This window comes from Callospermophilus lateralis, chromosome 3, assembly GCF_048772815.1.
Source record: "Callospermophilus lateralis isolate mCalLat2 chromosome 3, mCalLat2.hap1, whole genome shotgun sequence".
Taxonomy (NCBI): Eukaryota; Metazoa; Chordata; class Mammalia; order Rodentia; family Sciuridae; genus Callospermophilus; species Callospermophilus lateralis.
In genome coordinates, this window is record NC_135307.1 from 172,247,999 (window position 1) to 172,319,133 (window position 71,135).

Below are 71,135 nucleotides of genomic sequence, written 5' to 3' on the forward strand. Positions count from 1 at the left end.
CACCTTCCTGACTGGTCATTCATTATCTGCACTGACTCTTCTTTTGCCCGTCTCAATGCCCCTCTGTTAAGGGAACCCCTACTGCTGTGAGGGAGATGGACCATGACCACTGTGGCTGAGAGGGGGCCATGTGGGGCAAGCCACAGTTTGGGTTTCCCTTTTAGGAGTGTTTTGGGTCCGTTGAGGGGTCCACGGTGAAAGTCTGGTTAGTGAACACGGGTTGTAAGGTTACCTGAGAGGCGGGTGCTCTGTGAGAGCAATGAGAAGACCCGAGAACTGGGGTGAGATTAATATAAAATACACGGCTCAGCATCCGGGACGTGTCAGTGACTATCATGAGGATAGAAACCAGTAACTTTGTGCCAGTAGATGTGAGAGCTAAGAAGCTGTTCTCATGACAAGGCCGGGGGACATGCCCTCTTGAAGGGAAAGCGAGGAACGAGAGATGGGTAAGCGAGAGATGAAAGAGACCAGGCAGAGATGCCCACGGGAGTTTGTCAGAGCTGAAGAATAAAGGCCAGCTCTCTGTAGAGCAGAGAGAGGCGAAACAGGCTTGGGTTCTGGGACTTTTATGGGGCAGGCTCAGGAATCAGAGCCAGGGGGGTCCTAATGTGGGTGGTTAGGGGTGGAGTTGGTATGAGGGGTGGCTCAGAAAAGCCCTTGGGCGGGAAAGCAAAACCTTTTCCTTAAAATAACGGCTGTCACTTAAGATGGCCGATGGCCGTCCAGATGCTAAGCAAGGACCTTATATGACCCCCCCCCGTTTGGGGGGACCCCTTAGGGAACAGGGACGTGGGTCAATCTTCTGTAACTGCTTCCTGCTGGGAAGGGGAGGCGTTCGAATCATTGGAACTATGACAAGGTATATGCTGTCCAAGTCATTGTCCTCGGCGCCCCAGTTTTGGTGAGGGATCGATATTCCTGTAACAAAAGCTGGTTCATAGTTTGGCTGGAGATATTTGGGATCTGGTCTTGAACGAATCTAATGACACAGGGGGCGAGCATTAACAGAAGGCCTATGACAAGGAGAGGGCCAGGAAGGGAAGTGCCCACTGGAAAAGGGGGTACTTGGCTGCCATCCTTCAGCAGACAAGAGCTGTTGTTTCCGACATTCAAGGTCCTGTTGGAGTTGTTCCCTCTTGTCCTTTACTATACCAGATTGAGTGACATAAAAATAGCATTCCCCCTGTAGGTACAGACAAAGTCCGCCTTTTTCAGTCCTAAGATCAAGGCCCCTGGGATTCTGCAGAACCACAGCAGCTAAAGAATCAAGCTGGGATTGTGTGGTTAGTGTGGTTTGAGCAGGTTGCTGTAAGTCTCCTGGAAGTTGGAATGATATTCCCTGGTCATGGTCCCCTTGGGAGGTGAGTGCCGAATGAGGGAGGAGGGCGAAAATGAAAAAGGGAAGGTTGGCACTCGTGGTTCTGCAGTGTCCTCGTGGTCCTCAGAGACTGAAGGCAGACTGGGGGTCCCGGCCTTGGAGAAACGCAACTGGAGAGGGACTGTGGGTGTCACCGTAGGGCATGACTTGCTGCCCACTTCCCAGTCTTGGGGCTGTATAGGTGGCTGGGATGGCTCCTGGCGATCAGCCAGGAGGCAGTGCTGTGGGTGGTGACGGAAAAGGCGGACCACCTCCAGGATAGGTCTAGGACTCTTCCGCCCTCGTGGACGGCTTGGGCCTTCCCTGACGGACCATGGGATGGGTGCACACGTGAACTCACTCCACCCCTCTGACCTTTATCCTGATTGGCTCCTGTGCAGTACATAAGCTGTGTGTACTTCCTCAATAAATGAGATCCTGCTTTGACTGTCTCCCTGGCACGTCTGATTGTCCCCCGGTGAAGGAGGGCTGGGTGCGGGCCGCCAGTCGACCTTTACCTCTCTTGGCTTGTCTTGGTGGGGGCGTGCTTTCCCCCCTCTTCTCCCGCCGGTCAGGAGTGGGGGGAGGGCTAAAAACCCTGACATGTCACTGTATAAAAGGGGGGAGAAAACTGTTTTAAATGGGAGTTATAAACCCAATATGGGATGCCCTCAAGGCAGGCCGCCAAGGGAGTGGTAAGATGACCCGGTAGGGTCCAGTCCATTTTGTGGAGAGTTGAGAGGAGGAGGGGAGCTTTTTTGGGAGGCTAAAAAGTACCAGGTCGCCAGGAGACAGAGTGGGAGAAGGGGAAGAGGCAGAACTAGGCTTTGCCAGAAGAGCATCGCTGTATTGCCAAAGAAGGTTCCTAATGTATGTAAGAAGGGGCCAGAAAAGATGAGGAGCAAGGGGTAGTGGAGAATCAGAGGGTGGTGAGCTGAGCAGGGAGATAGGCCGTCCATATAGAAGCTCAAAAGGGGAAATGTTGAGTGGCTTCTTTGGGAGGGCTGTAACCTAAGAAGAGCCAAGGGAACGAGTTTAGCCCAATCTAAATGGAATTCAAGAGATAGTAGACATTGAGGGAGGCTCTTTTTGCCAAAGTGAAGGCTCTGATGAGGGCAGCAAGTTCATCTGCTGACTGGATGTATTACTGGGGAGGGGAGCCACTTCCACAACCCAGGTTAGAGAGACTAGGCATACCCTGCCTGATAACTCCCTCCTGAGGGAAGGAGGAGCCATCTGTGAACCATGTATATGTTGCCTGGAGCAAGGGGCCTTCCTGTGTGTGAGAGGGACGTGGAAGAAGCTCCTCCAGAGTTTCAGTGCATGAATGGGTAGAGATAAAAGGTGACAGAGAGGTAAGAAATGCAAGCCCTTGTAAGTGAGGTGTTCCTTTAGGTGATGAGGAGCCAGGATGGTGAGTGGGGCCCCAGAGGTGAGTTTCTTTGACTCGTTAGTGAGTAGCAGGCTACAGCCAACGTTGGTAGGCAAGGGGCCCATCCCCAAACAGCAGGGTCGAGACCATTTGATAGATAAGCCACAGGGGCAAAGGCTGTCCTCAGCATGTGTCCGAGGGCCCCTAGAGCAAATCCCCTGTTTCTCAGCCATGTAAAGGTGAAATGGGCGTGTGACATAGCTCCAGCCTGGCCTTGGCCAGGGAGATTGCTGCCTAGGGCTTTACAATGTACTATGCCAATAGAAGAAGGGAGGAGGGTTCTGGGTCCCTTGTTTGTCTAGAAGTAGGGTCTCTGGAGGAATCCAGAGCTTTTGTGGCAAGTAGAAACTGGGTGGGGGAGCAAGAGGAGCAAAGGGAAGGTTCAGAGTGGAGAAAGGAGAAAGCCTGCATATAAGGAATTTCCTTCCATTTTCCTGGGTGCTCGCCAAAGTTATGAAGATTTCATAAAATATTCAGATCAAAGGTGCCATGAGGTGGCCATTGTCCAAGTCATAGAAGGGCCATGACTGAGTGGAAAGTTGAATTAGTCATGAGCCAAACAGAGTAGGGCTAAGTGGGTGAGGAGGCAGCTGAGGGTGAGTCCGATGGGATTCTGGATTGGGAGTCCCCCATGGCAAGTTGGAGTGCTGGAGTGGCTAGAGATAAGCGTCCCCAGCTCTAGACCAACCAGAGTGAGAGGGGGACAGCAGTGAAAAGGGGTCATCAGCACATGATTCACTGGTCCTGGGGCTGAAGCCCTTCTGTACTGGGAGAAGGAAGTCATCACCCACTACTTCCCTAGTCCCAGGCTTTGCCAGCCAAGAGTCTTGGTGCCTGTGAGCTCTGTGAGGAGCTGAGAGCCAAGACTCGCCAAGGGGAAGGGATGGGAAGGTCAAGAATCTTGGTGCTGGGCCAAGATCTAATTTAACTTTGGTCTCTAAAGAGGAGACTTGTCACTGCCATCTCTAGGAAGTAGACTTGTGGGGAGGAGGGGGGGTAAGGCTAAGTCACTTACCCCAATGAGGCCAGTGTGTGGATGGAGAAGAAGGGTGCTCAGTGAATGGAAGAAGGTGTGCGGTGATTGTCCTAGGCCCTCAGGCCACGGTCCCAAAGCAGCCCAAATCCCCAGAGGGGAGAGCAAAGCTGATGGGCGAATGGGATCGAGTCATTGCACCAATTAAAGAAAATTGGCGCAGGACTAACCACACACACACCCCTGGGATAACAGCAGCAGCAAGGAGGGAGAGCAGGTATTGTGATGGGGCCAGAAAATGAGGGGGTTTCGAGACAGAAGTGAATGGGCTTGTGGTGTGAGGCGATCCCAGACAGCAGCAGACAGAATTGGAGATGGCCCTAAGGAAAGGGTGAGGATCAGGGGAGCAGTAGACAAGTCGGCATGGAAATGTATATGAGGGAAAAAGGAAAGTGTAGCCCCCAAATTTGTGAGAATGTCCCTTCCAATAAGGGGAACCAGGCACTTTGGAATGACCAAAAAGGAGTGGGTAAAAATCAGAGAGCCAAAGCACAAACAAGGCTAGGCGTCTGTAAGGCTGGTAAGGTTTACCCTCTACCCTGGTAGTAGAGGTCACAGAAGGACTAGTAGCCCCCAGAAGTCCTTGAGGACTGAATATGTAGCCCTGGTGTCTACGGGGAAGGAGACAAGCCCCCCCTGAAATACGCCAAGTTATCCTGGGTCCCCGTGGAGTGATGATAGTGATCGGGCGATGGGGACCTGGGCCTTGTCATCCTCTGCAGCCAGTCTTAAGAGTTGGAAAGGGGACCAGAGGGCCAGATGTCCAGGAGCCGATATGGACTCAGGGACAGCCAGTGACCCAATGTCCCTCATGATGGCATTTAGGACAAGGGCACGAAGGCTTGTGAGGCTTGGGACATGTATGAACCCAGGGACCCATCAGACCACGTTTAAAACAGGGTCCGGGTGTCCCAAGGGACCCTTCCACGGGGGGGGGGGGGGGGGGGGGTGGAACCAGTAGAACCAGGGACCGATGCTGAGGCCAGATGGATGGCTTGAGTGAGCATCTGATATTTCTGGCCTTCTCGTCTCTCCTGTTATACACCTTAAAGGCCACCCCCAGAACCTCAGCGTGGGGTGTTAGAGGCCCCCTCTCAAGGTACCGTAGTTTGGCTTTAATATTAGGGAAAATCTGGGAGAAAAAGTCGGTCATTAGTAGTTGTCCCCCATCTGGAGTCTCAGGGCCCAGATTAGTAAAGTGTAATAAAACCTTGATGAGGTGATCTAAAAATGCTGAAGGGCGTTCATTCTTATCTTGGATGATTTCCTGGAGCTTTTCATAATTGATAGCCTTATGGGCTGCCTTTCTAAGTCCTGCCATGTGGCAAGTAGTGAATTGGTCTCTACTCGTTATAGTAGAATTATAATCACAATTGGAGTCCTGATCAGAGACCACTTCAGTGCCAATCGGATGCACCTCATCAGCATAATTCTAGCTTACCCCCAAACTCACCTGCGATCCTCGGGCAGGAGGGTGTTAGACAAGATCATATGGACATCGTGGAAGGTCAAATCATATGACTGAGTCAGATATTGAAACTCTTTGATCTATGTGGTGGGACTTGACCCAAGCCACTTTTCTATCTGTGAAAGATCTGATAAAGAGAAAGGCACATGGACCTGGATTACACCATCTATCCCAGTCACCTTGAGTAGAGGACACAGAGATGCTGGTTGGGCAATGGCAGCCCGTGAGCCAGTGGCAGGAGGAGAGAAGGGCAGAGGGGCTGAGGGGACAGTTGCTGCGGTGGCTTCATCAGAAAGAGAATTGTGGTATGGTGGGGGCTCGTCGGCTGGGTTAAAGGAGGAGGGGTCATGGGAAGGATCTTCTGTCCCTTTGGAAGCAGGTGTAGAGGGGGTGAGAGCTAAGGGGACTTGTGAGGCAGAGCAAGAGTTGAAGAGAGGGCTTAGAATGTAGAAAGGAGAAGGCCTGATTGTATGATATCTCTTTCCATTTTCCTGAACGCGCACAACAGTTGAAAAGATCCCTGATAATATTGGAATTGGGAGTGCTGTTAAGTGGCCATTTAGAGTCATTATCCAAAGGATATTGAAGCCAGGTCTGATTGTACAAGCGGGTAAGTTTTGGAGGGGCTTAGTTTCTGGGACGAAAGAGAATTCAAAACCCAGAACCCAAATAAAAGACCACTGATAGGACGGGCATTTCCCTGGACCCGGGGTCATTTAGGTGGACCAGAAACACGGGTCTTATCTGGAATGTCCAGTAGTGGGTGTGGAGAGTGTGTTTGGCAGACTCGAGGGCCTGGTCCCACGATGGAATTTGGATTGGGGCCCAGGGATGCTCAGTGACCCTCAAAGAGGGATGTGGGCACACTGGGGAACCTGGTTCCAGCACCAAAATGAAGGGAAAGCAAGGGACAAGAGACAGATAAGCGAGAAATGAAAGATGGAGACCAGGCAGAGATACACACGAGAGTTTATTTGTCAGAGCTGAAGAATAAAGGCCAGCTCTCTATAGAGCAGAGAAAGGCAAAACAGGCTTGGGTTCTGGGACTTTTATGGGGAAGGCCCAGGAATCAGAGCCAGATGGGTCCTAATGAGGGCGGTTAGGGGTTGGGTGGGTATGAGGGAGTGGTGAGCCTTTCTCAGAAAAGCCCTTGGGCAGGAAAGCAAAACTTTTTTTCTGAAAATGGCGGTTGTCACTTAAGTTGGCCATCCAGATGCTAAGCAAGAACATTATACCTCTACTGGGAAATGTAAATCTTTTAGGATATTATTTACATTGTCAGAGTTATCAGGAATATAAACATAACACTTGGTTTTTATAATGTCACAGATGCCCCATAAGATATAGTTAAGAAGCTAAGGTCATCTGATTTTTGTAAAATGCCTTTCTATTGACATAACCTCTGTGTTTAGTAGAGATCCCTTTATTTCTGTCACTTAAGGCTAGATAAACATAGTAGCAAACAGATCAAGTCTGTCTATGTTGGAAGTTAGAAAGATTTGCAGACCTTAAATTGACTACAAAAACTTCTGTCTCTGATAGTCTCTTTTATTTTCTAAATTTGTTTTAGTTATACAGGACGGTAGAATGCACTTTGATACATCATATATAATGGAGTATAATTCCTCATTCTTCTGATTATACACGAGGTAGAATCCCACTGGTCTTACAGTTATATACATACATAAAGTAATAATGTCTAATTTGTCATACTGTCCTCCCTAGCCTCATACCCCCTCTCCCCCTTTCACTCCCCTCTACCTAATCTGAAGTAATTCTGTTCTTCCCTAACTCTTGCCCGCCATTGTGAATTAGCATCTGCATATCAGAGAAAACATTCTTTAGCTTTTGGTTTTGGGGGATTGACTTATTTTCCTTAGCATGATATTTTCCATCTCCATCCATCTACTGGCAAATACCATAATTTCATTCTTCTTTAAGGCTGAGTAATAGTCCATTATGTATATATGCCACATTTTTTTATCCATTCATCTGTTGAATGGCACCTAAGTTGATTCCATAGTTTAGCTATTGTGAGTTGAGCTTCTATATACATTAATGTGGCTGCATCAATGTAATATGCTGATTTTAAGCCCTTTGGGTATAAACCAAGGAGTGAGATAGGTGGATCAACTGATGGTTTCATCCCAGGTTTTCTGAGGAATTTCCATATTGCTTTCCGTAACGGTTGCACTGATTTGCATTCCTACCAGCAATGTATGAGTGTACCTTTTTCCCCACATCTTCGACAACATTTATTGTTGTTTGTATCCTTGATAATTGCCATTCTGACTGGGGTGAGATGAAATCTTAGAGTAGTTTTGATATGCATTTCTCCAATTGCTTAAGATGTTGAACATCTTTTCATATATTTGTTGATCAATTGTATTTCTTCTATGAAGTGTCTGTTTAGCTCCTTAGTCCATTTATTAACTGGGTTATTTGTGGGGTTGTTTGTTTGTTTGTTTTGGCGTTAACTTTTTGAGTTCTTTATATATCCTGGAGATTAGTGCTCTAAGGTGAATGTGGGAAATATTTTTTCCCAAAGTGTACTCCTTAAGTTCAAAATGCTTTTTTTTTTCTTTTCTTCTAAATGCCCAGGTAGGGCTATACTTTGGTTATAACTGTTTATGCTAGTTTTTTTTTTTAAAGCCAAGCCAATCAAATTGTTCTTGTTCCTATCTACTGTTAAAATTCAGTTCCCACAGGGGTCACTCTTAGGAAATTTGAGAGCAGCCTCTTATATATTTTAGTGCCACCTGCCAGGATAGGTCAAGATGCTTGACCATGTGGTTTCCCTTAGAAGCACCAGGGATGTCTCCCTTCTCCAATGACCCTCCTCTTTGCAGCATGTGCACTGGTCAATTTTCTGTTCTCCATGGTCTCATGGATCCCCCTGATAGGGAGGTCATGTGGCCCAGAATTGCAAAGCCCTCAGAGAAGACTCCTCTGTCCCTGGGTCCAAGCTGACTCAGAGGGCAAGAGCCAAATATTGGCTTTTTTTTTTTTCCTTGGTTCTTACTTTGTTAGCTTCAGTCTCCAAGTTTTGGTCTTAAACATCCAGAAAACTAGTTTTACCAGTATTAAAGTAAGAGGGGTGGGTTTTACCTTTAATGTTGATAACTTTATGTTATTTTACTCCTTCTATTTAATTGAGGTCAGTGTTAGTACTGGAAGTCACCTTACATTCTGTATGTCCTGCAGGTGATGGCTTATTATCTCAAATTACTCAGGTTATTATATTGAAAGGTGTACTTTTGCAAGGTATTCACAGACAATAGTTATGAAGTTTATAAGAAAAAGTTAAATGAAATTAGCAAGAATAAAAACATATTTAGTTCATATAATAACTATAAATCAAGAAACATAATTTTTATCATCCCAAGCCTTTACTTTAAACTTTAGTTTGAAGAACTCCAGCTTTGTAAAATGCTCTTCTAAGTCTTATCTTTTGAAGACTTGCATACTTGGAAGATATGAATATATCTAGTATAAAAAAAGCCAGTAACAGCACCACAATTAAATTAATGTTTTTATATTAACCAGTTTAGCTTTTAAAGAAAAATCTAGAATCTGTAATGTAGTGTGATACTCTAAAGTAATAGTTATACTAGTTTCTCTAGAGAATAAAACTTACAGACACATGAAATTATCTTGATGGATAAGAGCAGATTAATATTTGAAGAAATATTTGTTACTGCAACCCATCTAGTAATAAACTTTGGTTTATATCAGTACATTAATATTTGACCTTAGAAAAAAGCCTTAAATAACTTTAACTGATTATGCTAATTATAGCCAATTTAGTTTACATGCAAACTTTTAAAAATTTATCCTCCACAAACCTTTTGTAACTTAGACATTCTACAACTTTTTACTTTACCACACAAAGACTTTCTCATGTAGAAACATTTGTTTTTCCTTCTATTTTTCATACTAAAATATATTTCCATACCCAGAAACTTCTTATATCTTTTTCCTAGCTATTGACCCCTTTTGAAATTCACATTCTGAAACAATCTTTATGAAATTCTTAATTTAGACAAATTACTCCACTTTAATAAGATGAAATATTTTGTTTTCAGAGTACTTTAATTGAAACTCAACTGAAGCATTTTGTACCCTTTGTATATAAAATTATACCTGATAGAATCTTAACTCTTAGTAACTTTCTTTTTAGTGAAAACACAGAAACAAATCAATCTTAAACCTTTTTTTTTATTTGCCCACCAGTGAAAACACACGTAATGTTTAAGTATATTACTTTATGTAATATAAGTCACGAGTACTTGATTTTAAATTTAGCAGTTGATGTTTTAGCACTTTAACTTTGTAAATTAATCAAATGTCTCCTCTAACATTTATGAGAATAAGATTAATTTATTAGAATAAATGAATTCATTTATGAAGATTAATCTTATTTATGTTAAATCTAATTTACTCATTTTAACTGTAAAAACCAAGATATCAGACAAGTACAGTTAATAGCCAGCTCTTCCCTATTGAATAAAAATCCTAGAAGCAATGGATATTACATTCTAGACATTTAAAAAAAAAAAAAAACAATATTCTGTGAATTGTATGACCACCTAGAAAAACTTGTGAGTTAGTAATTTAAAAGACATATTTACTCTCATTTGTTTACCTAATTTAAATTGAATCTTTTTTAAGTCATAAGATATTTGGAGCCATTTCTCATTGAAATTTTAATTTATGAGCACTCATTTATCTATGCAATTTTAATATCATGTACATGATATATGACATTAGCGTATATATAGACTCAACAATATGATGCACAGGTATGCACACTACATAAAACAGACAGAAAGCAATGATCTTGTAGCTGTTTGTAGGTAGCTCTCCATAAGGAGAAAATGCTACAGATGTTTATTAAAGCTTCTATTAGATTTAACTTGTTAGAAATTAAAATAGAGCCTGTAAGACTTTTACATTATGACTTAAGTATAGGGCAGAACTGTTCAGTGAAATTAAAGGTTCATGTGGCCACTTGTTCTCGATGGCTATTAGATTTATTCTTCAAATCACCATGTCTATGTCCTTTTTTTGTGAAGGGAGATTTTTCCATTGTATTTGAGAGCTAACCTCTGAAAATTGGCCTCTGAAGAAAAACGGAATGTAAAAAAAAAAAAATAAATAAAACTCCATAGTTAGATAAAATAAGACTGATTAGAAAAGTATATTCATTTAAGCTACAGGATCAAATGTGAATTCACCATAAAACCATGAGCTCAAACATATAGAATTAAAAAATAACACTTCTGAAAAAAAAAGTCACAGCCATAATTGCTCTAGTGAAGGAGTATGCAGAACTTTTTATCAGATCAGGGTTCAGTTTTTTTGCTCAGATTAGAGTCAGTTCAGATATACAAAGAATGACAGAGTCCTGAAATCCTCAGGTGAAGAAAGATTCTCAAGGTATAGAAGACTTGTATATATGAGATAATTTCATTTTTCCTCCTTGTTTTTAAGGAGGAACTTGTTAAGAGAGCAGGGTTGTAGAGTGAGAGAGCAGATATGATGGTCAGCCATTTAGGTCCCACAGTGACTTGAATCTAAAAGTGACACCTTTTTCTTTTCCTTTAGTCTCAAATCAGTCCTCTGCAAGCTTTTAAGCTCTGTAAGCATCTGCAATTTACATTTCAAATGCAAGCCTTGGAGAGATGGAGACCTGGCAGAAACTAAGAAAGGAAGCTGCTGTTTTGAGCAAAACCTCGTGCACAGGGATTTTTAATCATTTTAAAATTTTCCCAGTTGGTAATCAGGCCAGGTTTGGATACAGAAAATTATGAGACATCATCTTCCATTAATACTTTTGAGGACAAGGCTCCCTTCTGAACAACGACATGGAAATGAACAACAGGAAGAGAACAGATGCAACAAGGAACTGTCTCTCTGTCTAGGAGACATCTCCCCAATGCTGGAGCCTCTAGCTCCTGGAGCCTTTAGTGGTCAGCAGTTTTTGCCCCTCCTTCCCTGTATGACCTCTGGATTTAACTGCTGCCTCACCAGTCTGGTCATAACCCATGTACTTTTTCATGTGTGGCCATGATAAAGATGCAAGCCCCCGGATTATCCACTTTTACCATGTGGTTTCTAATACCAGAGAGAACACAGGGCCGGTTTTGTAATGAATCTTGATCTGTTGGTTTTGAGCCTCCCATTAGATAATAAATTTGGGGAGTGGGATTTGGGTCTCACTTAGAATGGAGGATCATAGTTGAGTCTAATTTACATTTTTGGCACAGTTTGTTTTTCTTTAAAAAACAAGGTCTGAGAAGTCCTTAGGCTGCACATAGGAATCTTGGACTATGTCCTCCCTTTTTACAGAACAGGCTAAGCTGTAGAATGGTATTAAAATTTATATTCCCCTCTGATGACTGTGATTCTCTATCAGAGTTTGTGTTGAGACTGTGCTTGACAGCAGAACACTGGGGGTAAGGAGTTGATACTTGCCATGGGCCAAAAGAATCTTCAGAGGGCTGAGGGTATAACTCTTCCGCACAGAAACAATGGGAATCCCTACAGGCCTGTAAAGGCTTAATATGCAAACAAAGGGAATCCAGGAATTTCCTTAGGAACCACTCCCTGTCCTTGGTCAACCCTAGAGTCCTCTGATCAGCGAGGTGAGGGGAGTGCTCAGGAGGAGTGCAGTATGGCTCATCTGGAGGTATATGTTACTGGGGCTTTTGTTCAGCACCTTTTGTTGGACGAGGTGCCACAAGATACCCCATAAGGGCAGTTGGGAAAGGAGTTCAGGGAAAAAGTCTTCAAGATTCACCAGGGAGTGGCCCCAGCCAGAATTTCACAGTAATTCCAATCCTTTGTCTGTCTCCATGCATCTAAAGGCAGACTGGGATCAGTGACACTGTGCACTCAGGCCAGATAGACTCTGAGCCCAAATAGGATAGTGAGAAATGGCTTTGGCTGAACCCAACATGCCTGACCCACAGGATAGGTGACCAGAAGTGACCTAGGCTGTGAATCCTGCCACCCAAGTCTTGTAGAACAGCCGCTTGCACTAACTACATTTATTTAGCCAACAGGTGCCCATTATTGGCCTCCAGAAAGAAAGAAAGAGACAGAAAGGCGCAACTCAGAAAGATGTGGAGTGCAGAGGAGCTTACCTCAGTAAAGATTTCAGACCAGCCTCCATCTGACACCCGTCTTAAAAATCAGGATCAGTCCCATTCCTCGTGTGGAAGATTGAATACTTGAGTAATGCCGAGGCAAGAGCAAAAAGGTTTTATTTAAGGATGAGAGAGAGAGACTTTTGGAGAGGAGGTGGTTCCAAGCTGGTGCACCAAGGGAGTGGGGGTGTCCTGCCCCTTCATAGATTTCAGGTTTCCTTTCGTCCCATGCCCCCTCCTTCCATTCCACCTATTTGGTCCCAAAAGGACAGGAAGAGAGCCAACCATGGGGTGCCTCTTCCTGTTTTCCTTATCTGTCTGAAAAGGAAGAAAAGGAACCACCCACGGGGTATTCATTGACAACTCCTTGCTGGAAGGAACAATTTCCTGGAGGCAGTGACCTTGGCAACAGGTGTGGGAAGAGGGAAGTGCTCTGGATGTATTAGCATTTTACTTCCTTTTGAGTTGGCGCCCATCTTCCTGACCCAATCATTCCTTACCTACACTGACCATGCTTTTGCTCAGGTCTCAATAGCACAGTTGTGACAATCAAGGAGATCTGAGTATGACCTGGGTTCAGATGAGATTAATGTTCACATATTTGATATCAGTTAGAGGACACTGGAGCTTTCGGGAGGAAAGAGACATCACATCTGGTGTTTGCTTTGAGATAATCCGGAATAAAACCAGTGGGTGTGTGAATAACTGGGCAGAGTAGGTACAGGGGTGTTTATGGCACTAGTTTCATTATTTGAAGGGCATGTTTGAAATTTTTCATAGTAAAAAGTTTAAAAAAAAGTTGGACCCAGGTGGTTCTTAAGTATAGTGGCATGAAATGTGCATGGTGTCATGTTGTGTTTTACACACAAATGGCATCACAGGTAATGTCATTAGTGACGCTCACTGAAATCTTCCATTAAGTGATCATTTCTTCTCTTTTGGGCCATTCTTGATGAACCCAGCCTAATTCCATTTTAAGATTGGGAGCCATCTCGTCACAAAGTCATGAAAAGTTAATTTCTGTTTTACTGTAAATAACTGCGATTTCTAAACCTGTTTGAATGCCTGCCCATGTCTTGAACTCACTCGTGCCTGGCTCCCCGTGACCAGATAACAACTCTCTCTGAAACCTCAGTGGCACCTCATAAATTCTGATGTTGGGATCTAAATTTATTCCCTACCTTGAAATATTAAGCCATGTAGATCATTAACCTACTATCTGCCTTTGTATTGTGCTTGTCAAAATCCTGTTATCTGTAAGTTCTTAAGACACCCCCGCCTTTGCAACTTTTTGTGCAAAAAAAAATATGCTTCTAGAGAGCTGGGGGACTGTTCTGTAGCCCAGGATTTTTGGGAGAGACAGTCCTGGCCAGAATTACAAGCTTGCTTTAATTTTATTTAAAATTGGAGTTGGTGGTCTTTCCACTGCATCTTGGTTTAACATTCTAACCAACTCTGCTCCTGTTGTTGAACCCATGAGGCAAAGACCACCGACTCTAATTTAAACCAAATTAAAGCAAGCTTATATTGTGTACACAAGAGAGCTGATCAGCGACTGCTTCACCCAAACGCTGGGCCAGAGGACACTGTCTGGTCTCAGCACAAGGGAGGTTTTTATAACACAAATAGGTACAAAGGCAGGTGTCTTGGGAACTTACAGCTAACAGGGTTCTGGCAAGCATAATACAAGGGCAGAGGGCAGGTTAATGATTGTAAGGTCAGGCAGTGGGCGACCAAAAGGAGGAAGTTCAAAAAGGCTGCTGAACGAGGCTTTATAGAGATTTCTCTCCTGGGTGAGACCCTCAGACCAACAGGATAGGTCTGAGGAGAAGCGCAGGGGGATCGACCAGACTGGAATTTTTATTAGGCTTAGGGCAGGAAGGGAGGCCTGGGACAGGAAAAGGGGTTTTTATAATCCCTTGTCCTACTGAGGTTGGGGGCGGCGGGGCTGGCTAAGATCCAGGATTGGCCAGGAGACCCTGCTGATTGACAGGTGGTTCCATCAATGCCTGATTGGTGTTTCTTTTGTGAGCTTGGGTTGCTTGGTGCTTTGTTCCTCAGCTACCTTCATTGGCATGACGTACATGGCTTAATATTTCTAGGTAGTGAGTAAATTTAGTTTCCAACATCAGAATTTATGAGGAGCCGCTGAGGTTTTGGGGAAGGTTGCTATCTGATCAAGGAGAGCCAGGCATGGGTGAGTTCAGAGCATGGGCAGGAATTCCAAACAAGCTTAAACATCAGAGTTGGTCAGGCCAAAAACACATCTTAGCATTTTATAGAATAACAGAAATGAACTTTTCATGACTTTGTGACAAGATGGCTCCCAATCTTAAAATGGAATTAGGCTGTGTTCATCACTGTAACACTTTCCTGCTGTGGTGGGCAGTATTCAGTTACTGTAACAACAAATACCTGAGATAAGCAACTTGAGAAGAGGGAAGGTTTATTTTGGCCCACAGTTTCGGAGGTTTCAATTGGTCCTGCTGCTTTGGGGCTGATCTGTGCAGCCTGGAGAGGCACATTGTCATGGCGGGAGCCTATGGCAGAGAAAGCCTATTAACAAATCACAACCAGGAAAAGACAAGAGATTCTGGGGTCCCAACATCCCCTTCTAGGTCACACTCCTAACTTCCTTCCACCAGGCCACACCTCTTGAAAGTTCCACAGCCTCCCAGTAGCACTACCCTGGGGAACACCTTCCACACAGAGGCGTCTGGGGAAACATCTAGATCCAACCTATTGATACCGCTGGTTATCGGTGAGTCCTGCTTCCCCACATGTTGAAGTCTGAACATTATAGAAGCACGCCGAGGCAAGAAAATAAAGCAGGGTTTTTTTAATTATTATTTATTTAAAAAGGGGTAACATAGACTTCTCCCAGGAGGGAGAAGGGGGCCACAGCTGGTATCCTGGTATCCCAAGAAGCCAGGTGTTCTGCCCTTTTATGTCCTGGCTTCCTTTGTTCTCCTGCCCTCTTCCCCTTATCTTTCCCCTTCTTATCTTTCTTCTTCCTGTGTGACTAGGCCCAGGAATGCTCCGTGGGGTGGCCCAAAGGTGGGAAACCAGAGGGCTGGAGGGGGAAGGGCAGGATGGAGCAGCCCAGGACATATTAATACTTCTAGCTCCCTGTAGGGAGGGGCAATTCCTGGGACAGGCTGGCAACAGGTTGGAGCAGGGGCAGGTTCTGGATAAGGGTGGAGGAAGGGCTCTGAAGGAATTAACATTCCAATCCCTCAGGGACAGTCTCCAACTTCCTGGACTCACTCAAAATTGGCCTGACTCCATCTGACCTGACTCGATTTACCTAGGTAGGATTCTCTAGTGGCCCTGTGAGGGGACAGGGCCTTACAGTCTCTCTTCTACACCCAGGAAAAGCAGAGGAGGCCGGGAGGAGAGGGGAGACGTGCCTGAGGCTGCCCTGGAGGGTGGGATCCAAGAGATGGAGGGAAGGAAATAGCTCAGACCCTTCACACGTGGCCTGAGGAACCCTGTGGGTGACTGGGCTTGACCTCATGGGGAGGTTGGGGGGTGGGGGGCTGTGTGCATCCAGCAGGATGAATGAAGCCGCTTGGCTGGCAAGACAAAAGCCATCAATGATTAGCCTAGAGCCACAGGCAGGAATCCAGCAGGAGGCTGGAGGATCCTGGCCCCAAGTGCCCTAGGAATGGCCTTCTCCCACCTCTTTCTAGAAAATTCCCAAGTGAGAACCACTTCTAAGCAGCCTGACCCCACCCTAAGGTCAGACCTGGGTCTCTCTATTCCTCTTGGGTATTAACTGTGTGAGCCTGGGCACATTCTTCCCCTTTGGTCCTCATTTTCCTAATCTGTCAAATGGGCTGATGATATTTTGCTTGCAATGCTCAGAGGAGAAATGACAACGCCGTGTTCTCTCCACACCTTATCAGGTAGGGTCTTTTGCCATCCTTATTCCACAGAGGGGGAAACTGAGGCACAGAGAGGTAAAGTAATTTGCTGAGCTGGCAAGGGGTGGGGTAAGGACAGGTGCTGTCAACCTGGCCTTGCTCTAACTTAGGACACCAGGGGGTAGAGGTGGGGCACAGGTCATCTGGAAGACCTGCCCCTTCTGAGACCATAGTTTCCCTAGAAAAACCCATTACTCTGTTGGAAAGATGACATTCCCAGCCTGGGGTGGCTGTAGAGATTCCAGGGCTGGGGAATCCAGGAGGACTTGCAAAGGAGGCACGGCTTGGTCGGGCTTCCAAGCTGGAACCTGTCAGATGAAAAGAGGGAGGGGAGGCTTACAGTCTGGGGGAGCCTGGGAGGCCTGGGGTGGGACTGGAAACGCTGCTCCCGTGCTTGGCCCTCCGTGGGTCTTCCACATCCTCCCACTTCTGTATGCAGAGCCAGCGGGGACAGGCAGCGGGTCCTGCCATGCTGCCTCCCCAAGGGCCAAGATGAGGACAGATATTGGCACCTGTTTTCTGGGCCTGGGTTTCCTGTTGGGTAGCCAGTAGTTGCAGTGACCCAGCCTTGGGATGTGTCTTGGTACCAGGAGACAGCATCATTGTCCCCAGAAAATCTGCTACTGTGGCAGCTCACAGGCAACACCATCATCTTTCTCCAGATCTTTCTCCTGGACATGGAAAAGACAAAGAGTTGGGGACCAGAGACCCAGAGGCAACAAGAGCTCTTCTTGCCCCCAGGGTGGGTACCAATTCAGTCCTGGGAAGAGAGTCAAGGCCCCTGGGCTCACCCCAAAGATCATGTTGTTTTGCACACTTACTGTTGGGTTTAGAAAATTTGAGAATGCAATTGAGACCATAGGTGCCTGGGACACCCGGATCTGACCTATGTCTTCCCTCCCAGGGTTCTTCAGCCCCCGGGAAGCACCCCAGCTCTCCCTCTGGCCCACTCTATGTCACACCCTCCACCATCACCCCTACTCCCTGCTGCTTAGCAGCTGCTGCTTCATCTCCTCGGCTGTCCAGGTGAGAAAGAAGGCATGAGCATATCCTGGGGCAGGATGGAGAGCACTGCGCTGGGGGTCCAAAGCCCTGACACCACCCCTAGTTAGCCATGTGACCTGGGTTAGTTCTCGGGCCTCTCTGGGCCTCAGGGACCAGTTGTCAAAGGCAACTTCTTTCAGATCAGTCTTGATTCTTGAGAAGGTTCATTTTACAGATGGAAACCGAGGCAGCTCTCTGTGGCCACTTGACCTGGAGCACTGGGATGTGGAGCCCTGTGCAGGCAGGGGCCAGGGAGGGTATTGGGGGAACTTTCTGCATCTCCCCCACTCTCTCCAGAATCGATTCTCTTCAGGGCCCAAAGTTCATGGTTGATCTCCATCTGCGCACCAGTCACCACCAGCAGTCAATGTGCCTGTCATTCTCTGCCCGTTTTCACCCAGATGAGTCATGGATTTGTGTCTCTTTCTGTCCTTATGCCACAAGTCTTCATGGAAGCTTCTAGCACCTGGTAGTCAACTTGGGAGGTGACTCTGAGGTGCGACCACTCTGCTTGGGCCCACCAGCCTTTGAGTCAGAACACCCTAGGGTACCTGCTTGTCCCTTCTCAGCTAAGTGACCTCAGCAGGTGACCTCTCCTCCCAGATTTCTACCCCAGCAGTCTCTGGTGAGCCTGAGGAAGATCCGCATCTGGCACAGAACAGGTGCACAGCAAGTGTCGCTCCTCTCAACTCCTAGGGGCAACTGTAAAAGGCGAGGCAGCGCCTTTGGTGGTGCAGAGTTAATTACAAGGCCAGATTCTGACTGTGCTTTACCTACTAGGTGACCCTGTGAGCAATATTTCCCCTCCAGGAGCCTCCGTTTGCTCCCCTGTGGAATGGTATGGCAATGCCTATCTCAAGGGGCAATGGTGAGGGATAAACAAGGACTTGGGGGTGCGTGACACACAGTTAGAAGGTTCAGAATTGATTTTCTCTTAACATTTGCCCAGTTGACCGGGAGGGCCACATGCCTGTGTTTGTCTCTCAGCAGAGAAATTAATCATTCATTCAACATTTTCTGAGCTGCTACTAGGTTCCAGGTACTGTTCAACAGCAAACAAAATATACACCATTCTGTTCACATGGAGTTCACATTCTGGTGCAGGTACAGGCAAAAATAAGAAATGACAATGCATCTTGGGCGTAGAAGGAGGGAGCCCATAGGACTACGGGAGACAGGGTGCAGGTCATGCACCGTCCTCTAGCCTGGGCAGTCAGGAAGACCTGGAGGAGGTGATGTTTTAACTGAAGTGGGAAAGATGAGCTGAAATTACCCAGGTGGAGGTGGTAGTGAAGACGCATGTCCTGAAAAGAGAACAGTGTCAACAGTGACCTTGGGACAAGACCAGGAAAGACTTGCATAGAATTTTGGCTTGGAGTTGGACTTCTCAAAGGTAACTATTAACATGTTAGTGCCTAGGGCTACCTTTTTTTTTTTTTTCTGGTACCAGGGATTGAACCCAGGGACACTTAACCACTGAGTCATGTCCCCAGCCATTTTTATATATTTTTAGACACAGGGTCTAGCTGAGTTGCTTAGGGCCTCGCTAAATTGCTGAGGCTGGCTTTGAACTCACAATCCTCCTGCTTCAGCCTCCTAAGCTGCTAGGATTACAGGTGAGCTCCACTGCGCCCAGCTGCAAGTCTATAGTCTATTATTTGTTTTCTGCTTTTTCCCTGTTTCTCATCCCTGGGTTACTTACACATTGTTTAGGATTCCATTTTGATTTATTTATCTCTTTGTATACTTCATTGGTAGTTGCTCTGGATATTACAATATACAAAGGTGATAAATCACCATCACTAGTATCACCATTTTACCATCTTACCACTCCATCATCACTTCCCCAAAGATACCTTTACTTTCCCCTTGTTTGTAGAACTTCCTTTACCCAGTCTTTAAGGGTAGCTGCTAGTGACAGATTCCTTTAACTTTCCTTCATCTGAGAATATCTTCATTTCTTCCTCATTCCTGCATGATAGATCAGCTAGATTTGGAAGTTATAGTTGATAGTTGTTTTCTCTCAGCACATAAAAATTTGGTATTACTTCCTTCTACTTCTATGCTTTCAGATGAGAAGTCCACTGTCAGTTTGTTTGTTTGTTTTTCCCTCTGTAGGCCATTACTCCCTGGCTGCTCTTGAATATTTTTTTTCTCTTTTTTAGAAGTTTAACTTGGATGGATCTTTAAATGAGTTTCTTGGATTTTATCTTGATTGGAGCTCTCTCACCTTCTTGAATTTATGGGTTCGTATACTAAATAAAATTTTGGATGTTTTTAGCCATTAGATATGTCCTTGATGACTCCCAACCACTCAAAATTAATGCTATTTCCATTTTGCAACAGCTGAAAGCAATGCAGAGTCAGTAGAAACCATTCTGCATTCTGATCTTCTCCCAGGCTGGCAGTGTGCAATAGGGGACCCTAGCCATGGTGGGCAGCAGCAGTGAGTCACAGCTCCCCGTCAGCCACGGGGCTGTGAAGGTACCGATCCTGCAGTAGGAGTCTGTGTCGCTTCGCTATGCTGTTCAATAGATCAGGTGTGATACATTTTTTACTTAAAATATTTTCAAATCATGATGGGCTTGTCAGGATGTAATCCCACAGATCAAGGAGCATGTGTATTTGAGTGCTCTTTCGGCACCACTCTCCCTTCTTCCCTTGAGAATTCCAATAACACAAATGCTGATATTTTGTTTTTGCCCCCATAGTTCCCTGAGGCTCTATCCCTTTTTCTTTTTCTTTTAGTTCCAATTGGGTGAATTCTATTACTCTATCCTTGAGTTCATTAACTCTATCCTCTGTCATCTCCACTCTGTTATTAAACTCATTCAATGAATTTTTTAGTTCTGTTAGTTTAATTTTCTGTTGCTACCATAGACTTGTCGTAACAAGTCTGAACTTGTTATCTTAAAACAACACAGACAGACTGTGTGACTCTTCCATAGTTAAGAATTCCAGCACAGGTTTCACGGGGCTAATATTAAACTGTCAGTAGTGCTACATTCCCTCCTGAGAGCCCTGGGGGAGAATCAGTTTCCTAACTGTTCAAGCTTCTAGAAGCTTCCCATAGTCTTTGGCTCATGGCCCCCTTCCTCCACCTTCAAAGTCAACAATGCTGTATCTCTCTGAGCATTCTTCCATAGTCACTTCTCTCTCTGACGAAAGTTGAGAAAGAGTCTCTTCTTTTAAGGGTCTGTATTATTAGATGGATGACATGAAGATAATCTAGGCCAATCTCTTCATCTCAAGGCATTTTTTCTAGGCAAAGCAACATATTTACAGAGTCCAGGGGATTGGGACGTAGACATCTTTGAGGATCATTATTCTGCCCAACACATATCATATTTTTTATTTCTATAATTTCCACTTGAAAATATACTTTTTATTAATACACTTTATTTTTAAAGATAGTTTTAGGTTTATAGAAAAACTGAGTGGCTAGTCCCAAGAGTTTCTCATTCCATCCTCACCCCCATTTCCCCTAGTATTAATATCTTACACCACAGTAACACTTTTTGTTACAGTTGACTCAGATTTCCTTCATCTGTTCCCCCTCCTGGATACAAGGTGACTGCTCTACTCCATGAGTGCACCCTGGATAGAAAGAAGGCAGAAGATGGAGGGGAAGACTGAGCAGAAGACCAGCCAACCCGCCATGTCTACTCTTTTTTTCTCCTCTAGCAGGAATACGATGGCATTCCAGAAACCCCAGCCAGGGCACCTCTGCTTTTCTCTTATTAACCTTTTACCCAACAACTTCTAGCAGCACAGGAGCCTGTGCAAGAGTGAGTGCCTGGGGAGGGGTGGTGGGTGGGCGTCAGACAAGTGCTTTGCTGCTTTGTACAAAATCTGGTTCTGCAGTAATGAGAGGATGGAAGGATTGGGGCAGATGGCAATGTCTAGCCCAAAACCTAATTATCTAGACAGCCTAACACTCCTGTTCACTAGCTGAGGATTCTCTCCCACTAGATGAATCTAGATGGGGAACTTGACTTTGAGATTGCTTAGTAAATGCTGAGTCAGAAATAAGAATCAACTGGGAACAGTGACAGCTGATTATTACTGTGTGCTTACTGTGTGTGTGTGTGTGTGTGTGTGTGTGTGTGTGTGTGTGTGTGTGTGTGTCTGTGAGAAAGACAGAGAGAGACTCAGGAAGCAAAGTTCAAAAGTTAAGGTCCCCACAGAAGATTCCTATAAAAGTGTTATTGCTCAGAAGCTCTCAAACACACCTAGTGATCACCAAAATCCAGTCCCCTCTCCTTACCAGGCACACTTTCCAGCCTCCCTTGTAGTTAAGTTTTGCTCCGTGACTAAATTCTCTTAATTGGAAGTGATTGGTGTCACTCTGGTCCTGGCCAAGAATCCTCCCATGCCACTCCTCATGCTCTCTCTTCCTGCTCTTCAGCTAAAGTGACCCAACAATAGAGTCATCTTGGGATCCATGTGCTGAAACTGGCAGACTGGAAGGCAGACTGTGTCCCTGAGTGGGCTGTGGAGCAGAGTACCCACCCACCCCTGTTGGAGCGTTCACCCTGGAATGTTCCATGGGATAAACACACTGTCTGTTGTGTTCACGTGTTTGCGTGATGGGCCTATTTATAAAAGTTGATTAATACACCCTGACCATGACTCCAGCAATTTAGTTGAGCCTTCAAATGCAAACAGTGTCTCTTCTCCCAACTCTCTGTCAAATTTTGGGAGGCATGGCTCATTTTAGTCCCCAGCTATTGGGAAAGAACAGGCCTGGAGACAAATAGACAAGGAGCCCTGAGGGTGGATTCCTGAGCTTTGGCTCAGGCCATACTGAGGAGCTCAGGTTTAGATGACCTTGGGCTGTGGAGGGCCTGCTGACACACTGGAGAGAACATGCCTGGGACTCCTGAGAATTCAGCAAATGCTGGTATCCTACCCAAGTTCCTCAACAGATGCCAAAAACTCATCGTGAGCAGACATGTCTCTGTCAACCACATGGCGGGGCATCCAGTGTGATTCAAAGAAATAGATGGGAAGGCTCTGCTGCAAAAAGCCTGCTCTAGTCACGGAGAATGTGCAGAAGCCAAAGCTTGTAGATGAACTGTCACTCTGCACAGCAAACCTTCAAGGATCAGCTCCTACGCAATGCAGGGTGAGATGGAGAGAGATGAATGCTGGCCAGCAGCAAAAATCTAACTTGGCAACGAAAACTCATCTAACAACAGAGAGTAGTTTTGGTTGCCAGGAGCTGGTGGTGGGGGACTTCGGAGTTAGAGTTTGTTGGGCACAGAGTTTCACTTGGGGAAAGTGAAAAAGTTCTGGAGTAGATGGAGGTGACAGTCACACAATAAACAATGTGAAAGGACTTAATGCTACTGAATTGCACACTTAAGAAGGTTAAATGGTCCATTCTATGATATATATATATATATATATATATATATTTGGCATACAACTAAAAATAAAAATTTTAAAAATGTAAAAACCTTACTCAGCAGTGAGAAGCTGCTGAGGCACACTGAAGTAATGTTAAAACCATGTTGAGACAAAGAAGACAGATAGCACTGTACAATATGGTAGCTGCTAGTCACATGAGGTTGTCCAAATTTAAGTAAAATCATACAGAATAAAAATGTCATGTTTTAGCCAGGCAAGGTGGTGCACGCCTATAATCCAAGCAGCTTGGGAGGCTGAGGCAGGAGGATCATGAGTTCAAAGGCAGCCTCAGCAAAATCAAGGCACTAAGCAACTCAGTGAGACCCTGTATCTAAATAAAATACAAAATAGGGCTGGGGATGTGGCTCAGAGGCTGAGTGTCCCTGAGTTCAATCCCCGGTACCCCCCCCCCCGCAAAAAAAAAATGTCACATCTTCATCCACACTAACCACATTTAAGGGTTGAATATGTGACCCGTAGGTGCTATACTAGTCAGTCTAGATATGGAATATTTCTATCATGCCAGAAATTTCTTCGGGGCAGCACTCTTCTAGGATTAATCTATGGGGATAGAAATCTGGACCATGATCACCTCTTGGGAAAGTGTTTGACTGGAAAGGGACAATAGGGGACTTTCTACATAGGTGTGCAGGAAGAAAACTTTCCCACTGCCCTCTGAGGATCTTTGGCTGGACCTGGGAATAAAGTTGACACAGATTAACAGAAGAAAAGTATATAAATGTAATAAATGACACAAGTGCTCAGAAGGAAATGAAGACCCAAAGAAGTGGCAAAAATTAAGTTGTACGAGAGAAGCAATTAATGGGAGAATAGCTCTGCAGTAGGAAGGCTCCTTTCCTCCTGGTACAAGGAGGACAGCTTTTACAGGGGCGTTTTCTCTCCAGCTTTCAGGAAGGAAGGGGGAGGTCAGAAAGCTCTTCTTGCACCTGCTGTTTCTCAAATGCCTTCAGCTCCAAACAAGTGACATATTTCAGGGTGGTAAACTCTACCACCTTAATTTATAGTACTCTGCATCTTGCTTGGGTGTTGGTTAAAACAGCATACGTGATTTTTGCAACTCACTAATCTGTACACTTAAGATCAGTTCATTTTATTATGTTAATTAATAAAGACAATAGTCATCTCCCACAATAGGCAGTAGGCGATGGACAATGTTCCACTTACCCTGGGCTCTGGATCTGGGCCCCCTGTGCAAGAGTATTTTAAGCAGATGAACTGTCACTCTGCACAGCAAACCTTCAAGGATCTTTAGGTCTCACACACTCTACAGACGCCCCTGCTGCTTACCCAAAGAGAAGATGGCCCTAGGACAAATGGCTGCTGCTGGACTCATTGGGAGGCACAGGGTCTCCAACAGGATGTCTTCTGAGACACTGTCAAGAATAATGCTACGGCTCAGCATGGTGGCGCACCCTATAATCCCAGTGAATCATGAGGCTGAGGCAGGTGGATTGCAAATTCAAGGCCAGCCTGGGTAACTTAGAAAAATACTGTCTCAAAAATAATAATAATAATAATAATGGCTGCGGATGTAGCTCCGTGGTGGAGTACTTGCAGAGCATACAAGGACCTGGGTTTGGTCACTGGTATTGAGGACAGGTTGGGGGACAAGAATAATGTTGCCTTTCTTTAACTGGTACCTTTTCATAGTGAGCTTAGAATTTAACCCCTGGAACAGACTTGGCTCTTCCCTAGTTGACAGTGGTCCAGAGTAGCTGAGATATATCTCCAAGTCCTTCCTAAGTGCAGATCATGGGGAACAGAATTTGTTTTCTCCTGTTATGGCTCCAGGGTACAGAGGAAACCACAAAATGATGAGCCAGACAGCCCTGGGCACATTTCTGGATGTTTGTGAATTGGTTTCCTGAGGCTATTGTAGAAAGTTGCTGCAAACCTGGTGGTTTAGAACAACAGAAATCGTCTCAAGAATTCTGGAGGCTGGAAGTCAACTAAAATGAAGGCGTCAGCAGGGCTGTGCTGCCTTCACACACTCCTGGAGAGAGTCCCTCCTTGGCTCTGCCAACATCTGGGGGCTGCCATCATTCCTTGGCTTGTGGCCTCATCACTCCAACTTTCAAGGCCAGCATCTTCAAATATCCCAGCTCCATAGTTACATTGCTTCTTTTTCTGTGATAGGTAGAGGTGAAGTCATGTACTTTTGATACATGAAATAATATTTAGGGCCTGATCTGATAATCCAGGATAATCCCCCATGTCAAGATCCTGAACTTAATCCCACTTGCAAAGACCCTGTTTCCATGTAAGGAAACATTTACAGATCCCAGAGATTAGGAATTGAAATTTCTGGGAGGCCATTTTTCAAGATCCACATGCAGCCATAGGGAAATTACCAACATCTCTAAGCCTCAGATTTCCCTTCTGTAAAAGAGAGCTAAGATTACAATCTAGTGTCAGGATTTGATAAATCATTGTATGCAAAACACCCACCACTGCATTTCCTGCAGTTGAGTCATCTACCTGTGACCTTGTGGGATGGTGAAGAGTCCCTTCTCTGACCCTCAGGGGCAGTACAGTCCCATCTTGGCCATTGGTTGACACTGCTTTGTGACTCCCCCTAGTACCAGGGGTCACTGTTTCTGGCCACCATGATCTAATGATCGCAGTTCCCAACCCAAATATCTGAGCCTGTGGAGGTCTAAGGATCATTCTTGGGCCCCAAACCATCTGAGAGATACAGTTTAGTTTAGATCCAGACAGACTAGAAACTTCCTGATGTTCAGAGAAACGATGAGAGCAACAGAAGAGAAAGTTGGCTACTGGTGTGGCTCAGAGAATTCTAGCATGCCTGAGGCCCATGGCTGTGAATGTTGTGTATGAAAGGAGTCAAGGGAAAGGGGTTTCTGTTCCCTCCCACTTGGCCCTGGACGGTCTTGTGTTTACTCCTGTTATGGCTCAGGGTACAGAGGAAACCACAAAATGATGAGCCAGACACCTCGTGTTTGTGTGTGTGTGTGTGTGTGTGTGTGTGTGTGTGTGAATTGAACTCAGGACCTTGTGCATGCGAGGCAAGCACTCTACCAACTAAGCTACTTCCCCAGGCCTCTGGAAGGTCTTCAGGTCTCCTGTGTTAGCTTTTCATCACTGTGATGAAATATCCAAGAAAATCAATTTAAAGGAAGAAATTTTTATTTTGATTCATGGTTTAAGAGCTTTCAGTGTCATTCACTTGGCCTCACCCATTTGGGTCTTCGACAAGGCAGAGCGTCATGGCAGGGAGCACATGGCAGGGCCGAGCTGCTCATCTCATAGTGGCCAGGGGGCAGACAGCGTGCACAAACACATGCAAGGAAGGGCCAGGGACAAGATGTACCCTCCTATTAGCTATTTCCTCTAACTAGGCCCCACCTCCCAGTTTCTATAACTTCTCAACAGTCCATTCAATTATGAACCCATCAATGGATTAATCCACTGATGTGATGACAGTCCTCACAATCCAGTCACTTCCCCACATTCCCACCTCTGACCATTGCTGCACTGGGCCCAGGCTTCCAACACAGGAGCCTCTGGGTTCATTCCAGATCCAAACCATAACAGCCCCTGAACTTTTCCAGAGGGAGGCATGATGGACATTTTTAAAGATTGTGAGAACTGAGAAACCTTTCCTCTGGGAGTTAAGCTGGGTGATTAAACTTCCCATGGACTACTGGAACATACCGCCATGGTTCTTTCCCTCATCTCAAGCTGGGACCACCAAGATTCCAGGTGTCCTGATTTCAGGAATCGGGGGCTTCCATGACACTAGTGGTTTTCTAAATGTAGTTCCCAGGCCAACAGCATCCCTGGGGAACTTGTTAGAAATACAGATTCTCTGGTCACACCTCATGTCTGCAAAATGAGAAACTCGACAGTAAAGACCAGCAATCAGTTCTACCAGGCGATTTTCCTGCACACTTAAATGTAACTTAAATGTGAAGACCCCTGTAGTCATTACATGTGCGCACGCACACACACACACACACACACACACACACACACACACACACATGCAAGTGCAGCCTTTGCATATTGAGTAATCTATGAGTTTGAGGATTGCATTACCCAAAAATCTTTCCGTTGCAAGCAATAGAAAGTCATATTCGAAAAATGTATTGCCCCACATAATGGAAAACTTAAGGGACATCCAGAATCAGACACTGCTGGATCTACTATCATCAGAATTTTCTTTTAATCAGAAACTGCACCCATAAATATTCAGGATTATTTAACTGTGCTGTGGACTGAACAATGCCCCTGCCAAATTCACCTTGAAGTCTTAGCCCTCAATGTGATGGTATTTGAGGAAGGGACTTTGGGCAGGAATTAGGGTTAAATGAGGTCATGAGGGTGACAGAGACCCTCAAGATGGGCTTAGCATCTTTATGAGAAGAGACACCAGAGAATTCTCTCTTCTCTCTCCTTCTCCCTCCCTTCTTCCTTTCTCATTTCTCTCCCTCTGCCTCCTTCTCTCCCTCTTCCACTGCTTTTCCCTCCTAGGTAAGGAAACAAGAAACTATCTATTACCAAGGAAGAAAGCCCTCACGTGAATCTAACTGCTGGCACTTGATCTCAGAATTCCAACCTCCAGACCTTGGGAAAATAAACTTCTGTTGTTTAAGTCACCCAGCTTGGGGCTGGGGGCATAGCTCAGCAGTAGGGTGCTTTCCTTGCATGTGCAAGACACTGGGATGGATCCCCAGCCCTGCGAGGGGGAAAGAAAACAAACAGCTTATGGTGTTTTGTCATGGCAGCCCAGGCTAAAGCATTCTGTGTGGGTCTGATACTGTCATGGTCAGAATGTCGGTGTCCCTTCCCAAAGTCATATTTTGAAATCCTAAGCCCAAAGGTGATGATATCAGGCAGTGGGGCTTTCAGGATGTGATTAGGGCAAGGTAGGATTCGTGTCCTTATGAAAGAGACTGGAGACCCCTCACCACTTCCGCCCTGTGAGCACACAGTGAGAAGGTGCTATGAGCCAGAAAGCAGGCCCTCACCAGACCTGGAATCTGCCTCAGCCTTGGACTTCTCAGTCTCCAGAACTATGATAAATAAATTTCTCTTGTTGACAAGCCACCCAGTTTATGGTATTTTTTTCTTATACTAACCTGAACAGCATGAGACATATACCCACCCCTAAATCAATCCTTGTATCTAAGGAGACACACAGCATGTGGCCAGATTTGGGTCAATGCCCTCTCTGGAACTGCAAGTGATAATAGTTCTACTTGAACCTTAGGCTAAAGAGTGGAGGAGTGCTTCCCCCAAATGAAAACCAAAGCACTATTTTCAAAAGAAAGACAAACACCACAAACATCCGCCATAGAAATGTATAAGATTTTCAACAAGGAATCTCTGTTCTACTACTTCCTTTTCCCCAAATCTTCTACTTGGTGCCATACTCAGCACAGGCTCAATCATGCCCTGACACAGCAACGCACCTCACCCCCACCCCTGTCCTATATCCCATCAAGTTTAGGACCTTCAGAGTTGGCCTACTGCCCTCACTTCCCCCACAAGCAGAGGATAGCCAGTCCAGTGCTTTGTCCCACCCCAGGGCCCTTCCATGCCACATACTCTGAAGCTGAAAGTTCCCACTCCTGAAGGTAGTGGGTTTTCTGTCCATAGAGGTGTTCAAGTAGAATCTGGGCAGCCTCGTGGAAGCATCTGGCGAGGAGATTGGAACATGTGGGCAGGATGGAGGGGATATCTCTAAGATTCCCTAAGCCCCCTGAGACTGCAGCAAGGCTCAAATATAAACACTCCATCCACTGGTGAATGCCTGAAATTTCATCATTAGCCTAAAGTTTCAAACCTTTAGCCTAAATTTTTAAATTACAGAGTGAGGATACTGTCAGTCACTTACAGGTTTGATACCTGGAAAAATCTAGAAGTTGTTCTCCAGAAAGCAAAAGAAGAGAGCTACAGGAGGTCAAGGGGGGAAGGAGGGCTCAGGACTTCAGGCAATTCTGCCTTGGAATGGGCCTTGGACCCTAAAACGTTAGACTCAGAGCCCCTTTCGGAATGCACACTGGGCTTTCAGAAGCACTAGATTTCTTCTTTTAATGTCAAAGCACAGTCTCATTGTTTCTTTTCTTTTTCTTTTTTGGTGCCAGGGTTGAAGGGGGGAGGTGGTGCTTGAACACTAAGCCACATCCTCAGCCCCTTTTCTTTTTTATTTTGAGCCAGGTCTCACTAAATTGCTGAGGCTGGCCTCAAACTTGGGATCCTTCTGCCTCAGCCTTCCAAATCTCTGAGATTACAGGTGTGCACCACCATGCCAAGCTCATAGTTTCATTGTTTCTTATGCTAAATTGAGTCTTGCATGCTCCATGGCACTAATAACAGGCTGACTTCAGTTGTAAAGGGAAGAAGGCCCAGATTTGGTGCTCTTGGCTCGGTACTGGGCTCAGAGGCTGGCGGTGACCGGCCCACCTGCTACTTACCTATATTACCAAAGCTTGGCCCGGAATGTACATTGCCTAAACCTTGCAACTAGTGGGAAGTGAAACTGGGTCAACATCATGGCTCTTTAGAGACAACAGACACAACATTTCTCCTGCTGGAGTGAAAAAGTGACACCTTGCTTTCTTTGGTTGCTGTTTTTGCTTTGTATATGAAGCCCCTCCCCTTTTTTATTGTGGTAAAATACGCATAATATAAAAGTTACTATTTTGACCACTAAAGGTCAAGTTGTCCAGCTTGGTTTCCAACTTGGGATCCTTCTACCTCAGCCTCCTGAATCACTGGGATTACAGGTGTGCACCACCATGCCTGGTGAGAGGTCTTTTTTAAAATCGAAGGGGCCAGAATCTGCCTCTAGTGGATTGGAGTAAGCACGCTGTGCCTTCTCCTCCAAGGATTGCAGCTGGACAAAATGCATGCAGTAGCTAAAGGAGCTCTTAAAAATAAAACATTTAAGATACACTTGGGGAACAATATCAGAGTTTAAAGTACCCCTGAGCTAGCAACAAGTTTATCCTTATTGTTTTCCCTCTAGTATTTTCCATCTTGGACTCTTCAGGTTGAAAACCAGAAGTACATACCAGGGCAGACAGAGAAAGCTTCAGGAGTGGCTTTCTATTTCTAGCTCAGAACAAGAAGCAGAACAAGGTCTCCAAATGTCAAGAGTGGGAGAAATATCTTTTTTTAAATAATTTTTTCTTTCACTTGTACCCCAGACCCCAGAAATCCTTATGAAGGTGGCAGCAACAGCAAATGGTACCTGCAGGATCCTAAATTGAGAGAAATTAGATAGACTAAGCCAAATCTAGTCAATTGCCTGCTAACACAAAGACAGTACAGGATTTTTTTAAAAGGCTCTGAATATTACTGCATGATATTCAAAATGTCTAGGATATAATTCAAAATTACCTGACATATGAAGAAATGTGAAAATCTCAACTCATGTGAAAAAAGACCATCAATTCATGTTAATGTTGAAATGACACAGCTGTTGAAACTATCTGATAAAGTCTCTGAAGCAGGTATTATAAGAATGTTTCAAAAAATAAGGACAACAATTTGTGATGTACCTTGGTCATGGACCACTTGCCTGGCTGGCATGTGTAAGACCCCAAGTTTAATCCCTATGCTACAAAAAAAAAAAAAAAAAAGGAAGAGGAAGAGGAGGAAAGAAAGAAAAATAAGAACAAATCATCTCAAAGGGAAGGATGGAAACTTAAGCAAATAAATAAAACAGAAGGAAGAGCAAAGTGTAAGTGTTAGAAGTGAAAAAATTAAAACTTTCTTAGAGGCAGAGGATGTGACCCAATGGTAGAGCATGTACTTGGCAGGCGCAAGGCTCCAGGTTCGATCCTCAGTGTTCGTGCACACACACACACACACACACACACACACACACACACACACAAATGCTTAATAAGTGCCCCTTGTGTTGCACAGCACACATGAATTCTGAGTCCAATTCGTCTTGGACCAGCGTTGCATATTGCCACCAACAGCTGAAATGATAGCCACATGCCTTTTTTCCTTTACCTAGTAAGAAAGCATAAGAAAGAGGTGATGCAAACATGAAGATCTTGGGAATCCTCACAGGAAGAGTGAAACAGCCTTTTATCATCTATGGATTTTTATGGTTTCTGTCGCAAAGGCAGGACTATGTTTTGAATAGATGCCCAATTCAGAGCCATGAACAACCACATGAGCACAGGGTGAAAATGAAGCAAGTTTCCTCCTGCTGAGCTTCAGGGGAAACTAGATGCAGGAATTCTCTCACCTCCTGGTGGCTTTCTTGCTTCATAATTTGTGCTCTCTGCAGTCAGATCTTCTCTAGGTGGTAGGGTTAGTATCCTAACAACAGCTGGGTTTGCTCTTTTAAACTTTGTTTCTCAATATCCATTCTTCCTTTCTGTAGACACAGAACCCCTGATTTTTAGTTGGGCATATGTCCACCTAGAGTGGAAATTGTATTTCCCAGCCTCCCATGCAGCTAAATTTGGTCACATAATGGCGTTGTAGTCAATGAGGTGTGAGGGGAAGAGAAGTATGCAGCCTCTAGGTCATGCCCTTAAAGGAAAGGGGTTATGCTGTCACTCCTCCTTTCTCTCTTCCCACTGTTCGAAGGAAAGCCTGTTGGAGAACCATCTGGGACCATACATATGAGGGTAAGATTCTAAGGACTGAGAGGCAATAAGAGGCATGGGTGCCTGGACAGCCCGTGAATTCTTACCTGCACTGAACCATCTGCCTCTAGACTGTACATGAGAAAGACAATAACTTCTCATTTCAGCCATTGTTGACTCGGTTTCTCTTACAGCTTACATCCTACTCTAAAAATTGACAAGGCAGACACAAACTCAACTGAAATTCTAGGGAAAGGGATGTAGACAATGAGAACAGTGTTAGAGAACTCTGAGGTCCTGTTTAAAAACTTACAGGAGCACAAACAGGGAGACGAGAGAGGGATTAGTTCACACCTGCCTCCCTAGGTCTTAAGGCAATGCCACAAGGTTCTCTTCTGTCTCCCACTCTAACATGCACTTGTACAGCTGGCCAATGCTTTAGACTTTTGCTAAACCTGGCTAATGCAGGAAAGCATTTCACCATACTCCAGGCTAAGTCATGATATGACACCATGTATTGCTCTCATTGCACTTAACGGAACAGAAACTTTAATTTATGTGGTCATTTAATTGTCCCTTCCATACCAGACTGTAAGTTCTTTTAAGTCTGGGAATGAGTATATTCTTCAGTGCTATGTCCCAAGCATCTACCGCAGTGCATGATAACTAATAGGTGCTCCATCAGAATATGCGATTGTAAAGTTGGGTGAAATGAATGGATGCATCCGTACAGCTTCATGCAGGGCAATGTAAGCACTGCCTCCTCCTCCAAAGAGAAGCCCAGAAACTTGAGCCATTTACTGAACGGTAACATGACACACGTGCACTGCCTTCTCACAGCCATCCACTCTGCAGGCTGCGCAGCCGTGTGCAGGTGTGAACTGCTCAAAGTCACCCAGTCAGTAACTGGCCGAGCCCCAGTTACTACTCCTGCTTTTCAGCTGCGGAAACTCGGTTGAGGCGATGCCTGCCAGGCTGGAAGCCCAGAGGAAGGCAGGCAGGGGCGAGCCGGACAGGTCTTCAAACACAGCTGCATCCGGGGGCCTCGGGGCTTCCGGTTCCTCTGCACGGCGGCCTGGGCTTCCGGGACGTGCGCGCCGCGTGGGGCGCGCACGCAGGGCGGGGCGTGCGGGGGCGCGCGCGTGCGCAGGCGACGCGCGGAGGGACGAGGCAGAGCCGCGGAACCGCCGCCAGGTCCGCTCACGGTCCACGCCGCCCGTCGCGCCGCCCGCCCAGCGTCCGCCGCCGCCACCACCATGGGAGTGCAGGTGGAGACCATCTCCCCCGGAGACGGTGAGTAGGGCGCTCGCGGCCCGCGGCGCTCCGCAGCCGAGCCCTCCGCTCACCCGGCGCGTCTGTCTGTCTCCTCAGGGCGCACCTTCCCGAAGCGCGGCCAGACCTGCGTGGTGCACTACACCGGTGAGTGGGGCGCGCCCGCGGGGGGGGGCCCGGGCCGCGACCCCCGGCCCGGCTGTGGCCGGCAGCCGCGGCCTGGGGACCCGGGGCGTGGCGGCGGCGAGGCCCGCGTGGCCCGAGGCTGAGGCCTGGGCGGTGGCCGCGCCGGGAGGGGACAGCCTGGGGCCTGCCGAACCCGGGACAGTGGGAGCCGACGTTTTCGAGCGGTGACTCGGGCCAGGCGGTACCTCGCCCCTCCAAAACGGTTCTGTGCCTTGGGTTTTGCCTGTATGCCCACTGCGCAGATGAGGAAACTGAGGCTCGGCGAGGCAAGTCCCTTGCCCAAGGTCACCCGCTCTCGAATGGGCCGAGCCCTGGCCAGGGACCCTTGGGGAGAATGTAGAACATTTCCACGTCCCGACGGACACCTTCCCCTGGCTCCGCCTCTCTCTCCACTGAAAATAAGAAGGGCGAGGTAATCCAAGGCAGCGAAGTTGCCCCTTCCGCTCGGGAGTCGGGATGCGCCCTTGAGCCGCGGCTGGGAAACGTCCCATTTCCTAAGTCCCTACTTGGTGTTTCGATATGGCTGTGGAAGAAATGGATGTGCACCGTCTTTTTCTCCTCTTACTTTTGAAAACACTCCAAGCCTCACTGGCAGTGATGGACCAGGATGACCAAAAACTGCACCTGTTACCCGCCCCCACCCCCCGAAATAGAGATTTTTCTCATCCCCATTTTAATGAAAAGGCAACTGAAGGCTCGGGGAGGGTATTGTTATACAGTGATGTTAAAGCCAAAGGGAAGTTTAGACCCCTTAGCCAGAATTCAGACATCAGAGTTGCGCACCTTGGAACCATCTTTTACTCCATGTCCTTACAAGGTCCTCAAGGGTTGGGTGGGGTGGGGGAGGGGAGGGGCTGTTGGCTCCAGGACTGGAGAGCTGTAGCCACGATTGATGTGAATAACCTTCCCTCCCTCTCCTTCCCATTTATCCCTTTCCCACCCTTTCCTCTATCCCCCACCTCCTTCCTCTGTTTCTTCTGCTCCCCCTTCCTCCTCCTCTTGGGCAGTTCTCCTCCCTCCTCTTCCTCTTCCCCTTCTCTTAGAGCAGTTCCGCTCCCCCTTCCTGCCCCCCTCCCCTTTGGGCAGTTCTGACCAAACTGTTCTGCCCTCCTCTTCTCCATCATGGAGGAGCCCCTTCTTGGGGAAAATGACTTACATTAGGAAGGGAAAAAAGGCAACTAACATCCTCCCTCCTGTGCCCTTTTATTTCTCTGTCCCTTCTCCTTGAGTAGAAATGGAGGCCAGAGGTGGACAGAGTTAAGGACTAGAACCTTTAAAGGGCTGCCAGAAAAGGAGTATTGAGATCCATCTCTGAAGGGAACAGTCTCATGTTGAACAAAAACTGGAAAGTGATTTAAATGACTGTTCTTGTAGACTGCAGTCAGCACCTGTGCCTCGGAGGTCTAGGGAGGAACACTCATCAGTTTGGTCATTTTTGATCCACATGTTGAGTATTTATTTATGCTTTATTTATAGTGCTGGGGTGAGTGGGCAGTTCCTTGAATTCCTACAAGTTGATGAGGAGGTACCTTCCACTGCAGCCTCTCCCCACCTGTTTGCAGGTGACTACACTAGGGTGATTTGGCTGCATTTGTCCCACTCTCAAGTCTGCCCCTCATCCTAGGCTCCCTGTGTTTTGGTACTGCTGAGGACCTGACGCTGGTATGGAGGCAGAAACAGTTCACTATGTCTCTTGGTGAAATGTCCCCACACAGCATGCCGAAGCCTTTTAGTAAAAGAACAGATGGCCGTGGGACCCAGAACACCATCAGGGCTCTCAGTGCCTCTTCAAGTCTGTGTTTTCCTCGCGGGTGGCACCCACCCACACGTTCCCAGAACAGCAGCAAGACCCTGGCATGCATTAGGACAAAAGCTTTCTCTTTTATTTCATTTTGATAAGCTCTACAAAGACGCCTTAGTGAGAAGCCAGCTCTGCCTCATGTTCACAGAATAGGCTGTTCTCCCGCAGGCGGGCGGCTTTGTTCCCGTGGGTCTTTGCCACCAGCCTCCCAGGAAGAACCTGTTTGAGACCTGTGGGGGCGTGGGAGGAGAGGGTAGGCAATGTGCGATCTCATCTGTAGCAGTTTAGGCTTTTAAGTCACTGGGAACAGAATCCATCTTGAGTGAACATGATCAGAAGGGAAGGTTTTTGTAAAGATTTGGGAGGGGGCTTCAAAGGCAGGAAGCCCACTGTGTCTTAAGAGAGAAATATTCTCAAGATGCCCCTAGTTTTCATCTCTCCCCCTGCCCCTGCTTGTTTGTAATCCTGTTACAGACATGCATTCTTCTGCTTCTCCCACCTGATGGAAGGTGCCAGTTTCTCTGTCTCCTTTTGGGTACCCAGTTCAGATTGTTCTACTTATATGATTGATGGTTACAGTTGCTGAGGTGGAGGATCAAGCTGACCCAGGTTTAGGTTAGAGGTTCAGTCCTGACCGTGTTAGCTCTGGCCATCTGTCCACTGTTGTTGGTTTGGGGTGGATCCAGAGAAAGAGCAGGTAGAAGCAAGGTGACAAATTCCCCCTCAGCCATCAGAGCACAATATGGTGTGATTTTACCCCTAGGATATTTTAAATGCTACGAGTTAATGGCCTTGATGTCACTCTCAAGGCTCCCATTTGTGCCTCCCATGCCCACTAGCAGAGCATAGCATGAGCAAGGTTTTAAAGACCTAACCACCTCTGTGTAGTACCAAAGGGAAAAGGAAAACTTTCCTGGCAGCATATAAGCCATCTCCTATAAGTGTGACATGCGTTGATTAGGTGGGAGAAGGTGGGGAGGTAACCACCAATTAAGTGCCTTGAGGATGAAGCTGATTCTCAGAGCCCACTCCCTGCTTCCAGAAGCTTTGTCATCTTTACTGTTGAGCTTTCCCTGGCACACAGCTAGGTTCATGTTCCTTTTACTCACATCAGCAGGCCACGTGCCTGCCATTGTGTCAGCAACCTCAAGATTGAAGAAATTTTTTTTTTATCCTTTTAAAAAGTAGCTTGACATCTCGTCCTTGAATTTGGGCTTAAGTCATCCATAGCCTCCTGGCTTCTGCCTGAGAGAAGCTGAGAGTCCCCCAGCCTCAGGTCTTTAGGGGTCCTCCTGGAGGGCTTCTGAGCTCCTCAGGCAGGTGTCTGCTTTCCCGCAGCTCCCTCAAGCCTCTTGCTTTTCTCTCGCCTCCGTTCCCCCTCTTCTCTGCTTTATTTCCTGCACTGCCCTGCTGCCTGTTTCCTGTTTGATGAGCTGGTGTGTGGAGGAAGGCTCACACCCAGCAGAGATGCCTCAGATGGCTTCCCCCAGATGGATGCAATCTCAAGGCAGACAGGCTGGAGCTGTTGGGCAAGGATGTGACAGGACCTTTTCCTTCCTACACCAACAGGCCAGGCATGAAACATGACCAGTGAACTCAGTAGACAGAGGCCTAATCTAGTGGGACTCAGCCCATGGCAAAGACTCCCATGATAGTGTGACAGCTCAGGTATTCAGAGACACTGTGGAGAAAGAAAAGCAGGAAAGGGAGTTTGCTTTTAATGAGGGTAGTTGAAAAGGCCTGTGACAAAGTGACATCTTTGAATCTTTCAAAGGAAGTCGGAGTGTGAGCCTTGTGGCTGTCAGGGAGGAGCATTCCAGGTAGAGGGGAAAGCTCGCACAGGGCCAAACCTGGAGGCTGGGGTGGGTTGTGGCAGGTTGTAGGAGAACATTGGCTTTTCCTCTGAGTCAGGTAGGAGCCTTTGGAAGCTCTTAAGCTGACTTGGATTTTAATCCTTTCCTTTGTGGCTTCTGTGTAGACAGTGAACTGTGGGAGGGTTAGAGCAGAAATAGGACCCAGACTGTATCCCAGATGTATACCAGGCCAGGCCATAAGCAGAGGTGATGCCAGGTGGATAGTGATCCTGAAAGAGGTCGGAAGTCCTTTGAGGGATCGGAGCTCGTCTTTTGCCATGTAATAAGCTCTGAGAATGTGAGCAAGTGGTCCTGCCCTTCTTAGCTTCCATGTGCTACCTGTAAAGTGGAACCAACAGTGAGGAGTGGCTGAGGGTGTGAAGCTGGGGGCATATGACAGTGATGATGTCATTACACATATTGTTAGGTTCCCTGTGTCCCAGCACTGGTTATTGTGTCCACTTGGCTTTGGTGATGATGAGAGTGCGACAAAGAGCCAGGGTCTTGACGCTGAACTCCTTGGATAGCCCAAACTTTCACGCCACCTCTTGCATTTGGTGTGTTTTTCATGTGGCTTTCCATGCATCTTGGTGCATTTGTTTGGGCAATGGCCTCCTCCTCCTGTTTTACATATGAGGAAATAGGCACCCAGGGAAGGGAGATGGGCCGAGTGGGGATTCATCTGAAGACATTGTTCCCGGTGTTCATACAGAATGCTGCAGCTGTTCTCTTGCATTTGAGGACCAAGGGGGGTTTATTAGTTGTGGTTGTGGCCAGCACTGAATCCGAAGGGCTGGGGTTGGCCTGTACCAGGCTGTATGAGCAGGTTAAGGTACCAGTCCTGTTTCTCCTCCATTCCCTCAGCATGGTGAGATGTTAACACTGTGGAAATAGACTTTGCTGTGGAAGCTACTGTCTCTTTCTGGGAGTGTCATTATCAAAATCACAACACAAATGTCCTCATTGCCTCCTATTAAGTAAGAGTGGATGACAGCTCCCTTGTCTTAAATGATCCAGAGGCTTCCTTGCATCTTGTGTGTATGGCAGCTCTTCATGGAGAAGTTTTCAGAGAAAGAAAAATGAAAATAGAACAAAGAATACTGACATGTGCTACCACCTAGATTCCAGTTTTATCATAAATGCCATTTCTGTCTACTCATAGGAAAGGAGACAGCAGCAGTTCTGTAATGTGTTTTTGTGCCGAGCCATTTTAAGTTGCAAACATCATGACATCTTACTTCTCTGAAGTCTTAAACATACCCCAAGAATGGGGTTATTCTCCTTATCCTTCTCCTTGTCACCTCTAAGAAAGAGTTTTAAATGATTTAACAGTATCTAACACCAAACTCATTGAAACCACTCCAGTTTTCTTCAGTGTCTTTATCCCTTTTTTAAGACTCCCTAGCTCCATTGTTCACTCATTGCAGTTAGATGTTCTTTCTGTAATCTGAATCTATGAGTTTTGCACTATTTTATTCTTTTCTTTTTTAAAATTTACTTTTTTTCTTTTAAAAAATTTTATTATTTTTCCCCACATTTTTAAATTGGTGCATTATGTGCACTATTTTTTCTTAATGACCTGTTTTTTCTAAGGCAGCAAGCTAATTATCTTATAGAATGCCCGTATCTGTCCTGTTGTTTCCTCCTGGTATTGTTTAACTTGCCCTGTCCTCCCCCTCTTGGTTTCCTGTAAACTGCATGTTCAGTGTTAAATGTCTGAATAGACCCTGGTAAGTACCACTGTTTGTGATGCTGAATTCCATCTTGTTTGTAAAGGTACAATTTTCCCTTTGCAAGTAGCAGTGATCTGTGAGTGTAGACCTGCATCCTGCAGACACCCTGGTGGTATTTCCACTTGTGGAGAATTTTTACCAGAAGACTTTTTTTTTCAGTAGCATTCACAAAGTGGCAGTTATTAAAATTTTCTCATTCCTTCTTTTAGCTGTCTTCTATAAGAGAGGGTAAGGCAAATTCCTTCATTTTAAATATTATTTTTAAAGTGAGGAATCAAACTCCAACATTTTTTTCCCTCTGTTTTTAGTATACTGTGGACTCCTAAAATTTCCAGAGTCTTTAAAAATCAATGAAATTCTTTATTCTTTATATTTGTCTCATTGTCCTTGGTGTGGAAAACCCATTAAGAAATGAGCAACAAATATATCACTTAAGGTAACTTCAAAATAATAATTATGGCTGGACGCACACCTATAATCCCAGAGGCTTGAGAGACTGGAAGGAGGATCACAAGTTCAAAGCTAGCTTCAGCAACAAGGAGGCACTAAGCAGCTCAGTGAGACCCTGCCTCTAAATAAAAAAATACAAAAAGGGTTGGGATGTGGCTAAGTGGTTAAGTGCTCGTGGGTTCAATCTCCGCTACCAAAATAATAATAATAATGTTTTTAGAGGTCTATTTGGAGAAAAAGTAATAGGTGAATGATTATAGTGCTTGAAAAACTTTTTAAATGCATTGTAAAGATTTCATAAGCTTTATTACTAAGTTACTTCTAAATGCTGAGCTGTGCAAAGTATTATATACATAACTGATACATAATATAAGAAATACATTCATTACTCTCTAGAATTAGGCTGTCTCTTTATTTCAAGGAATACACTGTATTTCAAATTATTAATGGTGGAAAATAACTGTTCTCTGCAACAATATGTACTGCATAGTGATCCGTTGGTGTAATACATGGGTATTCTGGGCCACAGAAATGATGCCTACCTGCCCTCATTATTCTCTGTTCATCAGAATTCTTCTTTGCTTCTCTCTGACTGCCTTGATTTTGAAGAGATTAACCTGAGGAGCATGTCCATGTGTGCCAATGTCCTGTCCTGTTTATAGGATGGCTTGTATATACGGAAAGATACTGTATTGTCCTAGTACCCAGTTATTTATAGGACTAGCTGTATTTTTGTTGTCACTAATAATAAAGGGTACATGAGCTTCAGATTATGATTTCCAACCTATTTTAATACTTGTATTATTGAAATAGTCCCAGAATTGAGAAGTTGGAATTGATTAATCAGTTCTTTGATTTCACTGCTCTGGTTTTGGTATCAGCCATCGCCAAAGAGTTCTGGCTCCTTTCAGAGGGTCCCATTGACATTTTTGAACAGCCTTAATGAATATAATTTATACCATAAAATTCATTCACCCATAGACTGTAACTTAAACATTTTGGGGAGTTGAAACTGATTTTTATGAAGTATTAATGGTTTATAATGTCCATAAACTGGGAATCATTTGTCTGCTTTGTAATTTTCTCTTCCTGATCCAAGAACTCGGATCACCCTGGCCTCCACTTGGTTCTTTGGATACAGCCAGCCTTTCCCCACGGCGATCTGCTCCGAGCTTAGGTGCTGCCACACTGCCCCCACTCCCATTATGTACTTGGCAAGCTCTTTCCCAGTCTTGATGTCACAGCTTTTCCCCCAACAGACTGAGGCCAGAACCTCACTGTTGTTCTCTAGAGTGTCCCCATCAGTGCTTAGCATTGATGTACTGTGGTATCAAGGGGACGTTCAGTGAGTCAGTGACTATTGAATGAGTGGCCAATTTGGACTTGGCATTAGACTAGCTGGGTGGACAAAGCCCACATTTCTGTTATGATTGGTATTTTTCTATTTCCTTTAAGTTAGAATGAGAGAAAAATATTTACAACTTTTTGGACTTTATTCAGTCATATGGATTAATAAAATTGTGACCACTCCTTTCTCTTGTAACCACTGCACACCAAAGCTATTGCTCAGCTATTCAGGGAAGGTGTCAGGAGATAAGAAAAAGCCTCCACCGTGTCCTTAAGATGTTTACTCTGTAGGGAATGATCAGTACCCTAGCAGTACAGGTAGGCCTCAGTGAGAAAGTGGCATTTGGTAGAGAGACCTGAGGAAGGTAAGGGAGTGATCCATGTGACTGTTTGAGCGTGAACATTTTAGGCAGTGGGAACAGCATGTGCAAAGGCCCTGGGGTGGGAGTATGAAAACTTTCAGAACAAAAAGAATTTCTTTTTGAGTATTAGGCTCCACTTGTGGAGTATCCCATCATAGTTCTTACAAAAACCAAGTTCGACCTTTTTTTTTTTTCTAAATAGAGCAAGGACTATTGTAAGAGATCACCTAAATGCCATACCTTTCCAGATTTTTACAGTTTCTTTCTCCAAACATACAGTGGTCTGTCGTCTGTGCAACATTATTCAGTAGCTGTATTTTTTAATGACTTGCCCATATTAAGTCTTTCCACGCAGTCAGTTGGGACTGCTCTTTCTAGTCACACTCACATTTTATTAATTTACATGTTATTTAATTATGTCATCTGTACACAGTTAGTGTAACTGCCATGAATGGGTTTGGAAGCAAATACAGCTGACCCCCCTCTCCTTGTTAAGCATAAAGAACCCTTATGGGAGCCAAGGAGTGCACACAGCTAGAGAGAGGCGGGAGGGGAGTTCTCCTCCCCGCCCTGCTGGGGCTGTTATGCGGGTGGTAAGTCGCATAGGAGTTTCTGGTAAGGTGGTTAAGCAGAGGTGATTCGGAGTCTCTGTGTCTGATGAGGAGAGGGAAGGAAAAGAGCTAAGCCGTGATGCCGCAGGCTCCTCAGCCACACAAGGAGTTTTAAGTGGCTTCACATGAAAATCTGCAGAAAAACTTGTGTTCAGCTGGGTGCCCCCACCTCTTTTCAATGTGTATGCTCAAAAGTGGAAGTCCTTTCCCCCTCTCCCAACTGAGAACTCCGAGCAAGAACTCTGTTTTAAACATTTGGAGGTTGGGCTGTTCTGTCTTTTTGTTATTGTCTGATTTAGGTTTAGTTTTTTTGCTAAGTGTTTAAAACTGTCCATTTTGGGGTCCATGTAATATGCTATGTATGAAAACTTCCTGCAAAGATTGATGAGCAGCTGTACTCCCCATTGTGAATTGAGCCTGTCAAGCTGTAATTCTTTAAAGGTGCCTTCAGTCCCCTTCTGTACCGTACCCAGTAGAGGGCACGTGGGAGCTCTGCCTTCCACAAAGCAGAGTACACTGGAAATGACTCCATTTCTCTTGAGTTATTAACAAAAAATAACCCAGTGGTCCTTGCAAATCTCCAAATCCTAGTTTTAGGTCTTAACCACTGCTTCTGTGGCATGGGCCAAGGACCCGGGACACTTTGTCTGCCCAGGAGCTGCTGGCCAAGTCTCCCTCTGCCAATTCCTTCTGAACAAGAACATGCTCAAGCAGTAAGTGGCAGGAAAATGCCTACTGCCATGGTGGAGAGGGACTTGAAACTCCGCTAAACCCCTCTCTTTTTTTTTTAATCTTCCTGCTCCCTCTCCAAGGATTTGAGTCTGGGTCTTCCCCCAAGGACCTGCTAAACAGTTGGGAGGAGACCCAGGTGAAGGTGACGTCAACTCTGCGTGCAGCCATAGCTTTCATTTCTTTCATGGTCTTGTGCTTTTATCTGGAGGCCCCCAGAGTTTCATGTTTTTCTCACTGATGAGTGACTTCGAGGTGCTGAAAGTAAAGGCTGCTATTCTGGGATTACCCCTCAGATTCTTCTTAGGCATAAAGGGAAGAGGGTCTAAATATGGAAGCCTCTTACTTGTCCTCCTGATTCTTAAAAATCACACAGTGAAACAAAAAGTGCTTGTGAATGCCAGCATTACAAGTGCCAAGGGCTGAGCTGAGTGCCATGGGGACTCCCAAGTCCAGATCTGTGACCTCAAGCTACATTCAGTCCTAAGAGCCAAGACTGAATACTTGAATCAAGAATGTGGAGCTCTTCCAGGCAGTTTCTGGATCATGAGGTGTGGTCTGTGTGTAGTCAGAAATGAAAGTGGCGGGTGCTGTCAGGATAGCAAGAACTATGGGGGTGCTTTTTGCTGAGCATGGCCTTTTGAGCCTCAAGAATGCCAGCTGTCTTGTCCAAACCGCAGCCTCAGTTGCCTCTTCCCTGCAGAGTGTGCTTTCTCTAGGAAATTACAGCACCGACGTGGAGGTGGCTCCACTGCTCCAGGGCTCCAGGACCTGGCACAGAGACCTCCAGAGTTAAAATTGGAGCAACTGCTGAGACTTCACCTGCTGCCTGCTTAGCCTTCCCCCTCCCAGACTTTTCGTCCATTGCCGGGATGAATACAGGAGCTAAGCATAGACAGAACTTTAGAAATGTCACTACCTACTTTTTTCTTTTAAAAAAAAAAAAAAAAATTGTTGAAGCATAATTGACATCCTTTAATATGTACAATTTCATAAGTTTTGATGTTTCTTTGAAATCTCTGTTCCCTCTAAAAATCCTTCCTCTTTACCCTCCCCTAGCAACTGCTAATTGCTTTTCTGTCAGCAGAAATTAGTTTTCTTTTTCTGAAGTTTTTCTATAAATGGGATCGTGCACCATTTATTCTTTTGTCTAGCTTCTTTTAGTCAGCATTATTATTTTGAGATTCATCTGTGTCATTCCAAGTATCAGTAGTTTGTTCCTTTTTATTGCTGAATATTTTCTACATATGGGCATACTTATTTATCAGTTCACTAGTTGGTAGATTATTTGGGTCATTTACAAGTTTTTGAACATTTGCATGCAAGTCTTTATATGGACATAGCATGTCCTTTCTTCTTGATACTTGCTCAGTGGTAGTGGCCATGTCATGTGGGAGATGCTGTTTCTGCAGTAGTTGCCCCATTTGCAGTCCACCAGTGGCGGGGAGGTGGGGGTGCAGGTGAGAAGTCCTGTTTCCTCACCCCCTCCTCAGGCTTGGGGCTTCAAGTCTTTTAGTTTTACTCATTCTGATCAGTATTAGTAGTTACCTCTCTTGGTGGTTTTAATTTGCATATTTGTAATTATTAAGAAAGGTTGAAGGTCTTTTCCTGTGCTTGCTTGCCATCATATACATCTTTTTCAACAAAGTAACCATTTAGTGGTTAATTTGGGTAGTTCTTTATGTACTCAGGATAGAAGGCCTTTATCAGAAATATGCTTCGCGAAAGTTTTCTCCCAGTCTGAGTCTTTTCCTTCTCTTAACCGAGTTTTTTTTTTTTAAATATAGAAGTTTTTAATTTTGATGAAGTTCAGTTTACTCTTTTATGAGTAGTGCTTTTTTACATTGTATGTAAGAAATCTTTGCCTAACCTAAAATCACAAAGATTTCTTAGCTTTTATATTTAGGCCTGTGATCCATTTTGAGTCAGCATTTGACAATGAAGTATGGATGCAAGTTTTTGCTTTTCTACGTGTGCATTTTTAATTTCAGAGTTCTCATATCTGGAAATTTGAGTCTTAACATCCTCTACCATTTTTCTCCTCGTTGTGGGTTATGTTTTTCTGCCTCTTTGGATGCCAGATATTGTGAATTTTGCCTTTTGGAGTGTTAGATATCTTTATTCCTATATATCTTCTCAAGCTTCCTACTGAGGAGCATTTACTAGTACTAGATCCTTGTGAGTCTGCTTTTGTGATTTTTAGCAGTGCTCAATTTAGGGCTGATTACTTTCTGCTACCTTGCATTCTACCCAGTGCCTTGTGAACCACATGTTTCTCCTGTTCTGTCTAGTGGAAACAGGCACTAATCCCGGCCCTAGGTGAGCACTGGGCTCTGTTTCCTCTAAAGCTTTTAGATGGTTCTTTTCCTGAACTTAGTTTCTCCAGACATGTGCACTTGTTGGTACTCTGGTGAATACTCAAGGAGGACACTCTGCAAACCTCTGCAGGTCTCTCCATAGCACTTTCCTGATAGTCTGTAGAGTCTGTGGTCCTACCTGCCTTAGGTTCCCTTCCAGTTGCCGAGCCTAAGCCTCGCCCTGGAAATTCCCAAGGATGTAAGCTGGAGCAAGTGTAGACTTATCTTTTTTTTTTTTTTTTAAGTTGTAAATGGACTTTATTTTATTTATTTATATGTGGTGCTGAGAATTGAACTCAGTGCCTCACCCATGCTAGGCAAGAGCTCTACCACTGCTTCAGAGGTAGATCTGAACCTTTTCCTCCATCTTGACTTTTGACCACCTGCTTCTTTATGTCCTGCAATCATTGCTGACCAGCTTAACTCCCACTCTAGAACACTGTAGTGCACACTCATTCCTGCCTCTTGACGGGCACCACTGCTTACCCTCCTCTTGGCCTCCTCCCCCGAGTCTTCTCACTCACTCACATCCATACTAGGGTTTGTTACTCCCCATTGGGCAAGCCCTTCTTCAAGTATCTCCCTATCCTAGAGCTTGTGCCAGCTGTGTGACATCCACTCAGACACATAACCAGCATTTATGAGAATATTGCTTGGCTTTTGGACTTGAAATATGGGAGATCCTCTTCTCGGGCCTAAGGAATACCCACCCCACCAGCCCTTCTGTGAAGATGAAGTCGGGGGATTGACAGATGGTAACTGTGGTCAGAAGTTCTGGAGTATGGCTTATATCCTCTTCCCAGAGACAACAGCTCATCTGAAATAGCATAGGAGAATCAGGATCCTAGGCAGATTCTGCTTTCTGGTTTTTATGATTTGCTGAGGTAACAGGGAGAGGCTTTGTCCCTCAGAGTCCCACACAAGCTTAAGAGAGCAAGATTTATAGGTCTGCACAGACCCAGAGTCTCTGCACTGAAGAACATTCTCACCTCCGGAGTGGATGGGGTGTAAGAGAAAAGTGTAGGGAGTCTGTACCTTGTGTTTTTTCATTGCAATCAGAATATGATCTTGCCCAGGTCTGGGCCATGTTCAGATTTGGCCTAAAATAGGATAATTCACCTGTAGGTATACTGTATTTTTTAAACTATGGGTTACAATCCAATTCTTTTTAAAAGTGAGAAGTGTATCACACGCAGCAACCATTACCTAGAAGTTTTGTTTTGTTTGTACCTATACAAAATATATCTGTTGAGTCCTGGCCTAAAACACTGGTCTGGTTATCACAGGTCAGTGATACTACTTTGTGATCTTGGTTGTCAAGTTCCATTTCTTTATTACGTTCATGTCAACTGTACATTGGAGTGTGCTAAATAAAATTTTTAAAAGCTTAAACTCATACCAGTTAGGTTGTATTCAGCTTTAAGTAACAGAAAATGTGACTTAAATCCTCAGGAGGCTGAAGCAATAGGATCGTAAGTTCAAGGCTAGCCTCAGCAATTTAGCAAGACCCTGTCTCAAAATAATAAATCTTTTTTTAAATATTTTATTTATTTATTTATTTTTAGTTCTTGGCAGACAACATCTTTGTTGGTATGTGGTGCTGAGGATCGATCCCGGGCCGCACGCATGACAGGCGAGCGCACTACCGCTTGAGCCACATCCCCAGCCCTCAAAATAATAAATTTTTTAAAAGGACTGGGGATGTTGCTCAGTGGTAAAGCACCTCAGATTCAATCCTCAGTACAAAAAAAAAGCAGACTTTTACTTTTAGTTTTTTTTGTTTTTTTTTTTTTTTAAGTTGTAGTTGGACACAATACATTTATTTATTTCTGTGTGGTGCTGAGGCTCGAACCCAGTGCCTCACACATGCTAGGCGAGCTCTCTACCGCTGAACCACAACCTCAGCACCCCCCACACCTCCTTTTTTTAAAATAAGACCTTTTAGAGCTGTTTCAGTTTCTCAGAAAAATTGAAAGGAAGGTATGGAGATTTTCCGTGTGTCTCTTGGCCCCTTGCATGCATAGCCTTCCTTCCCCATTTTTTCCATTCCCCACTAGAGTGCTTTATTTGGTAAAATTGATAAACCTATATCATAATATTATAATCACCTAAGGTCCATAGTTTACATTAGGATTCACTCCTGGTGTTCATTCTTTTGGTTTGGACAAATATATAATGACATATATCCACCATTATAGTATCATAAAGATTATTTTCACAGCTCTAAAAATTCTCTGTTCCATCTGTTCATGCCTCCCTCTCCTCCTAACTCCTGGCAACCACTGATCTTTTTACTATCTCAATAGTTCGCCTTCAGAGGACACTATGATCACCTCAGAACCCCTCCTTTTTTCCCCCCAGTTGCTGGGCATTGAACCCAGGGCCTCGTGCATGTAGTAAGCAAACACTCTACCAATGAGCAGTACCCCAGACTGTTTTAGTTTAAATTTTGAGATAAGGTCTTGCTAAGTTGCACCGGCTGACCTCCAACTGGCAGTCCTTCTGCCTCAGCCTCCCAAGTAGCTGAGATGACAGGCATGTGCCTCTATATGCCACCTAGAATGTAAGTCTTAAAGGAGGTGGCTTGGGTTGGTTCAGAGCCCTGGTGCTCTGGCCTTCCCCTGGTTATAAGGTAGCTACTGTAGCTTCAGACGTCACATGCTCACTTGGCAGCATTCAGCTGCATAGAGGGTAGGGGCTTTTTTCCTCAGTGTGTCTCTTTTTGCTAGTGAGGCAGAACTTTCCTAGAAGACTCTAGTAGATGTTCACAATAGGTGAAGTAGTGCCTAAACTAAGTAGGTCTTAGTGCCCAAACGGACCTGTACGCCTTCACACCAACATAGGGAAAGGCTTAGATTAATCCAGTTCATCTAGCTGGAGCTCTTGCTGCTCCTGGAGGGTGATATTCAGTCAGAAAGAGGAGTCAGGAACTACCCTTCATCCTGTGCTCCAACTCAAGGTCTGTTCAAGGAAGTACAGACCAGGAAGAGGCTATTTCTTGTTATTGGTCCCCTTCATGGTTCACAGTTCCCATTGGGCTAAATAAAGGCTTTTTACTAAGATACCCTGCCGTTGACTGCCTCTGACCTTGGCCAGGTCAGAGTTTTGGAGTTGGTTTCCAAATTTCTGCTACATGCAGCCTCGAGGTGAATGGAAATGCTCCCTGTCTGTTCAGGAAGAGGATTCTAGACATTGTAGTGGTTCATTGCCTTACCATTAAGCTCAGTTGTGTTGGGTTCAGTGCATGAAGCAAAGCTTGCAAGGGGTACGTGCACAGTGGCATTGTGGAATTGGGAAACTGCTTTCCTCTCTCCCACTTACTCATTTGTAGAAGACTGTTCCAGTCCTACAGCTGGTAGTTGTGTACTAGTGAAGGGATGACCTAAGTCTGTACCCCAGCTCACCAGTTCTGGAGTGCCAGCTCCTGCCTCTGCATGGTGTTTTTCTCTCTTATCCTCAGTCGCAGGCTTCAGGCAGTATCCGTGCCCACTCTGCCCCAGGACATCTGTCTCCCCTCCAGCTCTCAGGACAGCAGCACCCACCCCCAGCCCCATTTCCTATTTTGTTAAACTCCACATAATCTGGTAGTTGTGATAACATTCTCAGTTCATCTCTGCTTTCCTGTCCTTATAAATATTGCCATGTTTTTTAGGTTGGGATTTTCCTGCTCCCCTAAATACACACAGCAGAATTTTGTTTGGGTGAGTCGTTTGAATGATGCTTAGAACCCTGGTGGTTGCCTGTCAGCTTCCAGTAAAGCCAGTGTTGTGTCAGTTGTACATCAACAGCTGGCCCCATCCCATCTGGGATTCCAGTGTGAGTTTCAGGAACTAGGTGGTGTCAGCTATCACAAGTGGCTTACATTGACTTCCAGAGAAACCGGTGCTGATGGTGTGTTTTGGAAAGGGGAGTTGCAGATGTCTATCACAGATGTCTTTTCCCCTGTTCTCATAGCTCTCACCCTCTGGGATCGCCATCTCTGGAGTTCCCCCTTTTGTTGAAGGGTGCCATTGTGGTTTGGCTAGGAAACAGTCTGTAGAAAGAATGCAATATTTGGATTTATAGTCTAAATTTACTACTTCAAATTACTTCACTTCTCTGCCTCAGTTTCCTCATCTATGTAACCTGGGACGGTGCTGTGAAAAGAATTGAATGAGTGTGTGTGAAGAAATGAGCGCCAGAGGTCTGGTCACCACTGAATCAAATAAGTAGGACAAAAGCTGCACAAGTTCTTTCATTCCTCTGGTTCAGGCCATGTGATTCCTTTTCTCAGGAAGATTATGACAACTCAAAGCCAGCCTGTTATTGGTCCCCTTCATGGTTCACAGTCCCACTGGGCTAAATAGAGGCTTTTTACTAAGATTTTTACTAAATAAAGGCTTTTTACTAAGGGTCCAGATTCCTTGATGGAATACCACACTCTGTGGTATAAGAGGGGTTCTCCTCTAGATGAACTCCCAGTCACCCCAGCCTGGACAGCAGCAATATATGGGGGTCACACTCAGCTGCAGAGGGGATCATGGAGTGGCAGTGGTGGAGGGGTTTGCCTCATCTGAACAGTGAAAGAGAGGTTACATGGTATATGTTAAAGGTACGGGGGAATTGGGGAAGGAGGGTTGCCTCTTGCCCTGTAAGCCCTGTGTGAGCCTAAAGTTATTCTTAGTCTGGGAAGAAATCTGCAGATTGCTGGAACGTTATGACTGGAGGGAGTTGACACTCTGTGCCTTTAGACAAGGAAACTGCTCTTGCTACTGGGAGGCAAGGTCCCTTTGTGGCCGACTTCCTGAGGAACCTCTACAGGTCTGGTATAGAGGGATTCCCCAGAACCAGAGCTGCCCAGTGAGGTCCCAGGAGATCCTCCCTGGGTGCCCAGTTCCTCCCAGGCTAGAACGCCCTGCTGGCGCTGGCGGGTGGGATGGGTCCTTTGCTGCTGGTTTCTGACTTGCCTCATGTCACATCTTGCCTCATGTTACATCTGCCCTTTTCACAGGGATGCTTGAAGATGGAAAGAAATTTGATTCTTCCCGGGACAGAAACAAGCCCTTTAAGTTTATGCTAGGCAAGCAGGAGGTGATCCGAGGCTGGGAAGAAGGGGTGGCCCAGGTATGCTCTCCTTTGTTTTGTTTTATTTCCTGATATCTAGCTTTGAAATTATTTTTATAGATAGCACATTCATATGGTTCAAACTTTTTTTTTAAAAAGTATAAATGAAAAGTGTCATTCTCATTCTGCCTCCACTGTCCAACTCCCCACAGGTAACTTCTTAATAGTGTTTCTTGTGTTATAGTTTCTTTAAGCATGCACAAAAACATACTCCTTTCTCTTGCCTTTATACAAATACATTGTTCTTGGCTTTTTCACTTAATCTATATTGACACTTCACACCAGAGCATAAAGACCATAAAGGAGTGTAGCTGCATAGTATTCCCTTCAGTGGGTGTGTTAGAATTTGTTCCATCTGAGCCCTAATGATGGCATTTTCAGTATTTTGCCATTATAAATAATGCTGTGGTGTCTCATCTTGTATGGACTTGATTTTACATGTATGCAAGTGATGCTGCTGTAGGACGGATTCTCAAAAGTGGGGTACGTGGCTCAGGGGACCTGCGCCCTGTATTTATCAGGTCCTGCCAAGGGGGTTTACTTTTGTGGGGATTGCATTCTTTGAACTGCCATGGGCAGGCTTTGGGGGTGATGTGTCCTCCCCACCCACCAACTGAGTATGGGGTTACAACTTTTGACATTGGGACAATATGATGAATGAAAAATGTTATCTTGTATAGTTTAATTTTTTGTTTGTTTTATTGATTGTTGATTACATTATGTTAGACAGCTTATGAGAGATCAGACTCATGAAGAGAGTCATTTTGCTTGAGTCTGTTTCCTCACTTCCTTCCTCCCTATTTGTGGAAAAGCTTTTATTCTGCCAATGCTTCAAAATTCCCAAGAGATGATGGGGGACCTAGAATTGCCAAAATGTAGTAGGATTCTGTCAAGCAGATTTTTTTTTTTTCTTTAATCAGGTAAGGGGGTGTTCATGGTGGGCTGAGACCTAGCGGGCACTGCATGATGGCAATTAGTCTGTTATCTTCTTATCGAGGAGAATTGGAAATTTAACAAGACAAGAAGAAAGATTTCTGTCAATCTCGTTTCCAGAATACATAGTGTTCTACTTTGTCCATGAAATATCACTGACTTCTCTCCAAATAGACTGGAACTTGAAGCCTTCCTACTCCTGAGTGTGGGTCTCTGTCCTGAGGAGAGAAGGTCTGGCAGTGCAAGGAAGGGGCCCTGTGTGTTTTGCCTCCCTTGGGAACTCTTGTTAGCCATGCCATTTTGTCCCATCCCCTGTAATTTGGCCAGCTCTTGAGTCTGTAGTCCATCCCCCGTCTTTTGTGCCATCCATTGTTCACACCACAGACATCCTCTGTCTGTGTCTGCACTAGGACAATGACTGTGTTATATGTCCCGGGTGTCACAACTGCCACTGAGATGGTGTTACTAACCTACCCATGTCTCAGGTGTGGCGAGGCATCATAAGTGACTGGGAGAAGCCCAGACTCCCCTTGACCCAGTGCTCTCGGGTGGGTCATAGCCCTGTCACTTGGGACACGTTGAGGTAGATTGAGAGCCACACAGAACTCCCTATACTAAACTCCCCTGCACAGAAGCCTTCAGCCAGTGAGTTAAAGGCATAGGAAGAAGGGAGGATTGTCTCTGGTTACTCACCTTTTTTGACATTGTTAGTGTTCTGGTTTTCGCATTTCCAGGTATAGAATCATACAAGTGCTAGTTTCACGGCCTCCCTTTTTTCGTCTAACAGTAGTCTTGGGCATCTGTCCATGGAAGTATATTCACAACTGCTATATTCCTTCCAACTGTGTGGACATGCCTGTGGAACCACTCCCACTGAGACGGGTTGTTAGCATATATTGTAGTTGTACATTTGCTCAAAGAAAATGATTATTTTGAAGTTATTAGGTAAAGCCATAAGTTTTAACTGTCCTTAAAACTGTGGTCTAATGTGTCCCAGTTTCTGAGAAGTGCTGTGGAAGTGTGGATTCTGAACTGCATTAGCAACATTACTGCACTCCCCCTTAGTCAGAGCCAGGGGCACACCGTGAACAATCAGAGGAGGAGAAATAAGCGAAGGGTGGAGATTCAGCAGAAAACCTGCTCAGTGTTTCAGGAAAAGACATTTACATCTGTTGGCGTATTTGATTAGAAACTCAAAAAAAGTGCGCAGATATATTTTTTTTAAAGTGAAAGTTTTTCCTTCCTCTCTGGTTACTCACCACTCTGCTTTCCGTTGGAAAACACTGGAATTTTCATTGTACTTCCAAAGATGTTTTCTGTTTACGTAGTAGGGCAAATATAAATATTTGTACATATAGGAACTCACTGTACATGCTATTCTGTACTCTAGAAAATCATATTATCTGCTTTCAAGTTTCTCAGTATGAATGTAAATATATAAATATAGAAAACAAAAAAAAGTAGACTATCCTCAAGTATTACTTTATCTGTGTATTTGCTTTTAAAGCAAAACTTTGATAGGCCTCTATATTCAGAGTTTCCACAATACATTCAGCCAACCAAAGATAGAAATTATTGGGGATGGGGAGTTTAATCTGTACTTACTGACTTTTTTCTTGTCATTACTACTTAAACAACAGAATATAAAAACTTTGTAGCATTTACACTGTGTTAGGTATTATAATAGAGGCTATTTAGAGTGTTTAAGAAGATGTGTTTAGGTTATATGTTAATATGTTTTTTGTGAGTGACTTGAGCATCCACAAATATCAAGGGATGGCTGTAATCCTTTTACAAGAGCATAGATGCCACCTAACCACATGTCCTCTGAGTGACAGATCACTGATGGACTGGAAGGCATCCGTCAGTAAGATCTAGGTGGAAAGGTTCTGGACCTGACCTTTAGGGGTGTCCGGGTTTTTTAACTGCTGTTGGAATCCTTGGAGTTTCATTGCTCACCTCAAGTCCTTCAGGAAGTAAGGGGTGCTGCCTGCAGCCTGGGCAAGTACAGAGTTCCTGGGATTTCCTAAAAGCACCATCCTGACCAGGGAACGCCCCGGGAAACAGCTCTGCTTCTCCAGAGACAGATGTATGTCCTGCTGAGTGTTTCTTTCTTGTTCTTTCCACAGATGAGTGTGGGTCAGAGAGCCAAACTGACTATCTCCCCAGACTATGCCTACGGTGCCACTGGGCACCCGGGCATCATCCCACCACACGCCACTCTGGTCTTTGATGTGGAGCTTCTAAAACTGGAATGACAGGAGTGGCCCCTCCCTCAGCCCCCTGTTCCTGGGTAAGGAAACCTGCTGAAGGCCTTAACTACCTTTGCTCCTTCCTTGTGAGGCCCAGAGTTTGATGGGAAGAGAACAACAACAAAAAAAAGCCACAGGGCTCTCTTTCCCGCTAGGTTCTTCCCTGTAGGGTGTCCTTTCAGTGTTAATTAGTGTGTATCTAGAATGTAAAAGTTGGTCACCCTAAGGAAAGGGACAGCTTATACTCTCCAGTTAACTCAGGATGGCAGCTGTTTAAAGTCTTTTTATGTCACTTATTAACTAAATCTGAGCTGGGACTGTAGAGACACAGGGCAGATTTCTAGTTTTGGTGCTTTAGTTCTCTAGAAATAAGAATCTGATGACTTTGCTTCCCCCATTTCTAGAAGCCCAGGAGAGAAGCACCTCTAATATGAATACCATGTCTACTGTGTGGCGCTCTCAGCTGTAGGGTTCCTGGTTACTGCCTGTTAGATGATGTGAGGTAGGCTGGCTGCCCTGGGGACCGAACCCAGGACACTCATGGCCAACTTGTACCAGGGAGTTGGGCAGAAAGATAAGGCCGAAGGATGTACATGAGATGGAAAGGATGTGCTCAGACCAGTCCTGGGAAGGGACTGCATCCGTCTTCCTTGGCAGCAAGTGAGGAGCCAAGTCCTGGAGAAAGACCTTCCTCAGTCCCATCCAGGCAGTGGCAAAGTAGGACCAGACCCATTTCCTGATTTCCCTTCTTCTGCCCTTATTTCTTAGAAAACCAAACTGAATATCCCAGTGGCGCATCCCTTTTCATGTAGGTATTAGAATCACTAAACACACCTGCTGTCATTCCTTCCCAACTGGCCCAGACCTTTCTGTTCCCTTCCTCTCCTGCTACGGGGACCACGTGGGCATAGCCAGGGGCTGGGTGAGGGTGCTTTTGTTTGAAAGCTACAACAGATTGCTGCCGCCTGGGCCGTGGCAGTTGGAACTACTTGGAAGCTTGACTTGCGGGGGGCTTCCTGGAGTGAGAGGCTTCTTCCTATCAGTGATCTTCCTCTCCATGGCCTGATCCTAGGTGTAAATTCACACCAAGGTAACATAGGCCCCGCTGGACTTGACAGCTCTAGTCTCTTTGCTTGTCATCCTACCTGGAGGGAATTCTGGACCTTTAGAGAAGCCTCTGTCCACCCAGGGGTCTACACCTAACCCAAACCCCCTCCCGTTCGTTGAGAGCTGAGTCATTTAAATGTAAAAGGGTGAATTGGGAGGATTCACTTTCTGTAAACCCTGATGAGTTGGAGAGAGGGGAAGGAAAAGAGAAGGTGGTAAGACACCCTAACCTAACCTTCCCTGCCCTCTGCTGAAGAAAATTTCAGCACTTCCCACAAAGGTCTCCAAGGAATGGCCAAGGGCAACCCAGAAAGTTGTAGATTTGAGTAAACGAACTGGAAACATTTCCCGAGTCTTTTCACCATGTCAAGAACCAATTAGAGCTGTGATTCTCAGGGTGGATTACACATTAAAGACCTGAGTAGCTTTTGAGGTCACCCTAAACCGATTAATTACAGCTACTAGGAGTGGGGTCCGGGCATTACATTTTTTTTCAAGCCCCGGGGTGGGCCAAGCTATACATATCCAAGTTGGGGAGCCATTGATAATGGGGAACTCCACTGCCAGCAGCAGGGTCCAGCCCACCTGCTGTTTGCAGCAAGCCAAACTTGGCCTCAAATTAACAACAAAAGAGCAAAACAAAACACATGGACCAGTTTAAACAGGAAGAAGGTTGCTCCCCTGGGAATCCAGCCAGTGCCCATCTGGCTTTCTCTACCTGGAAGAGAAGTGATGTGGTCCCTGCAAGATCTCTCAGCTGCAGGGGATGGGACTTGGCGTGGCAGATGGTATTGTGTCTGTCTCCACAAAGAACACGGAGTTGCTGGAACTCACACATTTTTCTGTCCCCAACAGATCTGCCATGGAGGGATCCGGTGCCTCCAGACGCGTGCACATGAATCCATACGGAGCTTTTCCTGGCGTCCCACTACACTTTGTATAAACATCTACCCTGACTGAATGTGTTCTGTCACTCAGCTTTGCTTCTGACACCTCCATCTCCCCTTCCCCTTTCTCCTTGTATGTGTGTTTACCTAAACTATATGCCATAAACCTCAAGTTAGTCGTTTTGTTTTCATTTGGGGGTGAAGATTCAGTTTCAGTCTTTAGAATCTAGGTTTCCATTTAAGTATCTTGACAGGTATTAACAGCACAAGTGATGGGTTAACTTTAGAATAGGAATTGGTGTTGGGGGGTGGGGTTTGCAAGAATCTTTATTTTATTTTATTTTTTGGATGAAATTTTTATCTATTATATATTAAACATTCTTGCTGCTGCGCTGCAAAGCCATAGCAGATTTGAGATGCTGTGGAGGGCTGAATTACTCTCCGATGTGAGAAATGTCCTTGGGTTAAATTCAGAGCCCTACCCAAAACTGCAGTGGGGAGGGGAGAGCCTCTGCCTCGCCAGCCCACCTCCTCCCCAGAACCCCTCTGCCTTTTGAAAGCGGATCACTTTCACTGCAATGTTGGACACTACAGGTATCTGTCCCTGGGCCAGCAGGGACCTCTGAAGCCACCTTTGTGACCTGGCTGGTTTTGGTTTGGGGTCTTTTGGGGGTTTTTTGTTTTGGGGTTTTTTTCCCTTTCTTTCCTCCATCTTGTGGTTTTTCTAATGGATTTTCAGAACTTTTGTAATATCGAAGCTATCCAAGTTCCACTTCGTAAATTTTAAGAACCTTAATTGAAAGTTTAAATTGAAGGTGCTGTTTGTAGACTTCAACACCCAGTGAAAGCCCGGCCATTGTGACACATCCTCGAGTGTTCTCTCAGAAAATGCTGCTGGCCAACGCAGCTTCAGCACCGCCTGGTTTTTGATGCTTGGCTCTCTGCTGATCTCCAGGTTTCCTGGCTTTTTGTCCCTCACTCCCTTCTTACCCTTTGCTGTCCTGTGTAGTGATTTGGTGAGAGAAATTGTTGCTTTGTCCCCGATTCCCCCGCACCACGTATGAGTTTCAAGTTTTACTATTGCAATAAAAGTGCTTTATGCTGGCTTTTCTCAGCTCCGGTCTCAGTGGTTCCTTTCATGTGCTTCCCTTGCCTTTTGGTACAGGTTCTGGGAAGGCATTGGCGGGGGCAGGGGTTCTAGTGTCCAGCATTGTCTCGGCAGAACTGCAGCAGTGAACACCTTGCCCCTGGCTGTGCTGGGGTTCATGGCCAGGCAGGGCAGTAGGTTTGCACCAGAGGAACTGCTTAGAGATCATGTCCCTTGTTCCTTAAATGTGTGTCCTGGTAGAACACTGCTGAGTTCTTAGGTGAAAAAAGTGAGATGGAACCAACTCCCAAAAAGGGAGGCCCAGTCCCATTGGAGATTGGCTGTGAGCAAATTGGTGAGGAATAATGAAGGGAAGAGCTGGGTTTTAAGCTGGAATTCTAGGTGACCTTTGGTGTGGAGAGACTTTGCCTTGTGGTCAGGCTGGGTGGCTCCACACCTCCTCTGGCCCACCCTGTACATGCTGGTCAGAATAGAGACCACCAAAGATGCCCCCACTCCTTGAGAGGCAACTTTACAATTGTTCTGTTTGAGACTGGTTCTAAACATGATTCGAGGACTTAATTAGTGATTTTCTTAATCCTTTTTAATTTAAATCACTGGAGTAATATTCCAGGTTTATGTCTTATTTTCCCCAAATTTTTTAATGAAAGTTGTCAAAAAAGTGAAAGATTGTTTCAGTGACTATCTCTGGTTCTTTAAATTTTGCTGTTCTTATTGTCACATTTCTCCATTCCTCAGTTCACCCTTTATGTCACATTCACAGTCAATGGCAGGCATCACGATCCCCCCCAATACATATCATAAACTAGAGGGCAGTGTTTGTTTATATTTTTGCTCCTTATCAATACACAGAGCATCAAGTCAGAAAATGCCCTATGCCCTCTCCCCCACCAGACCCCACACCAGTTGTTTTGGGGTTTCCCCTCATAGATTACTGTTGCCTGTTGTACTAATTTAAATGGCATTCTACCTGTGTCCTCTGGCATAGGGTCCCTGCCCTCCAAAGTCAGTGCTGTGCTTTCCACCCTGGCACATAGGAAATCTGTTCTTGTGGAACTCAAGAAACCTCTGGATTGGACAGCAGAATCATGGCCTCCGGGAAGCTCACATCCTAGTCCCTGGGATCCTTGGATGTGACACTTGACCTGGCAAAAGGAATTTTGTGGATATGGATAAGTGAAGGGCCCTGAGATGAAGAGATCATCCTGGATTACCTGGTGGAGCCAGGGTATGTATCACAAGGATCCATACAAGATTCAGAGAAGGAGATGTGAGTTGGATAGACATTTGAGAATGCAGTAGGCGCTGTTGGCTTTGAAGATGGAAGAAGGGGCTAGAAGCCAAGGAATGCTGATAGCCTGCAGAAGCTGCCACAGTCAAGGAAATGGATCCTCCCCCTGAAAAGCACACAGCCCCGCCCTTGCCTCCTTTCTAGCCCTAGAGGTGCATTTTGGATTTGTTGGACTTCCAGAGCTACAAGACAATAAGTTGTTTTAAACTACTTGGTGATTTGTAACAACAAGTACTAATAGAAGATCATTTTTTTTAAAACAAAAACAACTGAGAATATTTTAAAACTTCATACAGGATCATTACCCTAACAAATTCAATTTCTTCTTTCCTTAGGCACTTCAAACAATTTTTACTTTTAATTAAAGGCACAAATTTTTACATTCAATCACAGTTTAAAAAAAAAAAAGTCTACATTTTTCCCCCTTAATGTTTTATCGGGAATATTTATTCATGTTGCTGAATAATCTTTAACTGTTTTAAGAGAACTGGAAATCGTATCAAGTGAATATCAAGAACTACTTTGATAAAGGAGAACTTTTCATTTAGAAAATGAAATTATGAACCATTTACCATGGTACCTACTGGTAGTCCCAGCAAGAAGATCGCTGGTTCAAAGCCAGCAAGACCCTCAAAAAGTAAAAAGGACTGGCGATATACTTCAATGGAAATACCTCTGGGTTCAATCTTCAATGCCAAAAAAGTAAAAGTAATAATTCATACAAATGTGAAATGAGCATGTTTAAAAAGATCTTAACTCATTAGTTAATGAGAATCAGTGAGATGTTTTCATCATTCCAAAAGAAAATCCAAAGAGTAAATATATAAACCCAGCAGGAGAGCTGAAATTAATTTGCATAATAGATACAAAACTGGCAAAATAAGCCAATAGCTACAGCAATAAACTATTACATTCCTCTGGTCACAGTTTGCATTTCTGAGGATAAGAATAATCTGCATCATACTTTCTTTCAATTTACATAATTGAGTGGAAACATTCCAGAAGGGTAGGCTAGTGCAACACTATTTCCAATTTTTGCTTTCATTAAAGTTATCTTTGAACATGTAACCTTTTTCTTTTCTGTAAGAGAAACTATTAGAAGGGGGCCTGGAGAAACAAGAGGTTTAATGAGTTTTGATTCTTATTATAGGTTTTCTTTTTCCTCACACTAAAATACACCATGTCCAGCATCCAAGATCCCACAGCAGAAAATGGCTTCACTTTACATTTTCCCAAAGCCCTCTCTGACTTGAATGTGTCCCACAAAGTTTATGTTGGAAACTTGATCCTTGATGTGTCCATGTTAGGAGGTATTTGAATCTGGGGACTCTGCCCTCCCAAGTGGATGGATGGATACCAATATCACATGGGTGGGTTTGTTATTGATGGATTGAGTCCTTTTAAAAGAATTCTGTCCCCTTTTTCTCTCCCTCTCTCCCTGTCTTTGCTCTTTTACTTTCCTCCATGGGGTGACAATAAGAAGGCCCTTAGCCGAGCATGATGGTGCACACTTATAATCCCAGCAACTCAGGAGGCTGAGGCAGGAGGATCACGAGTTCAAAGCCAGCCTCAGCAATGGCTAGGTGCTTAGCAACTCAGTGAGACCCCGTCTCTAAATAAAATATAAAATAGGTCTAGAGATGTAACTTAGGGGTTAAGTGCCCCTGAGTTCAATCCCTGGTACCAAAAAAGAAGAAGAAGAAGGCCCTTGCTGGATGCCAGCACCTTGATTTTGGACTTAACCAGCCTCCAGAACTGTGAGAAATTTCTGTTCACTATAAATGACCCAATCTGTGCTACACTGTTTCAGCAGCATAAAGTGACCCAAGACTTCCTCACACACCCCCATTTCCCCTCATAATCATTGGCTAAAATTGAATCTGTGAATTGACTGGCCTGGCACCAATCAGGACCCGACCCCCAGGGCTGTGGAAGGATCCCAAAGTTCAGAGTCCTGGAGCCCCCAAATATAATCAAGTTGTGTCAGTACAGAGGAGGACCCCACTGGAAATAGTTTATGTTTAGTGACTACATTTTCACTTCTTTCCTTTTTTTGTTTTATTTTTGAGAAACATGATGATTACATTCACCATCCTAGGGTTCAGGAAGACCTGTTTCTGCTTCTGCTTCTGTCTGCTAAGGCTTAGCCACCAAATGACTCTATGTCTGAGTCTTTCCATTCATCTGACCTAAGGGCGGGGGGGCGGGGGGCGGGGGGGGTGACACAGGTGGTCAAAGTTAGCAGCGAACTTTAAGATACCTTCCAACTTGGAAATGTTAAGTACTTGAGATGTGGTGATTCATAGGGGAAGTTTCCTGCCGCCATTACCCCTCCCTGCCCCATGAAACCCTGAGAAGTTTTGACTGCCAAAACATCCCCTGGACCCCCACTAGTTCCAGGAAATGGGTAGCCACAGAAAGCCCTCGCCCCCATCCTCTTGGAATGCTCCCAAACTAGCTCACCCCTTGCAGCTAATCCAGGTAGCCACATGCTCCTGAAGACCAGTCAGTCTCTTCCTGCTTCCAGGAATCCTACCCCAATGGAAGGTTCACTATTTTCTTTTTATACTCTATAGACCATCCTCTCTGACACCTTTGAATCACGGCTGAAACAAAGGTGACCACAGAAGTATTTCCCTTGTTGCAAGTTTATGAATGCACAGCCTTTGTTAATTTTGTCCTGGACTTTCTCTGACGCATGTGGGATGTGTGTAGGAATTCTGCCTTCACGCACATCCTGTGTAAACGTGGGTTTGTTCTGGTTGACCACCTTGTACTACATTTCCTTCTTGAACCATTGAAGCCAGTGTAGGAACCCTCATTCAGACCTCTAATTAAATTCAGTGGATAAATGAATGATGAAGGACAGCTGACATAAAAAATGGATTAAAATTAGCCAAGGGCAGCACTCCCCTGGCTTCTGCCCAGAGCACATGATGTGTTCCTCAAGTCCCAGGAGTACATAGGGCAGTTGATTTCGGAACCATTTAAGGCTGGGCTTGCTGCAGCAGCTGCCCCAGCTGACAGCCAAACAGCTTTCCCTGCAAAGGTGGAAACACGTGCCAGTCTGCACATGGGACTGGTGTACTGTCAGACCTGTCTACTAATGACCACTGTCATTTGTCCTATTTTGCCATTGATTTGTGTATTTCTCAAACAGTACATGCCCAAAATTTAGTAAAATAGTTCAGTTGAACACAGAGTATACTTCTGATTTGTGCCATTCCTGTAGTTGATGGAATCCAGTATTCAGAGTGAAGACAAGATGAGACCAAGGACAGTACACCTGTGAGAACTGTATGTCCTAGTGAAGGAGATGGAAGCGGATGAGGGCATCGTGACAGGCAGCTGCATCTGAAGGCTGCCAAGTCAAGGCCAGGAGGGAAACAGTTCTAGGCTAATGGAGCAGCAAATGCAAAGGCCCCGAGGGGCAGTGCACTGGGGGATCTGGAGAGACCACTGGAAGGCCAGGAGGGGGTGAGCAAGAGTTGGCAGGACAGAGTTAGGCAGGGCTACATTATAGGCACAGTGAGCACGACGATGCCACGGGTAGACTTCAGCAAAGTAGAGGTGTAATTGTTTTTAAAAGATGTTATTGACCAGGTGCCGTGGCTTGGGAGGCTAAGGCAGGAGGATTGCAAGTTCAAAGCCAGCCTCAGCAACTTAGGGAGACTCTGTCTCTAAATAAAATATAAAAAGGGCTGGGGATGTAGCTCAGTGGTTAAGCGCCCCTGGGTTCAATCTCTAGTACCCCCACCCCAAAATAAGGATGTCATTGGACACTGGAAGACTGCCTGGCCTTGCTGCTACTTTGTCCACTGGAGGCTGTGGGAGGCTGTGGAAGGCTGTTCTGGGACGCCCAGCCCAGGCCTTAAGAGGACAGCCAGTTTCTTCTTTCTTCCTCTCAGAATGCTGGCTCTGCCAGGTTACATGGGAGGCCACACAGAGGAGGCTGGAGTCCTACCGTCCCAGCCCAGAACGCAGCCAACCGCAGCAGCAACTGCCAGCCAGGCGACGTTCTGCTGAAGAAGCCATCACAGACATTCTGCCAGTCGAGCCCACAGGTGCCCACGGTGCCACCAACATCACTCACTCAGAGAAGCCACATCACTCAGCCCAGGAAAACCAAAGAATTGTGAGACCGAATAACTTGGTTTGGAAGTGGTTTATTTCACAGTGGTAACTGAAACAGGCCAAGTGGGGAGCGGACACCAGGGAGCCAGTTGTCAGGATGTTCTAGGCAAGAGGTGACGGAGCCTGGACAGGTGGAAGTGACCCAGGAAGTGCTCAGGTTCAGGGTACACTGTGTGAGCCATTTCCGGTTGGCATGTGAGGGAAGGAGCTCCAACAGAAGGCAGCGTCCCTGCCTGGCCTCTCCTCACCGCCGGCCGCTCCTTACAGACAGACACCCAGACTCCGCTCTCTCTTTTGACAGCCACCACCATATTGTACCAACCACCTGCTATACTATTATTTTCCCCCTTACTTTTTTATTTTAAAATTATAAACTTATTTATTTTGGCAACAGAGACGCTTTACCACTGAGCCACGTCCCCAGCCCTCTTCATTTTTCATTTTGAGACAGGGTCTTGCTAAGTTGCTTAGGGCCTCACTAAATTGCTGAGGCTGACCTTGAACTTTCGATCCTCCCCGCGTCAGCCTCCCGGGCATACCCAGCTAATTTGCCTTGTTGTTGTTGTTGTTGTTTTTCATTTTTTTTTTTTGTTTTTTAAGATTGAAGTACATCCTCAGTGGAAAAGGCTTAAGTTGAGAAACAAAACCTCAAGGACATAAAGGAAATTATTAATAGATGTGACCCAAAAATGAAAAAAAAAAAACTTCTCTCTCATAAAAGATAATAAAGTTAAAAGATGAGCCGAGCTTTTCAGCAGTGATGAGGAGGACATGCCTCTTGTGAAGGGTCCCCTTCATCCCACTCCAGAGGAGAAGAAAAGCAGCTCAAGCAGCAGCACCTGGGACAGAGCGCGGTGCCAAGTCCCACCCGGTGACCTCACCTGGTCTGCAGGCGCACGTGGCCGTCCTGTGGCCGCTGCCCTGTGGTCCTCTGCCAGCCTCCAGGAGGAACAGAGCTTCGGGGGGATGGGAGGAGGAAAGCAGCTTCAGTAGCCCCCTGAGCCCACCTGGGTGGGAAGCCAGCCCAGGAAGCCGTTCTGGGTTTTAAAAATGGAGCGAAAATATTTGCAAAATGCAACAACGATCTCATACCCTAATCACAGGAAGAATAACCGGGGGCTGGGCTGGGGCTCGGCGGCAGCGCACTTGCCTGGCATGTGTGAGGCCCTGGGTTCGATTCTCAGCACCACATATAAATAAATAAATAAAATAAAGGTCCATCAACATCTAAAAAAGTATTAAAAGAAGAAGAAGAAGAAGAACTGGTCTAATAGAGAACGGCATTAAATAGCCGTGCTCGCTGTTCTGGTTATGGACATGGCGTGAGGCCTCTGCCCTCCTGTAGAAGGGCCCGGGCTGCTCACAGTGTCAAGGAAGCGAGAGGAGAACCTTCGAGGACCCTTCAAGCTACAGGACCCCCACAGATGGACTTCTTTCCTGTTCTCTTGGTCAAGTACGCACAGGCCAGCCCAGGTTCAAGGGCTGCTTATCTGTGGAGTGATGGAATTCCATAGGTGGCCTTGCACAGGGGTTCTTTTCTTTTTATCTCCTCTTTCTCCTCCTCCTATTTTTCTTTTAGGAAAAAGAACGTCGGGCATTTTAAAATTTATTTTAATTCGAAAACCTGTGTCTTCCAGTTTGAAATTATTTCTATTATTTCCTTATTAGATATATTTTCCAGAAATATTTTCTCACAAAGCATTAGAAGTGTAGCATTATTTCATACTTTTAAAAATCTCTTTAATGCTGGCTTCACAGAACACAAGTGAAGTCTCGCTTCTACTTCTGCATTCAATCTGCTGCAATGTGTTGTTTTGGTTGAAGTATATGAAGAGGTAAGGACTAAGTACCGTTGTTTTCTTTTTAAACAGGACTGGGGGTTGAACCCAAGGCCTTGCACATTCTAGGCAAGTGCTCTACAACTGAGCTACCCCTCCCCGCCCCCAGCCCTTTTTATTTTGAGACAGAATCTCACTAAGTTGACAAGGCTGGCCTCCAACTTGTGATCCTTATGCCTCAGCCTCCCAAGTAGCTGGGATTACATGCGTGTGTTAGTGTGCCCGATTAGCATGGATGAACTGGAGAGTTAAACAGTTCTATGTGTCCAGTCTAAGAGGAGCCCTCACTTTTGTCAGTTTTACCTCCAGGAGCCCCGCCAGATTCTCATAGTAAGAATAAAATATCAGGGAAAATCTCATACACATCAGAGGGAGGGGAAAGTAACCACTGTGAAATAAGCCCAGAACATTCTCAGCAAAAGTGGCCCAGCCAGCAACGGCAGAGACTCCATCAAGCCTAATTCAACTCCAGCCCCCTCTAGCCTTTGAGCCTCAACTAAAGGTGAGAAGGAGCTAAGACGAACTTGTGAAGGTCACAGCCCAGGGGCGCAGGCCCATTACAAGTGTAAGACCAAATCATAGGGTGATAGGGTGCTTCCTCTCCCTGACACCTTGGTACCTCTCCCCAGGGCTCCTCTCTGACAGGGGGTTACAGGTGCAAGAACTTCAAGGCTTAGTTCTCTTGAAGCTTTGTTTTTGCAGCGCTGGGGATTGAACTCAGGGCCTCACACATGGTAGGCAAGTGCAGAACACTGAGCTATCCCCAGCCCACTCACACTCTAAGGAGATTCTGGGGAACCCAAAAGACCACAGGGGAGATGTCTTCATCTACTTCGTTGATGCAGCAGAACACCACAGCATAGGTGCAGTAGAAAGAGCAGAGATGGAGGGAAAGTCCAAAATCAAGGAGGCAGGGGTTCGTTGTCATGTAGGGTACCCGGCTCTGCCTCTCAGATGCCCCTTGCATACTGCATCCTCCAGAGGCAGATGCCATGTGCTCATGCAGCAGATGGTGGAGGGCCAAGGAGGGAAGGCCTCCCTCTGGAGAGCCCTTTTATAAAAAAACAGGTGAGCTCATCAATGGGGGCGGAGCCTCCACGGCCAATCCTCTTCCAAGAGCCACGCCTCCCAACATCACTGCATTGGGAACCAAGCTTCAGGGTGAATCTCAGAGCGCAAAAGCCACTTGAACCACAGCAGGAGACAGAGTACTGGAGGCAATGGGCGGCTGTGACACCTATAGCTAGAGCAACAGTCAGCCCAGCCGGACTGCTAGCCAGGTGAAGGAGTGTCCCATCCTGTCGTGGCATACATCAGACCTTCAACAACAACAGATTATAAGGAACGTAAAAGGCAAGAAAAACGTCTATCTGAAGAGACAAATAGCAACAGAATCATCAAGTCAGAGAGTGGGGCACTGTGAGACTAACATAACTATGACCAATATGCCAAGAGCTCTGATGGGAAAGTGGGCAACAGGCAAGGTTGAATTTGTATTAATTTCTCTGCATTAAACAGATAATAAAGATTTGAAAAAAATAAAAATATTTAGACTTTTGAGATGCTCTAAAGTGCCTGGCATATGTTAAAAGTAGAAGTGGTAAAATATAACACATTTTGTAAATTTATTTTTATTAAAATTTTATATATATATATATATATATATATATATATATATATATATATAATTTTTAGTTGAAGGTGGACACAATACCTTTATTTAATTTATTTATTTATATGTGTTGCTGAGGATCAAAACCAGAGCTTCTCACACAGTAGGTGAGTGCTCTACCACTAAGCCACAACTCCCCTACCCCCATTTTTTTTCTTTTTTTGTTAAAATTCTTATGAAAAAAAAATTTTTTTGGAGGGGGCAATAGCCAACCCCCTGTTGAGGTACAGAGTTGTGTTCTGGTCCTCATGCCGGTGTGCTCACCGTGAGCCAAGAGTCGTACCTTATGTCTATGGGTTTTGTTTTCTTTGCTCTGTACATGGTGTATATAAAGGACAAATGGGTCCTCCTAATCTACATCTAGTCTTTCTAGATGTTAATGAGGTTCCCAGTGTATGACAAAAGTAGAATTATAAAATTCCTAGGAAGGATTGTCTTCTGAAAATTTGAGCATTATAGCCCACCGGGTGGGTGAAGGGCCAGAATGCTCATATTTTGAAGATATTTTCAAATTAGAACTATTGTTACATGTGTGCAGTGTAGTCAAAACTGTCGTACAGAGTGGACAAATTGAGTCCCTACTTGAAATATCTAGTCTGTCTAGATGTTTAGAAGTGCCCGATATGTGTTATAGGTAAAGGTAGTACAATATCACTCTGTAAATATTTTTTTGCTAAACTTCAAATGAAATGGGAATGGAATGGTTGAACCTCCTCTGTGAGCAGTATGGTACTGTCTGTACTTGCTCAGTGATTTGGAGGGGGCGGGAGGGAAGCAATTGAAAAAGGTAGTATGTTAGTGTGTTCACACTTGGACGTTTTCAGACACCAGTTTTCTGCATCTTGTTTTGCTGTGTATATAGTGTATATAAAGGACAGATGAGTCTCAAATTTGCAACATCTAGTCTCTCGATGTTAAAGAGTTGCCAGTGTATGACCAAGTAGTGAAATTACCACATTTGTAAAAAAAAAAAAAAAAACAAAAAAGTGGGACAAGGATAAAAGGGGTAAGTACACAATGGGGATTGTAGAAGAAGGAGAAAAAGACATTGTTGAAGTAGTAATGGCTGTGGGTTTTTCAAAATAATGATAGATACCAGACCACCAACTCAGGAAGTTCAGAAAACACAGAATAAGATAAGTACCAAAAAGTTTAAGTTAAAACTTTTTTTGAGTTTTCACACTCAAACTGCAGAAAACAGAAGGAAAAGAGAGGATCTTGACCTAAGCCACAGCAGGGAGAAACCCCTTACCTACACCCACCGAGGAACAGGGGGATCATACCCGACGCCCCCAGAAACTATCCAAGCAAGAAGAGAGAGAGATGACCTGCAATCCCAGCAGCTCAGAAGGCTGAGGCAGGAAGATGGTGAGTTCAAAGCCAGCCTCAGCCGTGAGGCCCTTTTTCTCACCCTCAGTGAGAAAAAACAAGAAGAGAGAGGGAAATAAAATATTTACAATGTTATATTGAAGGGGAAATTTTTATTGTTGTTATTGTTAAAAGCTTAGAATTTTGCATCCAGCAAAATTGTCCTTAAAAGATGAGGAGAGCTGGGGATGTAGCTCAGTGGTAAAGCACTTGCCTGGTGTGCCCAGGGCCCTGGGTTCAATCCCCAGCACTGCCCCAGCCCCCGCACCCCACACCAAAAAAAAAAAAAAAAAGCGATACCTCAGAGAGAAGGACGATGATGGAGGTTAGAAATTCACCTCCACAAAAAGGAAGAGCATGAGACAAAGAAATAAAGAAGGTAAAGTAAAATCTTCCTCCTTTGTATACCTACCTGATCTATAAATAACTCTTTGTTCAAAGCAATAATAGCAAGAAGGAGCGAGGTGATCATACCACGTGGATCAGCACATGAAGGACAGCAGTGTTCTCAGACTCAGAGGGGGATTACAGCAGTAAGGCACTTGCACTACCCATGCACGTAGGGTTTTTTTTTTTTTTTTTAATTAAAAAAATTTGGTTTTGGTTGTAGGTGGACACAATATCTTTATTTTATTTATTAATTTCTTATGTGGTCCTGAGGATCCAACCCAGTGCCTCACACATGCTAGGCAAGTACTCTATTACTGAGCTACAACCCCAACTCCTTTTTAAATTTTTGAGACAGGGTCTCGCTAAGTTGCTTCGGGCCTCACTTAGTTGCTGAGGCTGGCTTTGAACTTGGGGTCCTCCTGTCTTAGCCTCCCTAGCCCTTGGGATTACAGGCACATGCCATCAGATAGCCCAGCTGAAAGTATTAATTCTTAACTATTTATATGCACAGCTTAGATAACCTCACAAACATGCTGAATGTAAGAAGACAGACACAGAAGAGCACATACTGTGTGATTTCTGTTATGCAAAATTCTAGAACTGGCAAAACTGACCTCTTTGTGATAGATTAACAGATCAGCATTTGTCAGATAATAGAATAGTTGGGTGACTGCAAAAGAACCTGAGGAAATTTTCAGGAACCATTAAAATATTCTATATCTTTTTTTAAAGTATTAATTCATTACTTTGTATGTGATAATATAAATAAATATGTTCACTTAGGGCTGGGGTTGTGGCTCTGTGGTAGAGCGCTTGCCTGGCATGTGTGAGGCACCACATATAAATAAATAAAATAAAGGTCTATAAAATATATATACATATATATTCACTTAGTTTTTTTGTTGACAAAATATGTGAAATCCTGTAAAAGAAATATATTGCTGCCTGCATTTCTTTTCTGGCAATTACTATTATTCATTTTCCTTCACAGTTATTAAAGAAAATAATTACCTCACATAGAGTGAGGGCGAGCGGGAAAGAGATCAGATCCAAGTGAGCACTGAGTAGGAGGCTGAGTTTGTGCCAAGCTGTGCTCAGCCCTCCACGGTCCACCCTCACCTGAGACTTCACCAGACCCCATGCTTTCAGCACCCATTCTACAGGTAAGGAAACCAAGGCTCAGTGAGGTGGGAGGTCACACAGCTGAGAGTTGGTAAAAGGAAGCGCTGGGGGTGGGGGCAAGCTCAGTTGGTAGCGTGCTTGCCTCGCATGCGTAAGGCCCTGCACCACACACACACACACACACACACACACACACACACACACACACGCAGGATCCAAGCCCACGTCTCCCTTACTACAGTGTCCACTTCCGAAATGCTAGGTGAGAACTGAGTCCCCTGCCACCAGGCCTGGGGGTGGGTGGCCTGGGAGAGGCCGGAGCCCACCAGGTTCGGGGATGGATGTCCAGAGGAGAAGCACTGAAGTATGAGGACCACGTGAGGAGTCCGGTGACAGGGCTGTGACTGCCCGGGCTGGTCAGGATGGCCTTGGACTTGCAGTCCTCCTGCCTCAGCCTCCCAAGGAGCTGAGATCACAGCTGTGCGTCATGGTGCCTGGCTTTTCTCAGGAGACTTAAACTCCACAAGTAACTGAAGAAGTTACTAACGAGGTCACTATTGTTCTCGTTTATAAATATGACGATTGGGAAACAGGAGTGACATTCTAAGGTCACATCTCTGTTCTGCTTGGCTCAGGGACTGTCTCCTAGGAAGTGGTGACTCTGTTCATAACTAGTTCTGACTCACAGCCTCCCCTCAGTACTGGCCTAATATTTCTGGAATGAGGATGTCAGCCAGCAGGTGGAGGGCCAGCGAGGTGTGGTCATTGTCTGCTGCCCAGTTGTGATTCAGTGCTGTGATTCAGCCCAGTTTATAACTTAAAATGACTTCTAAAATGATACCATGTGAAAATAAATATTATTGAATATACAGAAGATTGATAGTCAGAAGCCAGGTAATGTAGCTGGAAGATGTGCAAACTGCCAAAAAAGATTAGATGTGAAGAACTTTGGTCATTATTACCCAAGAGAACAGTGAGTGCTATGCAATTTTATAAACAAAAATGCCTCTTTTCAGTTTTTTGTTTTCTTTTAGTTCAAGGGATTAAACCCAGGGGCACTTAACCACTGAGCCACATCCACAGCCCTTCCTATTTTTTAATTTGATACAGAATCTCGCTAAGTTGCTTAGGGCCTCTCTAAGGTGCTGAGGCTAGCCTTGAACTTGGGATCCTCCTGCCTCCTGAGCTGCTGGGTCTACAGGTGTGCACCACCTTTCAGTTATTTTAAAAACATATATGATATTTTTTTTAAAAAAAAAACTAAGAAACATTAAATAGATTTTTAAAAATTCAACTTAGAATTAATCGTATCAGAATCAAGAAAGTTCAACAAACAGGATTCTGTGAGCAACAAAAACCCACTTCAAACTGGTTGGGTGAAAGGCATTTCTCTGAGGGGCTGTTAGACCACGATGCAAGAAAAGACCATTGACTTCAATTAAAATCAAATTAAAGCAAGCTTATTATTTCGACTGGCCGGGCTGCCTCTCCCAACAAAACTGCGGGAACAAGACAGCACTGCAGTTTCTTGCAGCCCAGCTTTTATAGCCCAAAAGTTACACAAAGGGGGGGTTACAGATAACAAAACTCTGATGAGCATAACACAAAGGCTAGTTTACATTTTTGCTGGCCCTGACATCAGAATTTATGAAGGCCGTTAGAGCCTCAGAGAGGGTCGTTATCTGGCCAGGGAAGGCCAGGATTTATGAGGTTTAGGAAAGGGTTGCTATCTGGTCAGGGAAAACCGGGCATGGGTGAGTTCAGGGCACGGGCAGGCATTCCAAGCGGTTTTACAACATCGACTTACGGCCAGGCCATACAGACATCCTAATGTTCTTACAGAAAACAGGAATGAACCCTTCATAACGTGACAAGCTGGCTTCTGACCTAAAGAGAGAGTTAGGCTGGGGACATCAGGGCTCTTTGTGCACAGTGGGCCTGGGGCGGGGCTGGGCCCTGTCGGGCTGTCGCTCCCCCAGCTTTGCCTACTGGGGGGCTCCATGCTCAAGGGAGGCAGCCTCAGAGCCTCTCGGATTGGAAGCTTCCAGACTCTCCACAGTTGGGCAGTCCTTCACCTGATGCCATTGGCTGGAACAGGGTCACAGACCCCTCACTTCTTCCCAAGTCTGGGAGTGGAATGGAACTCAGGGCTTCGCCTTGTCTGTCCTTCTGCCTGGAGTAGAAGCAGGGAAGGAGAGGCTTCCTCAGAGGAAAATGGGGAGCAGGGGAAATGGGTGCTGGGTGAGTCCAAAGAGCCATCTTTCAAAAATAATTATGTAGATATATGAAAAAATGTAATAACAGTTGGGGGTTAGAAAGGTAATGTCGGGGTCACCCCCGTGGCAGCTCAGGTGATCCAAAGGACAGCAGCCTTGTTAGACCACCTGTCAGAATGGCGAGAGCCCATGGGGGTCTGTGGTGTGGTAGGGATGGGAAACCGGAGGCTCCAAGGGAGGTGACACCCAGGGCCACAGGGCAGCCCACAGGAGAGACCAAACTACAACAGCAGACGGGGTGGGGGGGGGTATCTAACTTCTCCATGCATCGCCTCTAGTTTGCCTCTAATGCCCAAAGGGGGCTCTGGGTGGGGGCCTGCCCAAGCAGGGCACTCTGGGGCTCCCCTCCCAAGCTTAGTCTTGAGGCCTGCAGTAGGAGGAGTCTTGCAGATACTGGCGATGAGAAATCTGATTGGGTGATGACACAAACGACTTTGAGTCAAGTGAGTGTGAGTGTGCAGCTGAGTCTTTAAGTGGGCTTCAGCTGAAGGGAGCCGGCACTGATTGACAGGGCGGCCAGGATGCCCCCTGAAGGGAGGTGCAGGCTTCTGTTGATTTGCTGGGGTGGGCTACGGTCTGGCCACTTCAGCTGGCCCAGAGCACAGCTCCAAAAGGTGTTTCTTCTTCATGAGACCTGGACCCCCACAGTTGTGCCCAACACCAAGGTCCTGTGCAAGGTCCTGGCCTGTGGCTCAAGCTGAGCCTTTCAATAGGGCGGAAGGGCCTGGGAGCTTGGGCGGCTATAGCTGGCACAAGGGCAGGTAGAAGAAAACACCCACGAGTTCCAACCAGAAACCAACATGTCTGCACACAGGGCTGAGTAAGACCAGACTCCAAAGTTAAGGCGGCAAAGGGACAGACACTATATGAAGACAGAGATGCTATTCCAGTCGCCCATCAGACATCACAAGACCAGGTGGAGAGTCAAGTCGGTGTTTATAGCAAATGTGGTCTTCCTGCCGCTGAAAAGTAACCCAGGCAACCATTATCATCACAGCCCACACGGCCAAGGTATTATCACAAAACAGCTGCGGGCAAGCTGATGACGGGTCGCCCGGGAGACTCCAAAATTAGTGACTTTTAATTTGACTAAAAATCAGTGAAGTTAGGTTAATTTAGGATTTTTCCCAGGCCACAATTTCATTCTTTGCAAACATCCTGCTTTTGTGTGTGTGTGTGTGTGTGTGTGTGTGTGTGTGTGTGTGTGTCAAAGTCTTGTGACAGGACTAGTGAAAAGAGCACAAGGATAGAAAAGCAAATTCCATGCTACAGGGGAATCGTAGTTTATCGCACCCAGGGATTTATTTCATTGTCCCAGCCTCTGTCCCAGCATGATGGTCCCTATCTCTTCCGGAGACAGGCTCAAGTCATCTGGTGCACAGTACTGGTGGCTCCTCCTCCTTTTCCTTCTCCCTCTTTCTCCTTCTCCTCTTCTTGCCCCTCCTTTCCCTCTTCTCTGTGTTCTTCTTATTCTCCTTTTTTTTGTTTTGGGGGTTGAGGGTTGCATTTCCAGGCCTTTTTATTTTT

General features: G+C 45.4%; 1 protein-coding gene and 1 long non-coding RNA gene across 5 annotated transcripts; both read left to right on the plus strand.

Annotated features, from left to right (window-relative positions):
• Window positions 1-2,016: 2,016 nt before the first annotated feature.
• Window positions 2,017-22,771, plus strand: LOC143395745 (uncharacterized). 4 transcript variants are annotated; one of them, XR_013155383.1, is made up of 6 exons: window positions 2,022-2,068; window positions 5,802-5,903; window positions 17,033-17,112; window positions 17,275-17,396; window positions 20,985-21,202; window positions 21,823-22,771. It is a non-coding gene; the product is annotated as an uncharacterized LOC143395745 (long non-coding RNA). The 4 variants fall into 4 exon arrangements; XR_013155384.1 differs by lacking the exon at window positions 21,823-22,771 and having other exon boundaries at window positions 2,017-2,055; window positions 20,985-21,449; XR_013155382.1 differs by lacking the exon at window positions 21,823-22,771 and having other exon boundaries at window positions 20,985-21,449.
• Window positions 22,772-32,563: 9,792 nt separating this feature from the next.
• Fkbp1a (FKBP prolyl isomerase 1A) lies at window positions 32,564-55,523 on the plus strand. The gene is made up of 5 exons (XM_076851644.2): window positions 32,564-32,719; window positions 32,798-32,845; window positions 49,118-49,230; window positions 52,293-52,456; window positions 54,378-55,523. The coding sequence occupies exons 1-4, from the start codon at window positions 32,683-32,685 to the stop codon at window positions 52,419-52,421; spliced, it is 327 nt and encodes a 108-aa protein (XP_076707759.1). The 5' UTR covers window positions 32,564-32,682; the 3' UTR covers window positions 52,422-52,456; window positions 54,378-55,523.
• Window positions 55,524-71,135: the final 15,612 nt, after the last annotated feature.

What these genes read in the sequence shown, in the direction of transcription:
- Fkbp1a (XM_076851644.2), top strand. Translation starts at nt 32,683, where the DNA reads ATGGGAGTGCAGGTGGAGACCATCTCCCCCGGAGACG. An exon ending in GACCATCTCCCCCGGAGACG is followed by an intron (nt 32,720 to 32,797) that starts GTGAGTAGGGCG and finishes CTGTCTCCTCAG; the next exon opens with GGCGCACCTTCCCGAAGCGC. An exon ending in CTGCGTGGTGCACTACACCG is followed by an intron (nt 32,846 to 49,117) that starts GTGAGTGGGGCG and finishes CCCTTTTCACAG; the next exon opens with GGATGCTTGAAGATGGAAAG.